Below are 72,089 nucleotides of genomic sequence, written 5' to 3' on the forward strand. Positions count from 1 at the left end.
GAAAAGGTTTTTCATGTTTGTGTGATTAATAAGAATTGGATTTTGGTTGCTAAGTTTACCAAAGATAATAATTGCTTCTTTGAGTTTCACTCTGATGGTTTTTATGTTAAGGGTCGATGGAATAAGACTATTCACCAGAGAGGTCTGAACAGAGGCAACTTGTATCTTTGAAATGTAGGTAGTAAAGTGAAAGGTGTATAGGCTTATGTTGTTTGTGTGCAGTTCAAGGCATCAAGAGAAGTGTGGCATTATTGTTTTGGACAGCTAAAAAATAAAGTACTTGAGAAATTAAAAAAGAGTAGAAGTATTTCATTTATTTATTCAAAACTCAAACTATGTTCTAGTTGTTTGGTGAGTAAGATGCATAACCTTCCCTTTGAAATATTTGATTTTTTTGTTGATGGTTCATTAGATCTCATTCATATTGATTTGTGGGGTCCAGCACCTATTTTGTCTTGTGAAGGGTATAGATACTATTTGTCACTTGTTAACCAATTTTCATGGTTATCTTGTTTCTCTTGAAAAGAAAATCTAATACTTTGGATTGTTTTAAAACTTTTAAAATATTGTTGAAAGTCAAATTGGGATGGTGGAAGTGAATTCATCAATTCTACATTCTATAATTTCCTTTACCAACATGGTATAAGGCGAACGTTATCTTGTGCCTACACACCATAAGAAAATGGTGTTGCAAAGCAAAAACATCATGTTGTTGAAATGAGTTTTAATATGTTCATGCATCTTTGAATTTGAGTTTTTGGGTTGACTCCTTTAGAATTGCTACATATATTGTGAATTGATGCCAAGTATGAGTTTAGACGGTAAATCTCCATATGAAATTTTGTTTAAAAGAATTCCTAGCTATGAGTATCTTAGAATCTTTGGATGTGCATGTTATCCTCTTTTAGTTCAGTATAGAGATTCTAAACTTGATTCAAAGTCCAAGGCATGTGTTTTTATTGGATATAGAATTTCTTACAAAGGTTATTTTTGTTTTAATCTAATCTCAAAGAAAACTTTTATTTTTGACATGTCTTGTTTGATAAAGATAGTTTATGTATAGATGCACCACACCTCCCATTACAGCTGATGAAATCTCCATGTGGTTAAGAAAAGAAGCCTTATAAACATCAAACCAAAATTTAGCATTGCCTAGTTCAACTTTTGAGAACTCACCGAACCCAAAACCATGTATACCTGTAGACTAATTTTTTTAATGAGTTACACCTCTACTGAACCCTGTTGGCCTCTGAAAATCTCAACTTGAAATTGAGTTGACGTCATCAAAATGTGAGCTAACATGGTTGTTGAGCATTGCTAGAATACAAGGCATTGTTAGGTGCAGTTGTTGAGCTAACCTGGTTGAATCAACTCTTAAAGGATTTGGAAATAAATCAAACATATAAACCTATATCATAGTGTGACAATTTAGAAGCCACTTATCTTATGTCTAATCCTGTCTTTCATGCAAGAACTAAACATATGGAAGTAGACTATCATTTTGTCTAGAAAAAGGTGGCAAAGCAAAAAATAGAAGTTTGTTTATCAAATTAAAAAACAACTTGCTGATATTTTCACAAAAACTCTTACAAGTCTCAGGTTCACTTACCTGATAGACAAGCTCAATCTCAGAGAATTAGAGGTGGGCTTGAAAGGGTGTGTTAAGTGGTTCAAGTCGAGAATATGCCAGCTTGTGCAGAAGAGTCTAGACCTCTTTCAACTGCTCATGGATGAATCCTCTAGAAGTTGCTATGTTGAGAAAGATAAATCAAAGGGTGAGAAGATAAGGAAGACAAGTTGCCTAAGATTGAAGACTCTAAGGAAGATAAATTGCCAAAGAATGGGGTTTCTAAAAAAGAGAAGTTACTTAACAAGGAGAAGATTAAATCCATTCAATCATTTCTCAATCTTCTAAATTCTAGCAATGATACTTGAAATATAAAAATATCTCTCCCAAATAGTAGCAACTCATGATTTCTCATAAATACAGTTACCTAGGTCACCTCTATCAATCAATGATAATGGGGTTGTTCTGATAGGTCTGAATCCAAAAAAAATTGCTACTATTAGGGAATCCTGTGTCAAACATAGTTTTTAGTGAACAAGTAACGATAAACACATCTATAGGTTTGGATTCAGCCAAAAACACGTAAGCACATTTATAAAGGGGTTTGAGATGATATAAGAAATAAATGATCAGAAGCTATGATATATATATAGAGAGAGAGAGAGAGAGTAACTAGAATATAAGAACTAGAAATATAGGCATTTTCAACACTTTCTTTGCAAATCCAACCATGTGGATGTGCTTGGCATGGTGAATTTGATAGGGATCAACCATTGGATCATGTATTTTAGATGAAAAAAATATGATTTTTGAATGCTTGAATATTTAATAAGATCATGAGCTCATTGATTTTAAAACCTTAAAAAAATCACGTTCAAAATCAGATGATTCAAGAGAGGGTTCTTATAAAACCAAACATGTAGATCACATACAGTTAGACTCAATAGAAAAAAACAAAAAATATATGAAAATAGTGGTTCACACATTATGTTAGGAAAGTTTTAAAATATTAAATCTTGAAGATTTTGTTTACTACCAAAAGTGTTTTGAAAAAGTTTAGTCCCATATCTAAGAGAGAAAAGTTTTTCAAGAAGTTTAAATAGAGAGTTTGTAATCTATTCTTTACTTTGGTAAGCCTTGAGTCTTTAGGTGGATTGCGGACGTTGTTGCGCATCGTGCAGCAACGGACGCAACATTCGTGCACACGTGCGCGCGCACAAGAGGCGCAATGTGGCATTTTAATGGCGCACTTTGCACGTTCGCAGCGGTGTGAGGTGCATATGTCCGTTTTGGATTTTCGGTTTTGAGATATTTGGACGTTTGAAAGGTTTTAATAGCATTTATATTGAGTTTATGGTGATTTGTGATTGTTGGACGGTTTTGAAAGCCTTTGATTGACAGTCAAAGGTGGGTGACCGTTCAAGGACCTTTTCATCCTATTTTCAAACTGTCTCGATTAGGGCCATTAATCTTATTTATCTCAAAGCGTTTTGGCCTTTCTCACAAGTCTATAAATCTCTTCCTTTTCCGTCTTTTGAATGTCTGGAATTTCAGACTCTCCAGTTTTCTCCTTTCTTTCTTCTCGGTTTGGCTTGCAGAGTTCATGTGTGGGAGAGGTCATTTGTTTTTGCGAAGCAGTGACTCTCTTGAGGTTCAAGCCTAGTTGTATCCTGGGAAATCAGTCGTAACAAAACTCGTTTTCGCATCTTCGGAATTCTCGGAGTGGGGCAATTGAAGTTCTAAAGATAGCGATCTTAAGAACGTGCCTCTAGGCTTGAGATCTCTTTTCTGAAATCCATTTTTCACAAGGTTGGAATAACACATTAGTTCTCATATTTTCAGTTTTTATACTCTCTCTCTCTCTCTCTCTCTCTCTCTCTCTCTCTCTCTCTCTCTCTCTCTATATATATATATATATATATATATATATATATATATATATATATATATATATATATATATATAAATAGAGAGTTTGTTATCTATTATTTACTTTGGTAAGCATTGAATCTTTAGGTGGATTATGGATGTTGCTGCACATCGTGCAGCAACGGACGCGCCGTTCGCGCACACACGTGCGCGCGCAAGAGGCGCAATGTGGCATTTTGATGGCACACTTTGCACTTTGCACTTTGCACTTTGCATGCTCGCAGCGGTGCGAGGTGCATATGTCCGTTTTGGATTTTTGGTTTTAAGATATTTGTCTGTTTGAAAGGTTTTAATAGCATTTATATTGAGTTTATGGTGCTTTGTGACTGTTGGACGGTTTTGAAAGCCTTTGATTGACAGTCAAAGGTGGGTGACCGTTCAAGGACCTTTTCATCCTATTTTCAAACCGTCTCGATGATGGCCATTAATCTTATTTATCTCAAAGCATTTTGGCCCTTCTCACAAGTCTATAAATCTCTTCCTTTTTCGTCTTTTGAATGATCGAAATTTCAGACTCTCCAGTTTTCTCATTTCTTTCTTCTCGGTTTGGCTTGCAGAGTTCATGTGTGGGAGAGGTCATTTGTTTTTGCGAAGCAGTGACTCTCTTGAGGTTCAAGCCTAGTTGTATCCTAGGAACTCGGTCATAACAAAACCCTTTTTTGCATCTTCGGAATTCTCGGAGTGGGGCGATTGAAGTTCTAAAGATAGCGATCTTAAGAATGTGCCTCTAGGCTTGAGATTTCTTTTCTGAAATCCATTTTTCACAAGGTTGGAATAACACAGTAGTTCTCATATTTTCAGTTTTTATACTCTCTCTCTCTCTCTCTCTCTCTCTATATATATATATATATATATATATATATAGAGAGAGAGAGAGAGAGAGAGAGTTTGTTATATATTCTTTACTTTGGTAAGCCTTGAGTCTTTAGGTGGATTGCGGACATTGCAGCGCATCGTGCAGCAACGGACGCGCGTTCGCGCACACACGCGTGCGCGCAAGAGGCGCAATATGGCATTTTGATGGTGCACTTTGCACTTTGCACGCTCACAGCGGTGCGATGTGCATATGTCCGTTTTAGATTTTCGGTTTTGAGATATTTGGCCGTTTGAAAGGTTTTAATAGCATTTATATTGAGTTTATGGTGCTTTGTGAGTGTTGGACGGTTTTGAAAGCCTTGGATTGACAGTCAAAGGTGGGTGACCGTTCAAGGACCTTTTCATCTTATTTTCAAACTGTTTGGATTATGGCCATTCATCTTATTTATCTCAAAGCGTTTTGGCCTTTCTCACAAATCTATAAATCTCTTCCTTTTCCGTCTTTTGAATGATCGGAATTTCAGACTCTCCAGTTTTCTCCTTTCTTTCTTCTCGGTTTAGCTTGCAGAGTTCATGTGTGGGAGAGGTCATTTGTTTTTGCGAAGCAGTGACTCTCTTGAGGTTCAAGCCTAGTTGTATCATGGGAACTCATTCGTAACAAAACTCTTTTTCGCATCTTCGGAATTCTCAGTGTGGGGCGATTAAAGTTCTAAAGATAGCAATCTTAAGAACGTGCCTCTAGGCTTGAGATTTCTTTTCTGAAATCCATTTTTCATAAGGTTGGAATAACACATTAGTTCTCATATTTTCAGTTTTTATACTCTCTCTCTCTCTCTCTCTCTCTCTCTCTCTCTCTCTCTCTCTCTCTCTCTCTCTCTCTCTCTCTCTCTCTCTCTATATATATATATATATATATATATATATATATATATATATATATATATAGAGAGAGAGAGAGAGAGAGAGAGAAAGAGTTTGTTATCTATTCTTTACTTGTAAGCCTTGAGTCTTTAGGTGGATTGCGGACGTTGTTGCGCATTGTGGAGCAACGAACACACCGTTCGCGCACACACGCGCGTGCGCAAGAGGCGCAATGTGGCACTTTGATGGCGCACTTTGCACTTTGCACGCTCGCAGCGGTGCGAGGTGCATATGTCCGTTTTGGATTTTCGGTTTTAAGATATTTGTCCGTTTGAAAGGTTTTAATAGCATTTATATTGAGTTTATGGTGCTTTGTGACTGTTGGACGGTTTTGAAAGCCTTTGATTGACAGTCAAAGGTGGGTGACCGTTCAAGGACCTTTTCATCCTATTTTCAAACCGTCTGGATTATGGCCATTAATCTTATTTATCTCAAAGCGTTTTGGCCTTTCTCACAAGTCTATAAATCTCTTCCTTTTTCGTCTTTTGAATGTCTGGAATTTCAGACTCTCCAGTTTTCTCCTTTTTTTCTTCTCGGTTTGGCTTGCAGAGTTCATGTGTGAGAGAGGTCATTTGTTTTTGCAAAGCAGTGACTCTCTTGAGGTTCAAGCCTAGTTGTATCCTGGGAATTCAATCGTAACAAAACCCTTTTTCGCATCTTCAGAATTCTCGGAGTGGGGCGATTGAAGTTCTAAAGATAGCGATCTTAAGAACATGCCTCTAGGCTTGAGATCTCTTTTCTGAAATTCATTTTTTACAAGGTTGGAATAACACATTAGTTCTCATATTTTCAGTTTTTATACTCTCTCTCTCTCTCTCTCTCTCTCTCTCTCTCTATATATATATATATATATATATATATATATATATATATATATATATATATATGAGATAGCATTTGCTACCCTCCTAGGTAAGGAACTCTCTAGCTGAGACTCACGGAAGGAGGCCACATGGATGTGTTAAGAGTGGTCAAAATAGTAGGGATCAACTCTGAATTATAGTTTTTTAACATAAATTTTTTAACTTCTATTAGATCTTACATGCATGTTGGAATAACATGATCCAAACACTGATTTCTACTAAGCTAAACATGTAGATCACATATGTGTAAAAAAACATTAAAAAAATTAAAGTTTCACAGTTTTTTACACCAAAGTTTCTTACCCTAGATGGCAACAAATATTATATATATTTATATAAGATATATTATTCCAGTATAACTCACGGTGGTATACATTTGATTCACTTAGATTAGGGATGGCAGTGGACCAGGGTGGGGGCGGGAGAAAAGGTCTCCACCCCCGCCCCATCTCAAAATCCTACCCTCCATCCCCACCTCTATTCGTACATGGGTTTTGATTTTAACCTCCATCTTCGCCTCCATCCCCGCTCCAAACGGATCGAGGCAGGTCGGGGCCCCATTTTCCCTTAGTCCACTATCATCCCTAAAGAAGGATTGGGGACGAGATGGGGCAAGGCGGGGATCGGGACAAGGACGGAGCGGGGCCCCATTTTCCCTCGGTCCACTGCCATCCCTAAAGAAGGATTGGGGAAGGGATGGGGCAAGGCGGGGATCGGGACAAGGATGGGGCGGGGCGTGGAAAAGCATAAATACATCCTCGCCTCCATCCCTGCACGGGTTTTGATTTTAACCTCCATCCCCATTTCATGTCCTCTATCCCCGGTCCAAACGGGGCGAGGCAGGGCCCTGTTCCCCTGGGTTCACTGCCATCCCTTAGATCTATGTTCCAAAACCAAACTCTAACATTTGGTTGATGTTCAGCATGCTCTATTTACTATTTTCATTTGTTAAAATTGACTCAAATAAGATGTTGTATACCATTTTTAAACCTTTCTTATTCTCATGAATTATGAGCCATAGATTTATCTCCATCTCAAAAATGAATTTCAAGGTGTATTTGATATGATAAAACCTTATAACATATTAAATAAACTATGTTAAACATATCTGCATGGTTAAATCTACCATTTGGTGGGTAGATTCATGCAAACAAGAGTGTGTACCACAATAAGGTATCATCCTAATTTTTCATATATATATATATATATATATATATATATATATATATATATATATATATAGAGAGAGAGAGAGAGAGAGAGTTTTTGTACAAGTAATTTCCAGTAACAATCTAGCCTTGAATTGGCCAAAACAACCACTTAATTACTTCCAACCAATCCTACACCTAGATAATTCAGACATAACAATGATTTAGGTTAGACTTAAGTATAAAATCATCTCCGTTATTGGGATCAAGAGCAGTCATGCAAATAGCAAGCCCACTGATGGTTTTTGGAAATGACAAGGCTGCTCATTCACAAAGGACGCGAAGCCCTTCAAAATGGTGTCCAAATCACCCATTTCCTGCATCAGGATCGCCAGAGAATGCTGAAGCAGCATACGTCGAATTATAGAATCAGCCCCGACATGTGCCCGTAAAGAATGAGATGTTTGGTGGAAATTTGGCTTTGTTTCAGACCTCAGTTATAATCTCATTAATTTTTTCTCCAAATTAGGAGCACCTGTCAACCGCACAATAGAGACATAATATCCATACACCAATCTTTTATCTTTGAAAAGAAAAGACCTACACTCTTCCTTCTCACGAGTTTTCGTCACCTAAGCTTGACATAATAAAATCCACCACTTCAATTTGAAAACACCTAACGATGAGAGAGAGAGAGAGAGAGAGAGAGAGAGAGAGAGAGAGAGACCATTTGCTATTAAATGTATGTCGTCCAACGCTAAAGCGATCAACTTGAGAGATCTCCAGTTCCCTCTTACTGACCCTGCAGCCATGCTATAGACCTGCTTTAAGAAAACGCCGCAGCTACAAAAATGCTCAACTCCGCCTGACCATAAAAAATGCTTTGTCGGGACGCCCCCAAGGCTAGGTTCCTTGTGAGTAGGAGTGACCTGGACCCAACCCGTACCAATCCCTATAGGGCCAGGATCTGGTGATAAAAAAGGAGGTCCAATTTGAAACTATGTCAGACCCAAAGAGCCCGATTAATATATGAAGCTGGGTATGATTTGTTAAATTTCATACCATACCCATATTTCGCTTAAGATCCTTGTTTTTTCATTACAAAAATCAAGGTAAAAAAATATATCATTTTACCAGGTATGGACCAGGTGTCGATAATGTAATCCTTATAGATCTGGGTTTGGACCCGGTACCCACACCCCAAAACATATCTGAGTTTGGGTTCACCTGGAATCAAACCAGATCAGACCCATTGACACCCCTACTTTTGAGTTATACAAGAAAGAAAAAAAAAGAAACATATAATGGTATGGCAAAAATGATGTGTTTTCCAAAAAATCCTTCAATTTTAAAAAATTAAAATCATAAATGTTCAAAGATAAAAGGATCATTTTAACCTTAGCATTAACGAATTTCTCCCCAAATATGTGCTCAAGTACCAAGACATTTTTACTTATTTTTTACCCCAAATATAAAGGATTCTGAAAAAACACAAAAAAACAAAGATATCTTTTCAACGACACCTGATTCGCTGGAAAACAATGCACAGGCACTGAGATACAACCCCGACAACGTTCCTAAAACAAAAGACGAACATGCGCAACTTCACCAATCCTGATTATTTTATGTTATTTTTTGGCCACCTATGCCTGAATTTTGAAAAAGAATAAAAAAGATAGAGACATATTGAGGCGTTAGCTTTCTAACCCCACTAATATCACCTTGATTTGATGAACGGTTGAGAAAAAATGTTAGATTGTTCAGTTGTTCCAGTTTGTATAAATTTTTTTTCTGATTTTAAAAATAAAAAACGATAAGCTTAGAAGGGTTATCGGCTCTGACTCAAAACAGAAAAGTTACAGACCTATGTTTCAACTTTCCAACGATTATAAAAACATAGGTTTTCATTGTCGGATCGAAAAGATAAAGATCTAAAACCAAAGAATGTTGTGCAAAAAATATAAATATATGTGAATTTTCTCCTAAATATGTGATTTCCTTTCCAAATATGTAAATTTCCTCCCAAATATGAGAATTTTCTTTTACAATTTTCCTCCCAAATATGAGAATTTTTTCTTAAATATATGGTTTTTCTCTCAAATATGTGAATTTCTTCCTAAATATATTACCAAGTATTGCATCCAAGATCTTTGACAAACTTTGCCACTAACTTTTGACCTAAAAAATGAAGTATTCCAAAAAAATATAAAAAAATAAAGAAACTAAACAGAAATATATTTTCAACGATACCTGATTCGCTGAAAAATGATGAACAAAACCTAAGAAACATTATGGATAGTATTCCTGAAACAAGAGATGAACAAGCATGGTTGCGACTATCTTGATTATTCTATGCTATTTTCTAGCAACCTATGTTGAAAGACAAAGACAAATCGGGGTATTAGTTTTCTAACGCCACTAAGATTGTCTTGATTTGATGAGTGGTTGGGGAGCAACGTCGTTTAAAAGATAGATTGTTGGGTTGTTTCAGTCTGCCAAACATGTTTCTGTTCTAATTTTAAAACTTAGAAATGGGAATATTAGAAGGGTTTCAGTTCTGACTCGAAAGGGGAAAAATACAGGCATGTGTCTTATCTTTCTAATGACTATAAAAACGCAGGTTTTCGACATCGAATCAAAGATATACAAATATAAGAATAGAGAATCTTCTAAAAAAATTTGTGAATATATGAATTTATTTCTAAAATATGTGAATTTCCTCTTAAATATGTGAATTTTCTCCAAAATATGTACTCAAATATTGCATTAAAGATTTATGATAGACAATTCCACTAATTTTTGAACTAGAAAATGAATGATTTTAGAAAATACATAAAAGAAAAAAGAAAACAGACAGAAATATTTGTCCAATGATACTTGATTCGCTGAAAATTGATGAACAGACGCTAAGATACAACTTCGACGACATTCCTAAAATAAAAGATGAACAGGCGTAATTGTGCTTGTCTTGATTTTTAATAATATTTTTTATATCTACGTCAGAAATCTAGAAAAATAATAAAAGAAATAGAGACATATTAGAGCGTTAGATTTTCAACGCCACTAAGATTACCTTGATCTTATAAGCGGTTGGGGAGAAACGTCCATTGAAAGATATACTATTTGATTGTTCCAAACTGTTGGGCATGCTTTTGTTGTAGTTTTGAAACTCATAAACAGGAACCTTAGAGTGGTGTTTTGTTCTGACTCAAATAAGAAAAGTTATAGGCATGTATCTCAACTTTCTAACGATTATAAAAACACAGGTTTTTAACATCAAATTAGAGAGGTACAGACCTAAGAACAAAGATTGTTTTATAAAAAATATGTGAATATGCAAATTTTCTCCTAAACATGCGAATTTTCTCCTATGTATATGATTTTTCTCTCAAATATGCAAATTTTCTCCTAAATATGTGTTTTTCCTCTCAAATATGTGTTTTCTCTTAAATATGTGTATTTTCTCCTAAATATACAAATTTTCTCTTAAATATATAATTTTTCTCTTAAATATATGATTTTTCTCCTAAATCTGTGATTTTCTTCTTAAATATTTGGGAGAAAATTTTAAGAGAAAAATTATAGATTTAATAAAAAATTTGCATTTTTTAATAAAAATCATATATTTAAGAGAAAATTCACATATTTTGAACAAAAATCACATATTTGAGAGAAAATTCGCATATTCACATATTTGAAAGAAAAATCACATAAATATGAGGAAATTTTTTGAGAGAAAATCACATATGTAGAAAAAAATCTGCATATTTAAGAGGAAAATCATATATTTTAGAAAAAAATATATATTTGAGAGAAAATCAAATATATAGGAGAAAGTTCGCATGTTTAGGAGAAAATTCGCATATTTATGAAAAAAATTATCATTTTTCAATGAATCAAATGTCGTTGGAAAAATATTTCTATTTAGTTTCTTTATTTTTTGTGTGTTTTTCATAATTCTTCATTTTATAGATCAAAAATCAATGGCAGAATCCATCATAGATCTTGAATGCAATACTTGAGTACACATCTAGTTTCTTTGTTTTTTTCAGTGATTTTCATAATCCTTCATTTTATAGATTGAAAATTAGTGGCAAAGTTCGTAGATCTTGGATGCAATACTTCAACACATTTAAGAACATTCACATACTTGAAAAAAATCATATATTTAAGAAAAAATTCTCATATTTTGATAAAAAATCACATATTTAAGAAAAAAATTACGTATTTAAAAGAAAATTCGCATATTTATAAAAAAATCACTTATTTAGAAAAAAAATTGCATATTTTTTACTGAACAATCTTTGTTTTTAGATCTGTATCTCTCTGATCCGATGTTAAAAACTAACATTTTTAGTCATTGAAAAGCTAAGGCACAGACCTGTAATTATTCTGTTTTGAGTGAGAACTAAAAACTCCTAAAATTCTCATTTTTTATTTAAAAAAATTAAACAAAAACATGCTTTACAAATTGAAACAACATAACATTATATCTTTCAGAGAACGTTCATCTCCAACTACTCATCAAATCAATGTAATCTTGATAACAGTGAAAAGCTAACGCCCCAATCTGTCACCTGATATATGTCATTTTTATTGTTTTCTTGAATTTTTGAAGCAACCAAAAATTTGCATAAAATAATCAAAATAAGCCCAACCACCGTTCATCTCCCGTTTTAAGAACACTATCAAAATTATATTTCAACCCTCCACCGAATAAGGTATCGTTGAAAAAGTACTTTAATAATTTCTTTGCTCCTTTCTATGTTTTTCTTGAATCCTTTATTTTATAGGTCAAAAATCAGTATCAAAGTCTATCACTAATCTTGAAGGAAAGCATGTATTTAAGAGAAAATTTGCATATCTAAAAAAAATGGCTTATGCAAAAGTTAAAATGATCCTTTTCAACACCGAGCATTTGCGATTTTAGACATCGGGCGAATTTTCAAAAATTGTAGTTTTTAAGAAAATGTATCATTTTTGTCATATGGTATAGTCATTTTCTAAAAAGAAAAAAAGGTGAAACCAAAGAAAAGAACTAAACAAAAATTACTGCAGGAGGATATACCACATTTTCTTTGGATTTTCCATTCTGGTTTCAGAACTACAAAAAAATACGACAAAATCACATCAACAGCTCTGAGCATGCATAGTTTCTTTACCGTTTCCAACCAATAAGGGCAACTTATTGCTTATCTTACTTTCATGCAGCCAAACACGAAATTGGAGGCAATCATGAAAGCAAGCAAGACGGGTGAAAAAAAATCTTAGACCCCATATACTCTCGTCTTTATTAATTTATCTACCTGTGCAATGCTCAAATGCCTAATTCCATGCTCTTTTAGCCATCTCCCCTTGTTTTCCTCTGGTCCCATGAACCCTCTCCCCACACTTTCTTCCATCTTCAGTACACACAACCCTTCACTCAACCTTGGAAAGAATCCTTGGGGCCTCAAACACCAAGGCCCAAATATCCTTAGTAAAACCTCCAAATCTACCCCAAACCTCTCAACCCCACCATCACCAAACTTAACATTAGTCATCAGTATGCCATTAAAGATTAACTGATCCACCCCGCAAGCCACACTTCTCCAAACAGCAGCAAAATCCATATCATTCAAACTCCCTCCCAATTTTACAATCTTACCCTGCAAATAATCCAAAGCATCAATGAAAGATGGTGAAACACTGGACATCACTCCTCTTGCCTCCTGCCATTGCTTTTTGCTCTTAATGTAATCTCTACACAGGGCATCAAATCCTCGCAAGATAACAGTTGACAACTTCGCAACCCATTCAGTTCGAAACACCCTCAGCCGTTCCATATCCTCATCAAAAACAGAGTTCTTTGAGGGCCCTGAATTATCATAGTCTTCATCACATCTCATCTCAAGAAAGAAGACATCTTCACACCAACCTTGTAATACCAATTCACAGCACTTGGCGGCATTCACACAGTTTGCAACTTTGATCATCGCATCATCATCAGTCATTGCGGTCAGTCCTTCCGCTTCTTGGCACCGATGGAGCAAGCAATTGATAAGGTGGAGCAAGACCTGTGAACAAGTCAGTCTTATAAAGCTTTCACGTAGATAGGTATCAGGCAAAGGTCTACAACGGTCTACCAAAACTGACAAACACCTAAGAACAGAAGCAGAAATTATAGGTGCTGTACAATTTTCAGAACCGGAGAGTGTCATATCTCCCTGGATGTGTGTTCTCCAGGATTTCTCATTTTCAAACTCTGGCATAAGTTTATCAATGGCATCCTTTGTCTCAATCTGTGCCCAAATCTCAAGCCAGTCAGGCCTATCACAAAAGACGGACATGCTTGAGATCCTTCGTAAGCTCTCACCTTCCCTCACAGATATTGACAATCCAGTACTCGCAACCAGAGATTGCATTCGCTTATCAAAATCAATCATCAAGTCAACAAGATGAAGCCAAGACACTCTAGCCTGTATCACAACTTCTAAAACTTCATCCTCTAAGTGTTTCAGATAAATAGGAAATACTTCCTTTTCTAAAAATGTCACCAGTGAGGTTGTCATTGAAGATATCCACTCTTCCCTGCAACTGTAACCTTTAAGCCTTACCATATCTACCAGAGGCTGCAGTACCTCATCCATGGATTCAATAAAATCCCTAGATATTTTGTAAACTAGTGCAAACATGAACTCCGGTTTGTCAACCCACTTTGAGAAATGCCGTTCTGATGCAGATGCAATCGGGTTGACAAGTTCCTCAATTGTCCATAGTGGCTGATGCAAAGCAATTTCCCTGTTATGCCCCACTAGCTGTCGAGCTTTTCTTCGTATCTGCAGCTCCTGTAGATAACATAGGGCAAGAAAATTGTCGCAGTAGTGGCTTTTAATGTCTCCCTGCATCAGAAAGAGAGGATTGGAAAGTTTGGCTCCTTTTTCATGGTCTGGATTTACAATTTTTTTTGTTGTCAGAGGCGGCGGCCATCCAAGAGAAGCAAGGAGCACTCGGTGGTCTGCAATAACCTGCGGTCTCAGAACAACTAAAGCTCGATCAACCCTGCGATCAACAGCTGATACCAAACAAGTCCAATGAGGTCGTGACTTGATGATGGAGGTTAATATGTCCTCTGCATTTTTAAGGGATTTGATTGCAAGCAGCCGCACATCCTGCAATCAATAACGAGTTTTTGAATGACTAGAGTAGACAAACAGCCAACGTGCAACTCTGATATATTAATCTCACTTCAGATTTAGCACCATGGGAAGGCTTCCTGAGGTTAATTGCCATGGAAGAAGAAACAGCATCTTCAATGTCACCGACCAAAGAATCAAGTTTTAATGCAATTTCTGCAACACAAACAAGATCTTCATTCAGTTAATCAGTTTACATTCAAAGAAGTAAACAAAATATCAGCATTCAATGGAAAGGAGCAAGGTAAGGATAAAAGAGAACCATAATCAATTAAATGAGACAAAAATGCCTTGAAAGTCAAATGTGCAAAAGAAGTTTACAAATATCTGGCTTCAAATTCAAGGTTTATCCAATATATCATGGTAGCCATCCAATACTATTCAACTCACATTGTTTGGAAACACCAGATAAGCGATGGAGATGGTGCAGCAGGAAAATGCAAAAGAACTTTTACGTGATTAAAGAGAAGTTTATTTCAGTAACAGAATAAGATACAAACTATAAGGGTGACAAGAAGTAACCGTGCCAGGCTAACAAATAGAATAAACAACATAAGAGGAAAAAGCCAGGGCAATAAAAGATTCAAGTCCAATGATCGTTCCTGGATAACAAGATAATACTGCCCCTGATCATTTAGATTTAACACATAAATAAACATCCACTCAAATTTTCCTATGGAACATTGACAAATATGATGATAAGTCATTGAGAACAAATACGATGATACGTCATTGGGAATCCTAGAGTTAAGCAAATGGTACACCAGGCTGACCAGCCACCATTGCCAGGGCAACACTTTGGTGCAGATGTGTGTTCTGTATCAATGGATGCAAACTCACCTATGTATGCATTTTAAAATAATAAGACTACACAGATGGGTTTAGCATGGATCACTTAGTATGCATCATGTTTTTCACCTAATAATTCGAATGTGAAAAGCCTTCGTTCTTATAGTTATTTTTATGCAATCCGAACCCATGCATTTTTATCCTCACCTAAAATATATTTTAATATCCAAATTATCTATTCAAAGTATTTTCTAAAGTAAATGAACTATGATACAGTGAGATTTACTTAAGAATTTATGAATATTGAGATTTACTTATATAAAATTTGTGGTGCACACATCCGCACAAGTGAATTATCCCCACCATATAATAGTGCATCATTTACCCATGGATATCCACACAGCGCCCAGAATTGACATTCTCAAACTATAACAAGAATTTAGGTCTCCCATCTCATCAGGTCAAGGCCCATTGAAAGAGCAACTAAAGCTGTGAAACGCAAAAAATGAATGTCCACTTGCTGCTTCACCCTTATAAGAAATGGCATATCTATAAATATCATCTCATGCTATATAATGTGATTATTTGAAATTATCGCATTTAAAACGTTTATATTTCTTGGCTTTGCAATTTTTACTTGTCTTTGCAAGAAATTCAAAATATCACCAAATTTTGTGACTGGGGTCTACAGTAGAAAGAAGGTGCTTTGCACATTCATGCTTCTCTATCATCAGAGGCATATAGTGAAGCCCTTTTGAACGATAACAAATCGTGTTCCCTTCCAGCAGTTTCTCACAAGCAATTGGAGTGTAACCAGTTCCCCTATGTTTTTCGAAAAAGAAGCAAGTAAGATGCTTGAAGTGAGATCTTCCATTATTGTACTTGTCTTTAATGCACCCAACAAACCCTCAAGGATAGAAATGATCGGTGGAAAATATACGTCTGGAAGACATTGTATTGTTGTAGCTGCATAGAGTTTCTTCACTAACAGTTGATGATGGCAGTTAATTGTCTGTATTGTCAGTTGATTTATACTTTGTTCCAAAATGTCCTTGATAGATTTCATAGCACTCCAGCTCACTTGCAGCAATCTCAAGATGTGTCTTGGTGGCAAAGGTAGCTATTTTGTCACGGACTTCCAACCCTTCATTCATCTCTGCAAATATTTTAATATGATTGAAAAAATCTCTATGGAATCGCGTGCTTCATGAAGCTTCAATCCAACTTCTATGGCCTCTCCCAGTTCCTTCTATTGCCACTATTGCATGGCCATCTTTGTCAAAACTCTCAAATTCATCTACTCTCAAGTGGTGATGCTAATGCCCCGGTTGCCACCACCCTTACTGCTAGGAACAAAGCAACATGCCTGCAATGAAGACCATCAGAATTGATGGTAACTCTTCTCTCCTCCTTACATAGAACAGCAACATCAGTTGCAAGACAACCCCGATATTTGTATCTTGTTGGTTACTGTAATTGGTTGTCTCTGTCTAGTGTCAACCCCTCATCCCACCTGATAGAACAGTGCTGTAATCCACTAGGTTGCACTACTCCAAATAGTTCAGGACCCATCTGTACTGTGAACCTGTGCATAGCACCTAGTGTAAGAATAACAGGGAAGAGGAGACGAGTCTGGAACTGCAACCTCACGTTTCTCTCTCATGGAAACCGTGAGTCTTCCTTTCTATATTATAAAACTGTTACATATGGCAATGTTACAAAAATACCTGGCATGAACAACTTACAATTACATTAAAAGGGCAATATAGTAAAATAAAGAAAAGACGTGTATATCTGTTACAAACAGAAACTGATCTGACCCAAACACGTTAAGTTGGATTTGGGTCGTAGCAAATTAAAGAAAAGACGTGTATATCTGTTACAAACAGAAACTGATCTGACCCAAACACGTTAAGTTGGATCTGGATCATGATCCAGATCACGTTCCAACAGCCTCCCTCAAGTTGTATGTGGTGAGAACCGTAGACAACTTGGACTTGAGATACCAAAATCTTTGCTTTGTCAGCCCTTTTGTAAACAAATCAACTTGGTTTTCCATCCCAACAAACTTTGCTTCTAATTCTACATCTTCAATCTTGTTTCTGATAAAATGTTGATCGATTTCTATAGGCTTTATTCTCCCATGGTATACAGGATTAAAGGATATGTTGATGGCACTTTGATTATCACAAAGCAATAGACTTGGGAATCTTTTCATTTAAGTCATTCAACAAAAACCTAAGCCAAGACAATTCTGAGGATGCCGCAGCCATAGCCCTGTATTCTGCTTCAGTACTCGATCTTGCCGTTGCCTTTTGTTTTTTGCTAAACCAAGAAACCAAGTTTTCTCCAATGAAAATACAGTAACCTGAAATCAATCTCATCTCATCTGGATCACCTGCCCAATCCGCATCATAAAATGATCTTCCCCTTGCCAACGTTTCTTATAGTATAATCCATCACCTAATGTACCTTTGAGATATCTCAAGATTCTTTTCACAGCTTCCATGTGAGTGATTCTTGGCTGGTGCATAAACTAGACTACCTGATTCACAGCATAGACATCTGGTCTAGTGAAAGTCAAATACTATAACGTTCCCACAATACTCCGATATTCTGTCGAATTTTCGTATATTTCTCCTTCCTCCACTATTTCTGATGAATAGGAGCTGGAGTTAATATAGGTTTACAGTCCAACACACCTGTTTTCTTCAAGAGATCAAGAGTAAACTTTTGTTGGGACAAGAACATCGAATCTTGTTTCCTATCAACTTCTATTCTCAAAAAATATTTTAGATTCCCAAGATCTTTCATCTTGAACCTTTCTCTCAATACTCTTTTGATCTTCTCAATGTATTCTTCAGAACTTCCTGTGATAATTATATCATAAACATATATAAGAAGAACAATCATGTAACTCTTACCTTTATGAATAAACAATGAGTGATCCAAATGTGACCTGCCATGTTTCTGTATTTCTAATGAAAAACTCTCAAACCATAATTTAGAAGCCTATTTGAGACCGTAAATAACTTCTCTTAATCTGCACATATAATCTCTTCGATCAGTCTCATTGTATCCTGGTGGTTGCTTCATATAAACTCCTTCCTTTAATTCTTCATGAAGAAATGCATTCTTGACATCTAGTTGATTTAAAATTCAGCCATAGTCAATAGCAAGGGATAAAACTACTCGAATCGTTCTCATTTTAACTAAAGGACTGAAAGTCTCATCATAATCAAAAACATGCTCGTGTAAAACTTTTGGCAACGAGTCGAGCTTTATATCTTTATATGCTTCCATCATGTTTATATTTAATTTTATAAACCCATTTTGATCCAACAACATTTTTTTCTGGATGTCGTTTTACTATCTCTCAAGTCTTACATTCATGTAGGGCACTCATTTCTTCATTCATACTCATTTCTTCATTCATGACTTCAATCTAGTTCTTATCGTGGGCTGCTTGAGTATAGGAATAAGGTTCAGCTTGCCTTTCAATTTTGGTGAGAAATGCTTCATGTTCAAGGCTAAAATTTTGATAGCTAACCCATTTATGAACTGGATGTCAAATCCTGCTTGATCTGCTGATTTAAGGTTTGTTATTAGTCACATGACCTTCACCAATTATATTTTCTTCTTCTGATTGTGGGCTGACATTATTTCTCCTTTGATAGACACATTCATCCTTGAATCTGCCATCTATGTCCCAATCACCAACTTCTGAATTTTGTTGAACTTGCTGATTTTCAACTTGCATATCAGCATGTTCTTCTTGAGCTTTTGCTGATTTATCTTAACATCGACACTTGCCTAGGAAATGTAACTCCAAGGAGAATAGTATTCTTTTTCAGCCGGAACTTATGTAGAAGAGCATGTAGATTCACTTGGCTGAAAGGAAGTTTCATCAAAGATGACATTTCTGGATATTCTGACCATTCTTTCTTTGATGTCATAACACTTGAAACCTTTATGAACATCATAGTAACCAATAAATTTGCACATGTAAACTTTAGGGTCAAATTTATTCATCAACATATTGTACACATGTATTTGTACTCGCACCCGCACTCATACTCATACCCATGTGACATATACTCTCCCTTTAATTCTACACAAGTAAAAATAAATGTTAAGGTTGAACAACAAAAGAAGGGGTTGTGCTACCATTTTGATGAGATTTGGCTCTCCGGACATGTATGTAAAATCAAGCATTTGTATCTTATAAATAGTAATAGTGAAAATAGTGACGGTGACGAAAGAGATGAAGAGACAATTGAGGATGAGGATTCACCCAGAGATAGGGAAAAAATCTCACTCCATGCCCTCACAGGGGTGGACATTGCCCCAATCCATGAGAGTGCAGGGTACTCTCAAGGGCAACCTGATATCCGTCCTCATAGACACAGGAAGCACACACAACTTCCTTCGTACTCAAGTTGCCAAAATGATCAAGTGCCCAACCACTTCCCACAACCCATTCAATGTTGTAGTAGAAAACGGAAGCAAATTGCATTGCCAACCAAAATGCCCCAATTTAAAAATCAAAGTCCAAGGCACCACCCTCAACTTGGATGTGTTCATGCTTCCTGTCAAAGGAGTTGATCTCGTATTAGGGATGCAATGGTTGCAAACCCTCGATCGAATTTTGTGGGATTTTCAGAAGTTGACCATGAAATTTAAACAAGGAGACGAAAATGTAGAAATCTAAGGAGTCCAAACTATCTCCAAAACTGCAATAAAGATGTTCTTAGGAACAACCCTACTTCCACTCCAGAAAGATTGTAGGGAACCCAACCAATCAACAATAGACACAATGCAGAAGTATCAAAACTGCAGGAGCCTTGGAACTCGAGGCGATACGTCCAAAGAAGGAACAAAGCCAACACAAGAAGATCACTACCTACCACCTCGACTTAAAAGATGATGGACAATATAAGGAAAGAAGTTGTCGCTACAACCAAAAGGAAGGGTTAACGTTGATATTTGATCCAAGAGGATAGGAAGAACCAGTGATTGGGGAGACATCCCTAATTATCTGCCTTGAGGACAAGTCCGTTTTGAAGAGGCCAAGATTGATAGCAGCCCGACCCAAGACATTCACATTGTATTATTTAGTGTTTTTTTTATTATTTGGATCTGGATGTATCCTTAGTAGAAAATGGATCTTCTTATCCATATGGGTGTATGAAAAATATGGGTTAGGATAAGGAATATATTGGTTTTTAGCACTTAATAAGGTCAAGGGGGTAATTAAGATAGTGGTTAAAGGCAATTCGAGCAAGGGACCAAGCAAAAACATCCAAGTGACATTATGGTTCAAATTCCCATCCAACACCCCATTTTTGTCTTTGTGAGAGACAGGAAATCTCTCCTCTTGATGAGGGAACGGAAGGTAGGATCTCATTTGAAATTGGTTGACCAAGGCTGACCAAAAGCCTATAAATATTGTGAATTTGTAAATCCAAGGCAAGCAATGAGAATTCATTTTTAAGGAACATTTCTTTTTGGCCTACTATTTGCTTTAGTAGGATATGTCTCCTTTTTTTTTAAGGAGAAGGCTCCTTGATTTTCAAGGAGATACCTCATTTCTACTTGCCAAAACCGCGTGAGCAACCCTTGCTAAAAGCAACCCTCTCTCTCCCTTTCCCTATTCATGTTTCCTCTCTTTCCTTATTTCCCTATTCATGCTCCTCTCTCTCTATCTCTATTCATGTACCCGCTCTCTCCCTTCCCCATTCACATATTCCTCTTTCTCTCATGCCCCCTCTCTTCCTCTCAATCCCTCACAAGTATCCAATCTCTCTCTCTCCCCCTCTCCCTACCACTCACGCCTCCCTAGCCTCTCTCAACCTCCATCACGCCATCTTCAACCTGATCTGCTACCATGAACCAGGCTTGAGCTTGAACAATTGTGTTCAAGCTCTGGTTGGTTGAGCTTGGCTTGGCTAGGCTCAAGCCGAGCTTTTAGTAATAAGTATAAGTAGTTTTCTATAGAGTTCGGAACAGAGGGAACAAGCTTTGCACCTGTCAGCTCTTATGTAAGACAAGAACAACCCAACCACTGGACTGTGACTTTATTGATGCTAATAAGCATGATACAACTTATGTAAGAACCAGTGAACAAGCTTAACCAGCTCTTAATGAGCTTGAGATTACATTCATGAACTACTCATTTAACTAACTGAGCTTTAAAGTCGAATTCAAGCTTGGCTTTCTTTGTTTGTTAAACAAGTTAAGCTTCAGCCCAGCTTTACCAAGCCAAGTCCAAACTTCTTGCTGGAAGCTTAGCTTATCGTGCAACCTAAACATGTAATTCATTTTAATGGTGAGAATCATGGTGCCTATTGATGCTTCTCTTTGTTATTCAAGGAAAATCACACCAATGGAAATGTACACGTCATTTTCCAAAGACAAATCATGATGGGCCTCCTCGAGCTCCTTTTAGTCATTGATCACCAACTGCGCTACAAAAGTATGTCCTTAGAATAGTATCTAAAGACATCAAGCCATGACATGTAGTGATTGTCATGGGACCCATCATTAAGGTGACCATCACGGTATTGATGGTTCAAAAGAGATTCACAATGACTATAATGGGACTTCGTAACCTTCAAAAGTGTGGCAGCTAATATGATCATGAAATTCAAAATAGAAGCATAAGTCTGTCATGGAGTGAACTTAATGGCATGAAAAATTATAGAATGGACAAGGGAAGACACAAGGGCCAGATTTAGAGACATCGAGATATGGGAATAAGAGTTGGCAGCACTATAGCAAAGGCATGATCATCGGAATGTCCGGGTTAAGATGAAAATAATGGGCTCGATGGTCAAAGATGGGGACTGGATGGGTAAAGTGTTGGATTATTTTAGTAATATGTCCATTATGAAACCATGGACAACTCACACTTTGAGAAAATCAATGTGAACTAGTACCGTGTTAAGAGCTTCTTGGGACCAATCCTTCACCAAGTTGCTAAGCCTTCCAAACTCTGGTAGTCCATCACGCTGCCGGATTGCCTCAATTTGGACAGTATTACGTTATGGCTAACATACGCGGAAGGGCCAAAACGTAGCACTAAGGCCCGTGCAGAGGGGTCCCAAGTCGGTACGCCAAGGTTCCTCTCGAACCAATGGTACCAACGTAGAGCGTCTTCCTTGAAGTGGATGGAGGCAATAGACACCTTTTCCAATTCTGGGATCTGCATCACCCGGAAGTAGTGTTCGGCCTTGAAGATCCAACTAGTGGGATCCTTGTTGTCGAAGGTCAGAAATTTCAAACAGGGCTTCTTCATTTGATTCCTCCCATTGGCATGCCCGAACTGTTGGTCATGGTTCTCAGGTCTGTGTTGGCTAGACCTTCCGAACGTACCAACCCCATGGTTTGTCATGAACTCACGCATCATGGCTGCTAAGTCATAGATCTTATGGTTCGATTCTCAAATTTGATGTTGGGTCTTAGTCCGTAATGCACCAACAAGCTCTTGGGATCCACGGGTTACCACGATTCCAATGTGAGGCTTTTTGCTTGCAAGACAGGTTGCTACCAATCCAAGGTTCAAGTGTTTCAAAGGTGTGGGGATGCGGTCTAGGGTAGGTTTAAGTCTGGTTTGATGGTTAGGGTTTGAGGTAGGTGCAGGTAATTTTTTGGGGATTTTTCTTGGGTTTTATACGGCCTGATAAATTTTTCTTGTTGACTAGTTCAGGTCATTACATGATCAGTTTGGATTTGGTCAGTGACAGGGTCCAATGATTGGACTAGATCTTAGTGATCATATGTAAGCACGACATGGCTAAACAGTAGTCGTACTCGTGCCGACATGCGTCGACATAAGAGCGGGTACACTGTGGGTCGAATTTCACACTACACCTTGGTTCAAGTCTCCCATAGACCCGAACTTGCGGTCAAAGTGTAATAATTTTCTTCCTTGGTATCCTTATGAAAGGGTGGGAACCTTGGATAGTAGTCATGGGAGACCGTGAGGATACTAAACACTGTGTGCATTTATTGTCCCCAAAAACCCGATGTATGGTTCGTGCTCTCAGCCACAGTTGTAGAGAACTTCCGTCACTTTGCCAGGGGGTGGTGGTGTTGACTCAGTTGTAGTTATTGGTATACCAAGAAAGTAACGTCAATGGATGTTGATTTTCTTATCGTACGTCATTAGGTGATGATTCCTAATGTTCTGATTAATGGTGATAATTCCTAATATCGGTCGAGAAACAAGTGTAGAACCCAGTAATTAAAATACAATTTGTATATTAAGCTAACACTGGGAACTACTTTGAACCTCGGAACTTTGCCCATTTTTTAGTATCTGTGGGTTTTTAAGAAAGTGAAAATTAAATTATGTGCATTAAGTAGGGACATGCATACAAAAGAAATATTGATAACTTAACTTAAAAAATTATTCATGCATATTGCATTGATTCATGCATCCCTAAATGTTTAATTTAACATAAGATTGTTGATTGTTTTGTTTGAACTGCTTATATTGCAAGCTTGTTCATAATTTGTGATGGTTGTAGAGCCCTCTTAAACTTGTGTTTGATTTAATCTATGTTAAATTCTTTACTCTTGAATTTCAAGAGGGTCTCGTATAAGAACTTTGTTAAGACGTCATTTTATGGCTTCAGGTTTGGATCGGATATGGATCCAGAATCCAAACATACCATGTAATTAGGTTATATTATTGAGGGTTGTTTAGTCATTGGATTGCAGCCCTAATCTGATTGTAACATAAAAGGACATTACACGTGAAGGGCCTGGCTGCTGCACAACACATTCTGGACCTCTCTCTCTCTCTCTCTCTCTCTCGTTAAAAAAAGAGGAACCAACAAGATGCTACTGAAAAGAAAAAGGAACCTCTGCAAGGCTGATCAACGAGCGACTGCAAGTCTGATCTGGTAATACTTGAAACTCTAATATGGTATCAGAGCCTGGTGCATGATTCGACATGTTCAATTGGGTTGATCATCATTCTGCAAGCTGTAACGTGATTATATCTGGTTGGGTAGTTATTTTTGGTGTGTAGTGAATCATATCTTTCCCTCTTTTATAATTTTCTTGTGTCATTGTCGTGAATCTGACGATCAGATCTTTTCCCCCTTTATATTTCTAGTGTCGTTGTCATGAATTCGATTTTGTGTCACAATCATTTTTTTGTGTCGTGAATCTAAATTTCTCGTGTCGTCTACTATTTGGAAACTGGTTGCATTCTTAAATCTGTTTTGGCTGGACTGAAATTGATTTGTTATCAGTCTTGTGTTGTGTTTCCGGATCCTCGGTATTCTTTGGTATCGAGAAACTATTTAGAGTCGTGATCTGGCCTGTTTGGACTGTAACAGAAATTCTGCTGAAAATTTTATGAGTTAATCATTGATGTCCATATCTCAGGGTGTGTCTATCATTACCAGTCTACCTTTGATCTTTTTTTTTGCTCCTGGGTAATATCTGTTTATGATATATTGTTGTTGGGTCGGCCTTTATCTTTGATCATTTTTGTTTGCTGAACATAATATCTGTTCATCATATATTGTTGCAATTTCGTCTCTTTCTAATGGATATCAATACTTCACAGTCCATGTTGTCCTCTAGTTTCTTGACCCAACTTGTTTTAAAAAAATTAAACAACAATAATTTTCTGATCTGGAAAAGGCAAATTATCCCTTTTATCAGGAGTCATGATTTGTCTGGTCATCTTGATGGTTTAATTAAAATGCCATCTAAGTTTATTATGCAGGAGCAGAGAGATGAGTGAACGTAGTTTATGTTAAGAATTTTGAGTATGTGTCATGGGTAAAAAGATATCAAGCGGTTGTAGCCTATCTAACGACTACCCTTTCACAAGAAGTTCTCATTGGGATTCCAGATGATTGCACAAGTAAAGAATTATGAGATAGTTTAGCCAAGACATATTCTCAAATCCCAGAATTTAGAGTTATGTATCTAAGGAAAGAGTTTCAGAGTCTCAAGAAAGGTCCTCAACTATTTTGGAGTATTTAAACAGAGTGAAAGAGATCACTGATCAATTAGCGCTGGTTGGAGAGATTGTTTCTGATCGTGACAAGGTTCAACAGACCCTAGCTGGCTTGGGGCAGGAATATCATATTATTTCTACGACATTACAGTGTTTTCCTATTCTCTCGTCGTTCAAAGATCTCAAACCCCAGTTACTTCAGTATGAGATGAATCTCAAGAATTCTACCGGAGACTCTGGGTCGTCACAAAATTCTCATGAAGTGTTGTTTATGGGGGCAAATAGAGGAAGAGGAAGAGGAGGTTACCGAGGAAGGGCAGGAAATCAATGAGGCAGAGGTATTTTGCCCTCCCCTAATACTCCAAATTCAAATAGTGTTAACATTGGGGGCAGGCGTGTTCCAGTTTGATTTATATGCAGAAAGTCTGTCCATATGAAAGTTAATTGTTATCATAAAGATGATCTGGCCTATAATACTGAGGATAGCTTTACTTATCATAAAGGGCACAAGTTGGACAAAATATGAATCAACCACATGCTGGAGGAGAGAAAAACTTAGGTGATTTGAATGCATTAGTTGTTGTGATAAATTCCTTAAATCTGAAACAGAACGATCAAGGAGTTTAATACGTTGACTCTAGAGCAGCTAGTCACATCACTGTAGATGCAGGTAAGCTTTCTAGACCAGTTACATATTCTGAGAAGGGCAATGTCATCACAGGAGACGGTGCTAAACACCCCATCACATATGTTGGAAATATTTTTATTCATTTTTCTAAATCTAAAGCTATTAAACTTTTTGACGTTCTTTGTGCACCCAACATCAAGAAATTCTGTTTCTGTTTCCAAACTTATTGATGATACTAATTCCTGCGTTGTTTTCACTCCTTCCTCTGTGTATGTGAAGGATCTTCGCATAAAGACAACGTACGATGAAGGAGAGCGACATGGGAACATGTATGTCTTCTAAGAAAATACATTGCAGAAGTGTCCCTCTTTTTCTTCAACATCAGTTCTGAAAAAGTCTTTTGCTTATACAGTTAGTCTTGTCAATAATGTCAATCTTTGGCACAGTAGATTGGGTCATTGCAACATTAAATTTATTGAACACCTTGCCTCTAGCAACTTGATTTCAGAGACAAGTTTGAGTCATTATTTAAATAAGACATTGTGTTCTAGTTGTCAAGTTTGCAAGAGTCATATAATTCATTTTCATTCTATGAATAAAAGAGCTTCGAAACCTTTTGAAATTGTGCATTCTGATGTTTGAGGTCCGGCTCCAGAAAATTCTTCTGAAAGTAGATATTATGTTATATTTGTCGATGATTATTCTCGTTATTCATGGATATTTTTCATGAAACAAAAGTCTGAAGTTTTTGACATCTTTCACAAATTTTATGCCTATGTCAAAAATCAGTTTTCCTCGACCATTCTTAATTTCCAAAGTGATGGAGGTGGTGAGTACGTTTCTAATGATTTCGTTGAATTTTTGCAACTAAATGGAATTGTTCAAAGGGTGTCTTGTCCTCACACCCCCCAGCAAAATGATCTTGCAAAGCGAAAACATCGCCATGTCGTAGAAAGTGCACTCACTATGATACATGCTAGTGGTGTACCAATGGGACTATGGACAGAAGCCTTTCATTCTGCAGTTTATGTAATAAAGTGTCTTTCCATGAAAGTATTGGACAGAAAACCTCCCTATTTCATACTTTATGGCAAACACCCTGATTATTCACTTCTGAAGTCTTTTGGTTGCATTTGCTATGTTCATATTGATAAGACCCAAAGAAATAAATTTGGGGATAAAGCCAGTATTTGCAGATTTGTTGGATATGCAGATGGCTATAAAGGGTATCGATGTTATGAGATGGCCACTAGAACCATTCGTATCTCAAGGAATGTCGTATTTGATGAAAATTGTTTCCAGCATGATGATAATACAAATAAACTTCAAGACAGACAATCAAAGATTGAATATTATCAACCTCGGCTCAGTGCAGAGTTATTTCCACATACAGAAAGAGAGGATACAACTTCTGTTGAATTAGATGAGACAGGAACAGATGACAGAGATAAGACAGAAGAGCAGACCCACAACAAATTCAAAGAGGGACATGTGTATACCAGAGGTACGAGTTACTATTTTATGTCCAAAATATCAGGACAGGAAAGGCACGTGGACACAGATGAGAATCTTGTGACCCTGAGAAGGTCGGCACGAATACGTCATCCCATAGAGAAGTGGGTCAGTTATGAAAATTTTAGCGCAGATCATCAAAGCATTTCTTGCAGCCATAGAGTCCCAAGAAGAACCCAAGCATTTTTATCAGGCATATCAACATAAAAGATGAGTTGATGCAATGAATGAAGAAATGGAAGCTCTGCACAAATGCCAAACTTGGAAAATTGTCAAGAGACCTTTGAATAAGAATGTGGTTGGGTCCAAATGGGTTTATAAAATAAAATATAGACCGAATGGTAGTGTGGAGAGATACAAAGCACGACTTGTGGCAAAAGGATTCACTCAAGAGCATAGATTGGATTATGATGAAACATTCAGTCCGATGATAAAAATGGGTACCATTCGAATTATTATGTCTCTAGCTATTGATTATGGTTGGACACTCAACCAGCTGAATGTTAAAAATGTCTTTCTTCATGATAACCTAAAGGAAAAAGTGTCTATGGAACAACCAGAAGGGTACGCCCAAGATGACCCGAATGCTTATGTGTGTAGACTACAAAAGTCTATTTATGGATTAAAGCAGGCGTTTGAAAGTTTTTCTCAAGAAATTCAGAGGCATGGATTTGTTCGTTCATATCTTGATTAATCATTGTTTATCTACAAAAGAAAAGGTTCCATAACACTTTTTCTCATATACGTATATGACATGATAATTACAGGAAATTCAGAACATATTCAAGAGATCACAGGGCTGCTTAGCAGCAGATTTCAAATGAAAGATCTTGCAAAGTTAAAGTACTTCCTTGGGATTGAAGTTGATAGGCAAAAAGAGGTGTTAACAATGACTCAACATAAATATACCATCGATTTACTTGATAAGAGTGGAATGAGGGACTCCGCAAATCAATTGTCACGCCATCTCCCATTCACCAGAAGCTAAGTAATGGAGATGGAGATATATATGAGAATGCAACCAACTATCGGAGTATAGTTGGTATGTTTCAATACCTGACCTTTACCAGGCCAGATATAATTTATGTTGTAAATCAAGTGTCACAATTCATGCATGAAGCAAGGAATGTGCATATAGAGGCGGTCAAGAGGATCTTGCGGTACTTGAAGGGCACTATAGGAGACTGTTTGGTGTATGAGAAAAGAAGACAATCAGGACATGTTAATGTTGATGGCATACTCAGATGCAGATTGAGCTGGAGATCCCGATGAAAGGAAATCAGTGACTGGCTATTGTGTGTTTCTTGGAAGAAACTTAGTTCCGTGGTATAGTAAAAAGCAAAGGGTTGTTGCTAGGTCAAGCACAGAAGCGAAATATCGTGCAATGGCTTCCGTTACATCTGAATTGACGTGGATTATGCATCTTTTGGTTGAGCTAGGAGAATTTTTACCAAAATCGATTTTATTATGTGACAATCAAAGTTCGATAAAGATCGCAGTGAATCCTATACATTATGGAAGAACGAAACATATCAGTACTTCATCAAGTACTTCATCAGGCAAAAGATTAAAGATCAAGAACTAGAAGCGAGGTATATTGAAACAAAAAATCAAATTGCAGATTTGCTCACCAAAGGTCTCACAATAAGAAGATTTTGGTTCCTTAAAGGCAAGATGAACATGATTCAAATACATGCTCATCTTGAGGGAGGCTCTTAAGACGTCATTTTATGGCTTCGGGTTTGGATCAGATATGGATCCAGAATCCAAACATACCATGTAATTAAGTTATATTATTGAGGGTTGTTTAGTCATTGGATTGCATCCCTAATCTGATTGTAACATAAAAGGACATTACACCTGAAGGGCCTGGCAGCTGCACAACACATTCTGGACCTCTCTCTCATTAAAAAAAGAGGAACCAACAAGATGCTGCTGAAAAGAAAAAGGAACCTCTGCAAGGCTGATCAACAAGCGACTGCAAGTCTGATCTGGTAATACTTGAAACTCTAATAAACTTCAGTTCTTACCTGGTTTTTAAAAATCTTTTTCAGGTAATAAGGTAGCGTGATGGAAAGACCAGCTGGCTGGAGGGAACGAGGATTATGATCCGATGGCCTGGGTTCTGACGTATATGGGATAGTTTGTTTTTATTTTGGAAACTGTGTGAACCTTCATTGAGACTATTTGATTAAGTCAATTCAATTTCAGTTGATGTATTAAATTTTTATTCTATGTCTGAATGTTTGTTGGGGTTGTGTATATTAAATCTGTAATATGCCCTGGATCCCTAGGATGTTTTCTGCAATGTTAAAAAAAATCTGCATCTTTCGAGGGGCAATTAGGGTCCTCTCTCTCTCTCTCTCTCTCTCTCTCTCTCTCTCTCTCTCTCTCTCTCTCTCTCTCCTCCCCTTCTGTCTCTCTCTCGACGATTGCAACTCGAAGGAGCTCACCTCCGGCGGGCAGTGATGAAGTAGGACCAACATCTTTTGTTTTGTTTTGTTTTGTTTTGTTTTTTGTTTTAGGGTGTTTTCAGTTTATAACTTAATCCATGTAAGTTATTATTTTTATATGTTTTGACACAGAATATTAACATCTTCAGTTTATAGCTTTCAGTTTAGGTTTTCAGTTTATATTCCGTTTGTATTTAATATATATTTTCAGTTTAGGTTTTGTATATATTTTCAGGTTAGGTTTTGTATTTAGTATATAGTTACATATATTCAGTTTAGGTTTTCAGTTTGTATTCAAATTTTCAATTTATAATTTATATTTTCAATTTATAATTTATATTTTCAGTTTATAAATTATAATTTTATTGTTTATAATTTTAGTTTCTAATTTTCAGTTTATATTCAGTTTGTATTCAGATTCAATATATATTTTCAAATTATAATTTAGATATATTTAGTTTATATTATAAGTTAATATTCAGTTTATAACTTTATAGTTTATATTTAGTTTGTATTCAGATTCAATATATATTTTCAAAATATAATTTAGATATATTTAGTTTATATTTTCAGTTAATATTCAGTTTATAACTTTAGAGTTTATAATTTAGATTATTGCTTATTAGATAAATTATAAATACTATATATTTAGAAATTCAGTTTGCATTCAATTTCAGTATATATTTTAGATAGATTATTTGGATATATTCAATATATAATATATTTTTTAGATATAGCATATATATTTAGATTATTTCAGTTTATATCAGTTTACACTTTACATAGGTTAGTTCTTGATTTTGTCTTGTATGGTTTGTTGATTTATTTTATTCTTATATGGTACTTTTGCTTTGAATTTTTTGATTGTGTGATAAGATGGCTGATAAAGCAAAAGAAGTTGCAAGTGCTAATAAGTGCGACAACAAACTCAACATGTGCTTCTAGTTCAGTACCTGAGGATCAGCCACTGTGGGCCCGTGTAACAAAGTTGGGTAGATGTCCGGGAGGAGGGGGAAATATGCAATTTATGTGTAATTTTTGTGAAGTGGAGTTTAATAATTCATACACGAGTAAAATCCCATCTCTTGAAGATCAAAAAACAAGGTATTAGGCTGTGCTCTCAAAATGATGATGCCACACTTAAGCAATTGAGGAACACAAAAATGCTGAAAAAAGAAAGTCTATGGTGGCATCAAGTTGTATTAACATACCACTATCTAGCCATAAGAGTGGTGAGGCTACTAATATCATTAAGAAGAAAAAGAAATTAGGTGTTAGCTAGAAAACAATCGAATGCTTGTTTAATGAACATGGAAGGGAGGAAATGGATAGGAAAGTGGGCAGATTCTTTTTTTAAAGTTCTATACCATTCAACTTAGCTAGAAATCTTCATTCGAAGGATCTAATTACATCCTTGGCAAATTCTAATTTGAGTAGGTATGTGCCTTCCGGTTCTTAGAAGTTAAGAACAATTATTTTGGGAGAGGAGAGAGCAAATGTAGATAGATTATTGAAATATAGAAAGTTTTCTTGGGCTGAAAGTGGTGTTTCTATAGTGCAGGATGGGTAGACGGATATACAGCCGCACCCTTTGATAAATTTTATTGCAGCTTCAATAAAGAGGCCAATGTTTTTTAAATCAATAGACACATCTAGGTTGTACAAGGATACAGAGTATATAAAAGTACTTTTTTTAGAACGCATCAAGAAAGTTGGAGAAGACAAAGTTGTTCAAATCATTACTTGTAACGCCCCAAAAATTTTAACTTAATTATAGTTCAAATATTGAAATTTCGAGACCAATTTTTTTTGACAAGTAAATCAGATCTTATAATGCGGAAACAATTTTTAAAAATGGTTAAGACTTTGGGCGCGGTTACACTAAAGATAATAATCAAATCAAAATGTACGGGATATACACATTTCAAATCACGTAAAATATAAGACTGAAATATGAAGAGTTTTAATTTCATTTCAAATCAGAGTATGAAAAAATACTTCAGTCTGTACATGATCAAGTACTTAAAACGAAAAGATCATGAATACCAAGATCGCAAGGTAAGAGTGGACCCTCGAGGATGCAACTCGACCAACCCTTCGCTCCAACTACTCATCATATTTTACTTGCATTACCTGTCCCCTATAAAACGGGGTCAGACTCGATAAAGTCTGGTAAAGCAACCCAAACTCAAACTTAAAGAAAACATATCAAGCATTTAAAGGTAAAGATATATTATTCATCCATCGTCAAGTGATAGACAAGAGAACAACGTCCTATGAGTCATTCATTTCAAGCATTCGAACATAAAGCATTTAAAAGCATTTCATCACTTAATATTTTATTCAACCTTAACTCACGTAATAAAGCAATATCTATATGCATTCAAGTCATACAAGTCATCGCATAAATATATATATGCATCTAAAACATTCAGATCATTGCATCATTTTCATATGCATTCATAATTCTTATAAACAATAAGTCAAATCACATTTGACCATTCCAACGTGAAACACACGCATATACCTTATAAGTAATTTAGTTAGATATTCATGATACACATCAATCATGATACATAAGTGTGATATATTTACTCAAACAATCATTTGCAATAAAACTATATAGGCATGATGTATCATTCACCTAATAAGTCAAAACTAGTCATTTGTAGGCGTGATGTGTCATTCACCTATACGCTAACATAAGCGTCACACTCACAACCTCATATCAAGATCTAAAATCAATAAAGATGTGATTACCATATCTTAGTTCAATATATAATCATGCTATAATAGAAAAGTCAAATCTATAGATTCATAACTGGCTATCTCAATCAACTCAGAAGATCATCACAATTCATCATAACATTTCATTTATTCATAATAAAGATTTATAAAATCCACACTGGATCATCTGGTCTGAAAAATGTACAACCTCACAAGGAGTTACCGCCCTAGACGGTTGGTCTGCCTGGTCTTGGACAATGCACTTTCTCACAGGAATATACCATCTTCGCGGGCTACCCGCTCTAGGACAATGCACTTCCTCACAGAGACTTATCACTCTAGCCGGATTACCTGATCTGGTCATGCACACCTTCACAGAGAATCCTTTGAGAACAGTTTCTCAACGGGTACCATATCCAGTGAAAACTATTATGATATATGCATCAATACAATTGACCACTCTCAGGGTCAATAGCCATCAATACGGGCATAAGCATGTATACAATCAAAGCATCACATCATACATCACTTCATATGACAGTAAATTATAAAATCACACATTTAACCAATAAGCCTCCATGAGCCAAAGTTCACTATTGAACTTAAACATTTATCGCATGCATTAACAATTTCATTTCACGTGGCATTTAAATCATATCATACAGAAGCATATTATCTTACGCATCATATCATCGCCACAAAGAACATTGCACTTCGTAAATTGAACCTCGAAGTATGCGTAAACAAAATATGAGTTCTATGCATGCATACGTGAACATGCACATTTCATAATACGAAGCAACTAAACCTCAATATACATAACTCCTACGTAGTTCGAGATTTGCACACACGATAAAGGTCATGCATTTTTCACCACATGAATCGATATATCACCTTAGATATAATTGTGTAAGGGTTGGTCAAAATCTCATTGACCATCCTACCGTACATCATACGCATAGATTTCTCAAGCAAACAAGACATACAAGTTCAAAACAATTTATAACATTCGCATGCATTCTTCCATACAAGAATAAATTATACAATCATAATGACAAGACAATATATATAACATTCACATTATGCATCGAACACGACTTATACATATCCATAGTAGTTATATGTGCACCATGTATCAAATTCATACAAACACACAAAGCAACATAGTATGCACAAACCAAAGTATGATGGCACACATTGCGTATATATTATACATTCATAAGTGCACAGGCATTCAAACCCACACACAGGTGTACCTGTAGCAAACACACTCTATATTCTGCTAACTACAATCATGACAAGCATGATCTCCGAATTATAATCACAAGGGTCCTAGATATCCATAGCTAAGTGAAGTGTGTGAGCATAACTTATATTTGCAATTCATTTAAATATTCAGTGCAACGACATCATGCTTACACAATTAGTGCCTAAACATGCTCTCTACAAGTTCAGTTAAGGTATCTTACCTTAATAATGTGAAGAACAATGAATCGAAACTCAAAAGACCGAGGAGTTTCGAAGTCTGCAAAGGCTGCTACCTAAGCAATACAACGAACCCTTCGTGTGAGATCGCAAATGCCAAAAACTCAAAAAATGCCAATTATAACAAGATTAGCCAAAAAAAAGCAAATTACCCAATAAATCATTACCAAGAGTCAAATAACACACAAATACACTCCAATAATTTACAAACTCCATCAAAAATATATTTAAATATAATATATATATATATAAATAGTGATTTATAGCCCAAAATAGTTCTATAAATGAAAATTATACCCTGATTGGGTTGAATGAACAAATAAATATGTAATAAATAAATAAATAAAATTCAAAAGCTAGAAACGCATTTCTAATTTGAAGATAAAAGAAATGAGTTCTTTATTTATTAATAATCCTTAAAAATTACGGGTTTTACATTACTAACAATGCATCAGTATGTAGCACAGTTGGTACAACTGTGGAGGCTGAATATTTTAACATATTTTGGACTCCTTGCGTGGCACGTAGTTTAAATTTGGCTCTTAAAACTATATGTGATCCACCAAGCAAGGAACAAGATCCCATTGCTTATGAGTTCTATTCATGGATTCAGGAGCTATAGAATGATATTAGAAACATTAGAAATTTTGTTGTAAACTACCAGAGGGCACTAGCTATTTATAATAAGTATTTTGGTCTGAAGTTGTTGAAGATTGTTGTGACTCATTTTGCATCTATCATTGTTATGTTTAAAAGAATTAAAGAAGTGAAGAATGCTAATTATAAATAGCTAGTGCCCTCTGGTGGTTTACAACAAAATTTTTAATGTTTCTAATATCATTCTCTAGCTCCTGAATCTATGAACAAAAACCATTTGCAGGTTTTGGTTGCATTAGGTATGCTCACATTTTGAATCAAAAGTGATCTAAGTTGGACGATAAAAGCCAAAAATACATTTTTATTGGCTACCATGAAAGCTCAAAAGCTTTACGACTCCGAAAATAAGAAGTTGGTCATAAGTAGAGATGTTGAGTTTGATGAAAATATGTCATGGATTGGGAAAACAATAACGAGAAAAATAATCTTGTTGAACTTGAAGAAGATAAATGGCAAGAGCAAGAAGCCAGTGTTTTACCATCTTCATCTCCACAAGTCTCAAGAGTATCTCAAAATGTCATTCATGATGAAAGTATCCGATTTTTATATCTGGGACAGCGTCTACAGGTAACAGGGCGAGAGAGAGAGAGAGAGGGAAACCAATGGCTGGGGCGGCTCACAATGCACGACCACCAAGCCCTAACCATTTTATATAACAGCAAATATACAACTATCCTTGTAATATCAGAGATATTACAAGGATGCCATTAATGAGAGTAAAACAGCATGTGTTTCATTAACATACCATGCGTATGGATCTGGATCCAGATCCATATGCAAGCTATATTTTAACACCCTCCCTCAAGTTGTATGTGATTTTGGATCATGTACAACTTGCTCTTCAATAGCCAAAATTGACGTCCTGTTAACCCCTTGGTAAACAAGTCTGCCACTTGATCTTCTGTTCGAACATGACGTAGTTCTATCTCCTTCATCTTGACTTTCTGCCGTATGAAATGTTGATCAATCTCAATGTGTTTCGTTCTGCTATGCTGGACAGGATTACATGCAATGTTTATTGCGTTTTGATTGTCACATAGAAGAAAAGATCGAATAATTGTCTCCCCAAGATCACTCAATAAGTGTCTAATCCATGTGGCTTCTGTCGTGCCTGCAACCATCGATCTGTATTCAGTCTCTGTACTCGATCGTGCCACTGCCTTTTGTTTTCTGCTGCTCCAGGACACTAAATTGTGTACAATATATACACAATATCCAGAGACAGATCGTCTCTCATCTGGATCCCCTGTCCAATCTGCGTCTGTATAAGTGATGAGTTCATGTCCTCTATGCAAATTATCGTTCTTGCGATAAACAAGTCCGTCTCTTATAGTTCCTTTTAAATAACGTAGAATGTGCTTCACAGCTTCCATATGACCCTCCGTTGGGGCATGCATAAACTGGGATACCTGATTGACAGCATAAACTATATCAGGTCTAGTAAAGGTCAAGTACTGTAACATTCCCACGAGACTTCTATACATTGTAGGGTTGACACAAAGATGACCATCTTCAGAGCTCAGCCTTTGATGTAATACACTAGGAGTACTGACTGGTTTGCAATTCGTCATCCCGACTCTTTCCAGAAGGTCAAGAGTGTATTTTTGTTGCATGAGTGTCAATGTGTCTTGTTGTCTGTCAACTTTCACACCAAGAAAGTACCTCAACTCCCCTAAATCTTTCATTTTGAAAGTTTTCATTAAAAACTGCTTCACGTCTTGCACATGATTATCTGAACTCCCAGTGATCACAATGTCATCAACATATATAAGAAGAAGTATAACAATGTCTGCCTTTTGGCAAATAAAGAGTGAATGATCCAGAGAGCATCTTCTAAAACCATAACTCTGAATTTGCATAGAGAAACTTTCAAACCAGGAACGGGACGCCTGTTTCAACCCATACAGAGATTTCCTTAGTTTGCACACCTAGGCAGTAGGGTCCTTCTCGACATAACCAGGAGGTTGCTCCATATACACTTCTTCCTTTAAAATACCATGCAAAAATGCATTTTTAACATCCATCTGGCTAAGGCTCCAACCTCGATCGACTGCTAGGGATATGATGACACGAATAGTACCCATTTTGACTACCGGACTAAAAGTTTCATCGTAGTCTTCACCATATTGTTGTGTGAATCCTCGAGCAACAAGTCGTGCCTTATATCTGTCAATGCTTCCTTCAGGCTTATACTTTGTTTTATAAACCCATTTTGAGCCAACTACATTCTTTCCTTCTGGCCGAGGGACTATTTCCCAAGTCTGGCATTCATGAAGGGCTTCCATTTCTTCATTCATAGCTTCAGTCCAATGACGAGATTGAAGAGCTTGATTAAAACAAGTGGGTTTAGCCTGTTTTGTGAGCTGAGACATAAACAACTGGAAATCAAGGGAGAAGGTCTCATAACTTACCCATCGCTGAATAGGATGCTTAATGCGTGACGGCCTTTGAGCCGGATCATTGGCGATGCTTTCCACATTCCTCGGCTCTGTATTTTTATCCCGTCTAGTGTATACCTACCCAGAGAAGCGTTCTACTGGGGTTGGCTCAACTGGGGATGATTCAACATGTATTTGTGAGTCATTCGTCCCTACTCAAGCCGAAGGAAGGACAATTTGTCTGACATGTTTCTCCTGTATTAGCAAAAAGATTTGTGCTCATCCATGGATCATATACTTCTAATTCTCGAGATGGCACCGCTGCAGAGTCATTGACCTGAAAATTTCGTTCGTCAAAAACAATATTTCTGGAAGTCCTAATACGTTTTGTAATAGGATCATAGCATCGATAACCTTTGTATTCATCTGCATACCCAACAAATCTGCACTTGACAGCCTTGTCCTGAAACTCATTTCGCAGAGATGAATCAATATGTACATAACATACACAACCAAAAACACGCAGCTCATCATAAGAGGGATGTTGCCCGAACAAAGTATAATAGGGAGATTTACGATCCAAAAGTGCCATAGGAAGACGATTTATGATATGAACAGATGTGTGAAAAACTTCTGTCCAGAGACTAATAGGCACATTGCTATCATGTAACATGCTCATCGCACTCTCAACAATATGCCTGTGTTTCCTCTCTGCAACCCCATTTTGTTGAGGAGTATGAGGGCAAGAAACCTATCGACTTATTCTTTTATCCCGAAGAAAGGCAATAAACTCGTTCGATGAATACTCTCCTCCACCATCACATTGTAAATGCATAATATCACAAGCAAACTTTGTTTTGACCATCGAATGGAATTCCCGAAATATTTGAAAAACTTCATGCTTGTGTTTTAAGAAATATATCCAAGTATAACGGGAATAGGAATCAATAAGGATAACATAATAACGACTACCAGAAAGAGAAGGAATAGGTGTGGGTCCCCAAACATCAAAACAAATAATCTCAAATGGCTTTTAAGCTCTTTTATTTATAATATGAAAAGGAAGAACATGACTTTTGCAGAGTTCGCATGAGGAACATTTATTATTATTATCAGAAAATAAACATAAACTAGACTCTGGAATGAGGCCATCAGATACAAGGTTTTCAACGAAACCTCGATCACAATGTCCCAAACGACTATGCCAAATATCTGGCTTATTACAATGAGATGAATTAAAAACTGCCAATGAAGGAAAAAACAAAGACTCTGAAGGCGAAGACACTGAAGAATGCTTGGACGACTTCAACTGGAGGACTGGGACTGAAGACGAAGACACTGAAGGAATCTCCTTGAAGACGTACATGTTTCCTTGTCGCTCCCCCTTAGCGAACGTCTCCTTCGTTCGTAGATCCTTAACATAAACAGAAGAGGGAGTAAATTCAACAGAAGAATTCATATCGTCAACAAGTTTAGCTACAGAAACAATGTTCTTTTTAATATTAGGAGCAAGGACATTGGACAAGTGAAGTGAGGACTTTGACATAGGGATATATGCATTGCCAGTATGACTAATGGAGTGATAAGTTCCATCTCCCGTAACTATACTACCTTTTTCAAAATAAGGCAATAAGTGAGATAACTTACTCGCATTACCCGTAACATGCGTGGCGGCACCTGAATCAACATACCATTCGCCTTGTTCATTTTGCTTGATCGTCATTTGTGACAATGCTGATAACAAAAGTGGTTGCACATCTGTGGATGGCCCTTTTGTGTCCACAGCAGTAGCGGATTTATTTTCAATTTTGTTTATTTTTCCTCTATTCTGTAGATTGAACCAACAATCAGCTTTCACATGTCCTCTTTTGTTACATAAGAAACAAGTGGGCACTCTCCTCTGATTCCCTGTGTTAAAACCCCCTGAAATATTAGGTGTAGGCAAGATACCACGTCCTCCCTGCCCAAAACGTCTGCTGCCTCTGCCTCCTTGATGCCCGCCATTGCATCGTCTAAAACCTACAGAAGTGTCCATGGCCAAAACTGAATGAGGACGGGCTGATTCATTTCCTTTTGCCCTTTGCTTCATAATCATCTCATGCTGGAGAAGTTTCGCTTGGAGGTCGTCAAAAGTGGGCAAGTGAGGAAGGCATGATAAAGCTGTAGTAAACATGTCAAAATCAGGACCCAATCCATTGAGGAGTTGTTGAACTTTATCTTTATCTGCAATAGCACTTCCAACAACAGCCAATTGATCAGTAATACTCTTCAAGCGGCCTATGTATTCCATGACTGTCATGGAGCCTTTCTTCAAACTTTGAAATTCATTTTTTAAGAACATAACTCGGGATTCTGATATCTGAGAGTAAGTCTGTGACAGCTTACTCCACAGATCCGCCGCAGTGCAATCATCTTAAATAGTAACCAACACTTCTTGAGAGAGTGTTGACGTAATATAAGCAACTAAAGACTGATCCCGCTTCCTCCAAACTGTATACTCTGGATTCTTAATGGAAATGGTAATTGTGTCACCTTTCTCATCCTTGGTTTCCTGCAAAATAAGCCGTGGTGGTATAGGAACTAAACCATCCAAATGTTCATCGAGATCCTGACTCCGTATAAAAGGAAGGATTTGCCTTTTCCACGTCAAAAAATTAGAATGAGTAAGTTTTTCTGTAACAAGTTGACTCAAGAAATTGGCAGAGGGACCGGATGATGAAGACGAAGAGTAATCCATATCAGTAGAGTAATGAATACGCAAACAAGATGAATGAAAAGAAATAAACAGATTTGAGATCACTTAATCAATCAGAAAAAAAAAACTGTAATAAGGCAGATACTTGTACGACCAAAAATACTGCACAAAGAACACTAAAACAGCAATGGAGGAAGGAAAGAAAACTTGTGGAATCAAAACTGGTTTGAAATAAAAAAGGGAAACAGCAGTCGGTGATGTGTTAAAAAAAATGGGAACCAACACAGATGATAGAGTAACAGAAAAGAGAAAACTTAGGATGAACACAATCGATGAGCACGCTGAAGGAGGAACACGCTGCTGCTGTTCCAGAGATTTCAGAAGAAGGAGATATGTTGTTACTGTTTCAGAAGAAGGGGATACGCTGCTGCTGTTTCACAAAAGAAGGAGATATGTTGTTACTGTTTCAGAAGGGGATACGCTGCTGCTGTTTCAGAAGATGGAGATATGCTGTTGCTGTTTCAGTTGGAGGAGATATGCTCTTTCAGAACTCCTTCACGCACAGGGAGTTCAGATGTTCACGCTGACCCCATCTCGATGAACACGCTGAAAGAGGATACACTGTTTCAGAAGATTCTTCACGCACAGGATGGCCTGAGCTCTGATACCATATCAGATTTTTATATCTGGGACAGCATCTACAGGTAACAGGGCGAGAGAGAGAGAGAGAAACCAATGGTTGGGGCGGCTCACAATGCACGACCACCAAGCCCTAACCATTTTACATAACAACAAATATACAACTATCCTTGTAATATCAGAGATATTACAAGGATGCCATTAATGAGAGTAAAACAGCATGTGTTTCATTAACATACCATGCGTATGGATCTGGATCCATACGCATGGTATATTTTAACAGAAAGATCACAAAAAACAAAGCTTGTATGAAATTTATTCTCAAACCGAAGGTACTAATGATGAGCACAGTTTGTTTTGCTTGTTTGTTGATTGTGAACCTTTAGGTGAATTGACAACTCTTTCCAAAGGTCACAAAGCAATTGGTGTGAAATGAATGTACAAAGCAAAGAAGAATGAAAGAGGTTAGGTTGAGAGTTTTAAAGTAAGAATGGTGGCGAAAATTTACAAAGTCAGAATTGACTTGTAACACCTGAGAATTTTTTATAATTTTCTGATAAATAAAGATGAAATTTATGTCTCAAATTGGTTTGAATTTGGAATTTAATTTCATTTAGAGTTGAATTTTCATTTGAGTTTGAATCTCAAGTTAATTTGAATTTCAATTTGGATTTCAATTTCAATTTCAATTTCAATTTCAATTTCAATTTCAATTTCAATTTCAATTTGCGAGTTAATTTTAATTTGGGGTTGAATTTCAATTTGGATTTGAATTTGAATTTGAATTTGAATTTGAATTTCAATTTCAATTTGCGAGTTAATTTTAATTTGGGGTTGAATTCCAATTTGGAATGAATTTCAATGTGGATTTGAATTTGAATTTGAATTTGGGATTTGATTGCAACTTGGATTTGAATTAGATTTGAAATTTATTTGAGAATTTATTTGGGTTTGGAAATTTCATTTTGAATTAAGGGAATTAGAACCATAGGGTGGGACGCCCCCCTATGTGGGGCCCTCCTACTTACCTAGAAGTCTCTACTTGGTTTAAGTCAAAATATCTAATTAGTTTCTTTATTTCATGTATAGGCCTAATTAGCTAATGGGTTTAATAGTTTTCATAATGTGTAAGACTCCTAATTAGCCTAGGATTTCATAAATTTACATGTAATGCAGTGTCAATTGAAATGAGGTAAGCTTAGGAGGGAGTTTCCTTATTAGATTAGAAAACTCCTAGGAAAAACTTGCTTACAAGTTCTGTTCATGGATTCAGGAGCTAGAGAATGACATTAGGAACAACATTAGAAATTTTGTTGTAAACCACCAGAGGGCACTAGTTATTCATAATAAGCATTTTGATCTGAAGTTGTTGAAGATTGCTAAAATTCGTTCAGCATCTGTCATTGTTATGTTTAAATGAATTAAAGAAGTGAAGAATGCGCTATTTCAAATGGTCACTGATAATGATTGGGTTTTCTAGTGTTCTGATGATGCAAAAGTCCAAGCTATCAAGAGATAAATTGTTGATGACATGTGGTGGGATAATATCATTTATTTTTTTGAGTTCACAGAGCATATTTAGGAGATGTTGAGGGTTGTTGATCGAGATGTATCTATGTTGCATAGGATCTACGAGATGTGGGACACCATGATTGAGAAAGTGGAAACTGTAATTTTTTGTAATGAAAAGAAAAATCCTGCCCTTAAAGACTTAGCTTTTTATAATCATGTGCAGAAAATATTGATAGTACGATAGGACAAGAGCAACACCCCTCTGTAGTGCATGGCTCATTCATTGAATCCAAAGTACTATGAAAAAAAGTGGCTAAGTGAAGTGTTGGTCGATTACCACCACATAAGGATTCAGAGTTAGCAAGAAATAGGGTTTTATGTTTTAATAGGATTTTTTGAGATGCAAAAAAAAAATGAATGTGAATAGTGAGTTTTCGAAGTTTCTATGGAAAATTTGATGGTTTGGAGGGGGTTGATAGATAAAGATGATGACTATCCTTTTGCACGATGGGTCACATATGAATATGACTACACTTTACTTCAACATATTGCTTTCAAGCTACTAGTAGAGCCTGCTACATCTTTTTGTCATGAAAGAAATTGAAGCACATATGCACAAATTCACAACATTAAAAGAAACAAGCTTACTAGCAAGCACAGAGAAGATTTGGTGTCCGTGCATTCTAACCTCTGATTGCTTTCACGAAGCAAAGAAGAATATAGGTATCTAAATTATAATTTTTTTATTTATTTATAGTTTGTATATTAAGTTTTATACTTTTATTGCATATCTAATACATAATGATTTGATTTCTTTGCAAGCAAGTGAGCACCAAGTTTTGTTATGTTAATGTTGAATTTGTCTCGGGTTGCCAAGACTCGGGCTTGACTCAGGATTGACTCGGCCTGACTCGGCCGAGTCACGAGTCATGCTGAACTCGGGCGAGTGTTGTCGTTTTCGGCTTTACAAAACTCGCTGGAGGGATCGCTTGGACTCGCGCGACTCGGGCCGAGTCACGAGTCAAATAGAATCGAACGGTTCGTGTTAATGGCAATTTTGCAATATTTGTTTCTTTTACCTTTTAAATTGTTAACGAAAACCCTTAAGGTCTTCACTGTTCAACCCTCAACGGAAGAGAGGAGAAGCCGAGAAGGTGTGGTGGGGCTGCAGCTCCAGCCATCTGACGAGAACTCTGGTGTGAACAGCGACGCCGGAAAGGAGTTTCCGGCGTGAACAGTAACTCAGGCGTGGTTTTCCATCGTGTTTATTTTTTTGCGTTTTGTATTTGCATCGCGAACAGTAACTCTAGCGTGAACAATAACGCCGACGAAGGCACATCGACGGTGAATACTGAATAGTAAGGCGTCGGCGCAACTCCGACGCGTCTTCTCCAGCAAAAATAGTGCATCGGGAGATTTTCCGACGCCACCAGGTATGTTTTTTCAATTTTTCCCCTTTTGTGTTTCTTTTTGCCGCTGCGAGAATTTCCGGCAAGATTTTCTGGCGAGTTTTGTGAAAGTATGTATGTTGTATGCACTCGTTACACTGGAGCGTGGGACAAATGAATGTTTTACAACGCCACAAACTTGGAATTGCAAATGGACCACACAGAGCCTTGTAAGGTTATGACTTTGGCCATTTTATCTGGTTCGGTCAACCAGAGAGTGAGTTCAACCTTAAATTTTATTTTGATTTGGTTGACTATTACTTGAGCCTTCGTCATCTACTTGATCAGTCCATATCAAGGTGGTCCAATTCCATGGCAGGAAGGCTGCAAGAGTTCCAAAATGTAAGCTATGAACAAATGAGTGCTTGTCATGTAACAAAATTTTCTCTTCAGACTCTCAGAGACCAAGGAACACAAAAACAATTAATGAAGAATATTAGAGACCAAGAAGCATGATTTCTGAAAAGTCCAAATCTGTCGGTTTTGGGTAACAGGTACAGGTTTTTAGGATTCTGATTTGGTTTCGATTTTGGGTTCTCCCTGTATAAATTTTTTTTTTTTGGCAACGAAGCATGCACTAATGGTTTTTTTTTTGTTGATAACTTATCATGCTAGTGTTAATAGTAAAAAAAAATGATAACTTGCTTATGCTTTTAAGCATATACAATATTCAGTTTGTGTGCATTATGTAGTGTACCATGTATAGTTTTATGTGTGCATCGATTTTTGGGATCATGTGCAGTTTTGACCCACTTGTAAATCGTTTTGCAATCGATTTGAGGATTCATGTGGACCGAACCTCAATCGATTTCAGGTTACAGTTCACTGATTTTCTTTGATAGGTTTGGAGTCTTTGGACTGACCCATAATAAAAATTGGGTTGACCAACTTTCCTTGGTGGGTTTGGACTGCTCTACAATGAAATCGAGAGTGGCTGGACTAATCGTATCTATGTTTTTAACTTTCCTTGGTGGGTTTGTGCATAATCTACTAACCGTATCTATGTTTTTAACTTTTCAAATTTAGCAGTTCTAGATTTATCAAATCATCAAAGAAATGTCAGAAGAAGGATCTTCAAGGACTCCAAGTACAACATTCACTAAGGAAAAGGACCCTGTGTGGGATTTTGGGTTACCTCTTGATAAAAAAAAGAAGAGGGTACAATGTACTTTGTGTACAAAACATATGAGTGGTGACATTAATAGACTTAAGTATCATCTTGTTGGTATTAAAGGAGAGGTGGAACCATGCGACAAAGTCGAAAAATCTGTAAGAAAAAAAATTCGTAAGAATTTGGAGTCATTTAACACAAATTATATAAGAAAAATATTGTAAATGAGATTGGTTCTTTTGTTAAAGTAAATGATATGGACTTGTCAGATGAAAGTGATGAGTCTTCTGAGAAAAGATATATAAAGGGAAAAAAATTGATAAATGATGCCCAAAAGCATAATCTTGATGCTTTTGTTCAAGTGAAGGCAGGGTCTCCATCAATGAAACAACTTGGAATAAAAGCAGCTTTGGATAGAAAAGCTAGAGATAGGTTATATTCAGCTATTGCGAGATTTTTTTATCATTCAGCCATTCCTTTCAATGCAACCAATTCTCCTTACTTTACGAAGATGATTGAAGTTTGTTCCTCAGTAGGAATGGGATTGAAGCCGTCTTCTTCAGCTGAGATTTCTGGAAAATTATTACAAGAAGAAATTAAAAAAATTGATGATTATTTCAAAGAATACAAGGAGTCTTGGGCTGAAATGGGTTGTTCTATTATGGCTGATGGTTGGAAAGATGCAACACAAAGGACATTGATAAATTTTTTGGTTCATTGTCCAAGGGGCATTTACTTCTTGAAATCAGTTGATGCAACAAGTATCGTGAAGAATAAAGAAAATTTATTAAAATTATTTGATGAAGTGGTGGAAACAGTAGGTGCATAGAATGTTGTTCAGGTATATCATTTTGTTCTTTTGAAATTTTCTATTGAACATTGATATTTATAATTTGTCTAGTATGTTAATAATGTTTTAAAATTGAAAAATCGTAGATAATCACAGATAATGCAGCCAACTATCAAACGGCTCGAAAGATGTTGGAGGATAGGAGGAAAACCATATTTTGGACTCCTTGTGCAGCTCATTGCATAGATCTCATGCTTAAAGATTTGTCTAAGATAAAAAGCATAGTTGGATGTGTGGAAAAAGGAAAAAGAATCACGAAGTTCATTTACAATCATACTTTTGTTTTGAACCTAACGAGGACTCAATTTTCTAATAAGAAAGAAATTATAAGACCGGTTACTACAAGATTTGCCACTAATTTTATCGTGCTTCAATCTTTGCTAAAACATCGAAGTGGTCTTAGAAAAATGATGGCATCAAATGAATGGAACAATTCAAAATATTCATCATTTGCTGAGGGGAAAGAGATGGAGGATATTATATTGAATAGTAGTTTTTGGAGAGTCGTAGAATCAACTGTTAAAACTATAGAACCTCTAGTCAAAGTTTTGAGAATGGTCGATGGAGAAGAAAATCCTACAATGGGTTATCTTTATGAAGTTATGGATAGAGCCAAAGAGGCTAGAAAAGAAATTCATGACAATGAGGAGAAAAAGTATAAACCTTATTAGAAAATTGTAGAAGATGAACCGAGCCCTAGATAGAGAGAGAAGAGAGAGAGAAGAGAGAGAGAGAGAAAGAGAGAGAGAGAGAAAGAGAGAGAGAGACGATTGCACAAGAAACACAGAACTCGTTATGTGATTAGGGCCTCTCTCTATGTTAAATAGAGAGAGGCTTAAAAGCATACTTACAATAAAGCCCCATTATAAAAGCAAAATTACAAATAGCATATTAATATAAAAGAACTTTACTTAAAACCACCTATTTTCAACACTCCCCCTCAAGCTGGAGCATAGATATCAATCATGCTCAGCTTGTCACAACATTTTGAGAAATTTGGTCTAGCGAGAGGTTTTGTAAACATATCTGCAACTTGGTCTTCCGACTTTAGATATTTTGTAGTGATATGACCAAGCTTGAACCATATCCCTTACATAGTGGCAATCAACCTCAATGTGCTTTGTTCTCTCATGAAATACAGGATTGTTCGCTATATATGTTGCAGCTTTGTTATCGCACATCATGGTCATGGGAGAGGACACCTTCACCTGAAGATCAAGAAGAACAGTACGAACCCACATCAATTCAGCAGTTGTTTGGGCCATTTCTGATTCTGCACTCGACCTAGAAACCACATTTTGTTTCTTACTTCTCCAAGAGATCAAGTTGTCTCCCAGGAACACACAGAATCCTGTGGTAGATTTTCTATCCACTACAGATCCTGCATAGTCAGCATCAGAATAGGCCACTATCTCCAGAGTTCCACCTTTCCTGAACAATAACCCCTTTCCAGGAGAAAATTTTAGATATCTGAGAATCATAATAGCTGCATTCCAGTGTACCTCAGTTGGTTTGTCCATAAACTGACTAACTTTACTTACTGCTAAAGCAATATCCGGCCTGGTCACAGTTACATACAGTAGTTTCCCTACTAGAGAGCGATAGCTTTTGCTATCAACTAGTTTTGACCCTTCTTCAAACAACTGAACTTTATGATCCATGGGAATATTTGTTGGTTTAGCTCCCAACATTCATGTTTCCTTTAATAAGTCAAGAACATACTTTTGTTGAGACAAAACCATCCATTCACGGCTCCTGGCAACTTCTATACCCAGAAAATACCTCAATGAACCAAGGTCTTTTGTAACAAAGTGTTTTTGAAGATGAGCCTTTGTGGCATTAATAGCTTTCACATCATCTCATGTAAGAATGATGTCATCCACATATACCACCATAACATTATTGTTGTGTTGTGCAAAAGAATATTTCTTTAATCAACTTTACATTTTTGTTTGTTTTGACTTTATGCAGCAATGTGGTGGAAAATGCATGGAATATGTGCCTCTGATCTCCAAAAAATTGTTATTCGTATACTTAGTCAAACATGTTCTTCATCTGGATGTGAACGAAATTAGAGTACCTTTGATCAAATTCACACTAAGAGAAGAAATAGATTAGCTCAAAAGAAACTTAATGACTTAGTGTTTGACCACTATAATTTACGTCTGAGAGAAAAGCAATTAAAGAAAACACGTCTTGACCCAATTTCTTTGGACAATATATATTTGCAAACACCAATGGATGAATGGGTCATGCAAGAAGGAGTTTTAGATGGAGATGAGGTAAAACCATAAAAGTTTGTTTGATATTTTAACTTGATTAAAATTCTTTTAATTTAGTTTTTTGTCTTTCTCTATTGCATGCTAACTCAAATGTGTCATATTTTATTTAATGAAGGATTTCTTAAGGGACTTGAAGATGGAAGTTGAAAACATTGAAGAAGCTAATCTTATTGATGATGAAGGTAGTGATGGAGTTGAAGATGAAGATGCAAGGGAAAATGCAACCACTAGTACTCCAATTCAGCCATTAATTTCTACTTCCAACTCAAGAATTGATTCAAATAAAGTTCCAAATAATAGCACTTCGCCTTTATTTGAGATTTGACTCTTGACTTGAGAATTGAGATATCATATTTTGTAAAAGTGGATGAATTTTGGATGTTTGAAATTTGATTTTATCATTGTGTTATGATTATTAACTTTATACTTATGAACTTTGTAATTTTGTTATATGGTCATGGGTCTAGTATGGTTATTGCTGAGATGCGAAAGTTGATTGCTAAGATGCATTGTATATTGCTCAAGTAAGGTTATCTTTACTTTAGTTTTTACTCTTACTCTTGTAAGTTTTTAACTTAACTTTACTTTATGGCTTATTTCTATTGAAATATTGAATTATTGTTTTGCTTGGTTGTTCGATTTCTTGCTATTAGATGAGTAATTATAAGTTAGATATAGTTTTACTTGATGTTATTTTACTTATTAATCAATTAAACTAGTAATTAAGTCATTCTACAAACCTTTATATGTTTAAATGATAATTTATATATTGTTTTTCTTTTAAAATCAAAAGTTAACAAAACCTGATCCGAGTCACCGAGTTGACCCACCGAGTCATGAGTCAATAAAGAACGAGTCGAGTCCCGAGTCACGGGTTTTAAAACCTTGATCATGACCTTAAAACTTCGAACATGGAATTAGATGATCATGTTCTTCCATTGATATGGGTAATGATGATGATGAAAAAATAAACGAGCCATGATTCTTGTTGCAAGCTGAACTAAGCTTGAGCTCATAAAGAGCTCTAGCTGGCTTGTTTATAAAGAAAAAAAAATCTCTTTTCAACGCTGGAAGTAATAGAATTTGAACTATAAACCTTTAAGCTAAAGTCAAAATAAGTCACTTACAAAATAAATATACTGTGTAGAATTTGAACTCTAAACCCTTAAGCTAAGGTCAAAACAGGTCATTTGCAAAATAAATACATTGTTTCAAAGCTAAAAGCAGTAAGATTTGAACTCCAGATCTATTGCTTGCATGCCAAATGCTTCAGCAATTTATTATACTACACTCCATGATGTAAAATATATCTAAAACACATTTATTACTACTTAACTAGCCTATATGAACCAAGAAAGCCAAGACGAACACCTGTTGTTCGTGTTTGGCTTGCCAATCCTATTTTATGAGTTTGGATGGGATCATTGCGAGCCAAATATGAGCAGCTCGTCTTTTTCCCAGCCTTACATTTCAGCCCACATGTTCCATGAGGCAATAATTACATTACTCAAATTATGTAGATGCCTAGAGGTAACACCTAAGAACAACCCAGGTTAATGTTTAGTCTTTAGACTACACTATGTAGCTCAAATTATAAAAATGCTCAAGTTATAACTAGGTTCAATAATGCCTAGCCAACAACCAGCAGAAACTCTCGACTAACAAGCGAAAACTAATGAATAGATTAAGAAAAAATCACTAAAAATTTCATTCTAACAAGAGATAACATTACACTCTTTTGCTGAGGACACGCGGCCATAAAATGAAGCAACCAATGCATAAAAGAATGAAACTAAACAAATCATGCTTAGAGTTATCATTGTTTATTTTGGTATGCCAAAGAAATATGCTTACAGCGAGAAGGAATAATATGCTTACAACTAAAGGGGGAAAAGGAGCAAAGAGAAAAGAAGCACCTCACTAGCCTAAGTATCATCAATACAGTCCAATAAAGATGAACACAAAACACAAAGTAGGGAATTCAAGCATAATCATAACTTTACAGAAACAAGAAAATCAACAAGAACCTGCATATGCGCGTACAGTTTCTACCCGAGTCACTTCCTTTGCAAGTGCCGGCAATTCTTCAGCCAAAAGATGCTGACTTCGGTTCAAGTCACTGCCTTCAGTTCCATCTAAACCACGAAAAAGGAGAAGAAATAAATAAAAAATCTAAAAAAAACATAGACATCATATTTGAAAGTTAAGCTGCTCGATCAAACCTAGTTTCTTCAATTGATCAAACTTAAAAACAATTTATGTTCAAAACCAGTTTGCAAATTTATCTATCGAATTTGCTTCGTCAATTTCAACCTTTTTCTTTTTCAGTTCATCAAACTCTGAAACAAATATGATGCTAAAAAACCTTCATATCCAAACTTAGTTCACCAAGATTAAACACTGATTTGTATCACTCATTAAGATCCAACAAACAAAAAAATGCTAAAAATACCTTCATACCGAAACTCAGTTCCATAGATCTAACCGTAATTTCTTTCAGTCATCAAACTCGAACGAAATAAAAGACAAAAAAAATCCCTTACAGATTCAAACTCATGGTTGATGAATCAGACCCTAATTTATTCAATTTTCCAAACAGAAACAAATCCATCCCTATCAAACTCACACAGCTAATCTTCGGACCAATCTTTTCCATGCACCAAAATAGGTCAACGAAACATAGAAATCCCTTTGCTTTCAAACTCGGAGTTTTCTATCCAACCCTCGTTCCTCCAATTTACCATCCACACCCCATACTTCTCGTTCAAGCCCTAATATTGAGCAACCCTCCAAAGCACGCGCACATGAAAGAGAAGAAACATAAAGGGAGCAAAAAACCTGAGATCTGGCTTGAGACGGCCGGAGACGAGCACAGGTCGCCCAATTTAGCTCTGATTCCTCCGATCTCCCTTCCAACTCGCTCGGAATGAGATGCATAGCTCAGGATGATGGCGGATATCCTGTCATCGAGGTCGGAGATGTCGCGATCCAACTGCGAGCACCGGTCCTGCAACTGGGCCGCGAGCGACCGAGAGTTGGAGAGGTCGTCCGGGCTCCGGAAGTTGGTCTGGAGGAACGACGAGAGGGACGGAGAGATCTCGGAGATTTGGGGGATCCGAACGCATTCCTCCGTCATCCTCTTCCTCCCATCCGATCGCAAGAGCGCTCTTCTTCTGCAATATGCAGAGTCGCAGACTCTCTCTCTCTCTCTCTCAGACGAAGAAGAAGATTCAACGTTCAAACGAATCAAAACAATGCGGCAAATCTCGTTTTAGGGAAAATATCGCAGATCAATAATCTCGGGATATTTTGAAAACACTGTTTTTTTTAAGGTAAGCGTTGCATCCATTGAAAATAAGGTAAAGATGAGTGAGAATCGTTTACGATGGTTTGGTGAGAATAGTTTACGATGGTTTGGGCATGTTCGGTGAAGGCCTAATGATGCTCCGGTTAGAAGGTTAAAAAAATAAAAAAATATATTAGCTAAAAGAGGTCGGGGTAGGCCTAAGAAGACTTGAATGGAGATGATAAGAAAGGATATGAATGCTTTGAACCTCATCGAGGACATGACATTGGATATAAATGATGGGAGGAGAAGGATATATGTGGAGGACCCAAAATGATTTTCTTTTTGGTTTATATCGCCGACCCCAATTGTTTGGGATGAAGGCGTTGTTGTTGTTGTTGTTGTTGTTGTTGTTGTTGTTGTTTTGGACAATATCGAGAAGACATGGGAAGAAGGATGAGATATAAAAAAAAAGGACAACGAAAAATAATTTTTTATTGCATTACTATCGATAAAAACATGACACTATTAAAATAGGTGATATTAAGAAAATATTGCCTTTCCAAAATCATATCGACCTTCTAAAAAATCGTGATATTTGTTATATATGTTCAAATTAGTAGAAACAATATGAAAATGAGTAGCAACAAATATGGAAGCGATACAGAAGCATCGTGCAAACATGTTATAATATAAAAATATTATCTTTTAATGTACAAAACTAAAAAATATAGAAAACAATTAGGAAGCAAGAGAATCAATTTAAAATGCGGGGGAGAATTGATTTAGAAACAAGTGGTAGCGCATGTGTTTCACAAAAAACATGACCAAACCAGAAAAAAAAATAGCCAAAAAAAAATTAATGTGGTTCAGTTATAGAGCAGACCTACATCTACGGTCAGTTTTTCTCCTCTATCCTTATTCACGTGAATTCATGATAGAAGGTTTCCTTGCTCGCTGACTTATAGCTTACTATCAGACTTCTTAACATCCCGGACTTCTTGCTTGATCGATTTTCCAAAACTATTTTCAATTGTATTCTCACATAAGGAAACCTAACTGGCTTTAGACGACATCTGGACTTTAGATGATGCACCTGAGGAACCGGATCCAATCATAATGAGCCGCAAAGATCCAAAGAACAATGTGATTTGAGATTGCATCACATCTCTTTAAATCCATTATGGCACCCAGTACTGACAATGAAATACTCTTCAAGGAGGATAGCTATGGCACCAAAATGACACACAATGTTCTTATAAATAAATGATGCTACATGTTGACCTTCTACTTGGGGCAAGGACATGGCTTTGATCCAATAGGTGAAGTACTCAATGGCGGCAAGGATATAACGATGATCGTTTGATGCTTGCAAATGAATGATACTTATGACATTGAATGCTCACATGGAGATGCAACATAGGGTATCTACAAACATTTTTAACAATACATTACACATGATAGCATCTATATTTTATTATTCAATTTTGTTGCATACCATGTTGAAGAATAGTTGGGTAATATTGCACCATGTTCAAGATTCGTTGAATCGGTTTGGAGCTTAGACCAGAAGGCCCTAGACAAGCAATAGATGAGTATTCTAGTCTAAATCTGATGAAAGCAAGGGAATCGTGCCTACGATTCTTAAACCTCTAAGGTTGGGATGGATGTATCGGGGGTACCGACCCCTGCTAGACACGATAAGATAGAGGCCTAAGGGTAACTATGATGTAGGGTTAAGGTGGTTCTAGAAAAAGACTTGAAGAAACAGCGACATTAAGTAGGCTAAAAATGACTATAGATGCTATTTAAAATAGGGTTTCATTTCATATCTGACATGAGTTAAACCAAGGGATCGTTGGATAACTAGGTGTGTATGGCAGGGTTAGGATAGTCCACTGGAGGTCAGAGATCACTAAAATAAGTTGTTGGGTGACTGTGATGCTCCAATGGTAAAAACTACATGTTCTGCCAAATTAGTAGGGTGCGATTTTGGCATTTCAGGCCCCAAACGAGTGTAGGGTTTTCACTAAGGCTAGGATCAATTCTAGTGGTTGTGTAGTAGGTCTAGAAAGGTCCTAAAAGGGTCTACACATTCAGGTATGGTCAGAGTATGTGCAAGAAATCGAAAGAGGCAAAACGGGACTGCACTGCTCTTTCAGATGTGGTCTTAGTCTAGATAGCTTAGGCGGCTTTAGGAAAGGTTAAGGACTAGTCCTAAGGTATGATAGAAGTCTAGAGAGTGGTATAAATATTTGAGATATATTTGTAATGAAGGTTGATCAGCAGAACCATGACTAACAAGGGTGCTACATCGATTTTCAAGGTAGGGATCATTCCGCAAAAAAATACGAGTACAAAAAGGGCTTGGGCCCTTGAAATGGATGAAGGACCATCATAGGGAGGCCTGGTCTCACGTATATCACAGAGAGGTCTAGAGAGAGAGGGTAAATAGAGGGAGAGTGAGAGAGAACTTAAGAAACTTTAATATATTTTCATAGCTAGAGAAGTTACTTCAGTTGTCATGTCATCACCCTAGGACCCACATTGTGTTGGTCGACCCTTGTGAGGCTCTAGAGGTGGCATTTGGATCATGGGTACTAGATTTGGGTCTCCTATTATTTTATGAATTGTAACAGACCACCATGCTCCACACCACTTTGCTCCCTAAGTGGAGACCATGACCCTCTGAATTGTTGCACCACCTGAGTCAAATAGTATCACATGTGCATCTCCCATAGAGTATTTGAGACTATGGAGATTGAAACACTTGACTGAATCAATAAAAATTTTGATGATATGTAGGGCAAAATTTGACTTCATCGCTTGGGCAATAAACAAATAGGCACATTGGGTACCCTGAGACAACTTTAATATCCTTTTTCTTGGTTGTACCTTTTCAGTCATTGAAGGTATGATGGCAGCGAGTATGACCTTCTTTTCGTCTCTACAGAATGACATCTCCATTGTAAAGAAGTTTCAAGCTACTTTGACCAATATCTGAAGCCACTATATACTCAAGACAACGCCCACACCATGGATGGGTACAATGTATAGGTCCAACACAAACTTTGCTCTTTGGGATTACAGACATGCATCTGAGCAAACCTCTACACACTAAAGGTATGATCCATTTCCAACCATCACATCAAAATCAATGTGCTTTTTAATTTCGCACCAAATTTTTTGAACTATAACTTTGTGCATGATGTTGTGGGTGCTCACAATATCAATAAGCTTGATCACCTCCTGGGTGCCTAGCAAGTCACGTATCCACATGGTGTTGGGCATAGATGCTCCCAAGAGTGTAAGGTAGGAGACCCCATGGCAAGGCTTGTTCTCATCTAGCGGATCTTCTTCTTTAGAGTTTGATTCTATCACTTAGAAGATGTGGTAGTGCTTGCATGTGTGGCCCTTAAATCACTTCTCATTGCAATTAAAGCATGTATCTTTTTTAAGGAGTTCTTCACACACTGCACTAGCGATCTGCTGCATTTTAGGGGTTGATGTACCTCCTTGGCTAGCTCTGGTTTGGACGGTCCATCAGGAGAGCGATCATAGGGATTGATTTGCCAATTTGGCTTTTGCATCACTTAGAGCCGGTTTTGCTTTTATTCGTGGAGCTTGGACACCTTGTAAGCCTCCTCCGAACTTCTCACGACTACAACTAGGACCTCAATGTGAAGATCCTCTTGCAGCACATCGACATAAGACCTAAACAAGGACTCGTCGTTAACCTGGGGCAAAAGTATAATACCTAAGAATTTTTCTTAATTATTAAATGAATAAAGATAAATTTTTATGTCTCAATTATGGGTTAAATTTTAATTTTAAGTTTTATTTTTAATTAAATTTTAAATTACATTTGAAAGTTAATTTCAATTTGGAGTGAATTTCATTTAATTCTAATTTGAGTTTTAATTAAATTTGAATTACACGTAAATTTGAATTTGGAATTAAATTGAATTTGGATTTTTATTATACATGAATTTGAATTTGGATTTAATTAAATGAGAATCTAAATTTAATTAAACATGAATTTGAATTTAATTGAATATAAATCTAAATTTGAAACCTAATTAAATGCGGATTTGGATTTGGATTTCATTTGGATATGAATTTACTTAAATAAAATTGGATCTCATTTGGATTTGGATTCAATTAGGATTTTTAAATTAGAAATGGATTAGAATTGGAATTAGAAAGTTAATTAAAATTGTGAAATCTTAATTTGTTTCCTACTTTCCTTCTTTGATTCTTATGAAATCCTAATTTATTTAGAGTCCTACTTAGCTTGTTCAATTAAAAACCTAATTAGTCTTAGGGATGGAGTTTTTAAATGAGAAGGAAATTCATTATGGGATGGACTCCACTTAATCAAAGGATTCAAGGGGGTCGGACGTCCCCAACAACCATCTAAATTTTAACTTAATAAAAGTTGAATTAATTTACAAGTTATCATGTTGGGTTTGAAACTCAATTTAGCTTGGACTTGCTTAAGTCAATTAGGAGTCCCATTTAAAATTTATGGAAGACTTTTAACTCTTCCTCCTCCCACACGTTTTTGGAAACTATACACCTAGAAAGGAATATTAAAACAAGATTTTATTGAATAGGTAACTACTTAAATACTTATTCTTCATAGTTTAAAAAACTCTATAAAAAGACCTTATTCACCCCCCCCCCGCTCTATCTCTCTTATTAATTCTCTCTCTCCTTATTTTCTCTCTTCTTCCTCCCTATTCTATGCCCATTATAGGCTTGGTACTAGTGTGGTTGTTTTTTCATTATTGCTGCTGCTAAGAGGAAGAAGGTGGTTATCAAGGAGAAGGAACTCTCCACGGTTTCGATTTTTGGTGTTTAAGTTAAGTATACTCTAACTATTGATGTATGTATACTAAAGAACATGAGCATGCTGGGATGTGATTCTCAGATGGATAATAATATATATGTACATCAACCTAGGTTCACATAGGATATGATTTATTTCGGATTATAGGGGTTTTCAATAAACTGGAATTCATTTTTAAAAAATTGTTTTTAAGGAAAATATACTTTCCATGGGTTTTGTGTGTGATTTCGGATATAGATCCATGATATGATTTATGTTTATGTATTTAACATACTGTAAATGTTTATTCATTGATTGAATATGATTTTGATAGATTAGAAATTTCGTAAAGGTTTTCATAAACTCGATTTTTTTTTTGGAAACTAGTTTTGAGAAAAATATATTTTTCTTGTGTAAGTTGTGAATCTTAGATTTTATTTATTGTATGAGTTAGATATTTATGTTTACATCATGTTTGAATGTGTACATGCGTATATATGATGTGTTTATATTGGATTAAAATTATGAGATGCATGTTTTTGGCATTTTCCTTATGAAAAGCATAAAATTAATTATGTGCTTATTGAAAATGCATGTTATATTATTTTTATTCTTACCAGTCTGAAAGAAATTCATGGTTTTTCAAATAAAAAGATCTCAATTTTTATAAGGATGTTCCATAAATATAGGAGCAGAAAACAATTTTGGTTCATTTGAGGTCTGAATTATAAGATACGACTTCTGCAAGTAAATAAGAATTTCTATCAAGATAGAAATTTTGTTCTGCATGTTTTGATTAATTTTATTTCTCTCAAACTATTTAATGTTTATGACCAATATTTTTATGTTGTTAGTTTATATAATAAAAAAGACATGACAAAAATCTTGTGCACTAATTCATTAAGGTTTAAGAATTAAAATTCATGAAAGTTTATTCCAAAACCTAATTTTTTTTGTACACAGTATGTCTAAGAACAAAAATTGACTATAGTGCATAAATTTTAATTCTCTGCTGGGATGGAGTTTTGCTATGATTCTTTTTGGAGCTTGTGTTAAACAAACCAAGCTAACTCCAGTAAAAATTATATAATTTATTTCATTATGAAATTTTATTGGCTGATAGTTCTTCGGTAGAGTCATACCAGATAGGTCTATTCTCTGGAAATAAAATAGGTTTCAATAAAAGATTTATTACTCCCTAATTCAAAATGAGATTAGACCTAGGTTTTTGCATGTAGACAACTAACACATTTGTGCATCTACAGTAAAAAATCCTATATTTAAATTCATTATATTGAGGTTATGATAGAATTTATATTGACTAGTAAATTTTGTCCATGTAGTTTCAAATTAGAACCCTTATTTGCATACATGTCATGGTTCAAAAAATAGATCAGTTGGACATGTGTGAGTCTCAAAGCTGGACCAAATGGACTTACACATCACTAGAGTATAATGTGTGGGCCTAATAAGGCTATACAATTGTGCCTTTAGTTGGGATCATGTAATGATCCATATGCTGTAAATTTCATGTATAATGTTAAAATGAATTGCATGCCTAATTAATATGCTTGTGTGAGAACATGATATGTAACATTATATGACTTACAACATGAGTTTATGATAGAGTATTTGATATCATGATATGCATTATAATGATATATATTGGTGCTATGTTTATTAGACATGATATGCATGCTTGCACATGTGGATGTTCGTAAATGAGCTTATGGTTTAAGAAACTAATTTAGTGCTATAAGAATACAAATTTGATATGTTGCATATGCTTATATTTGATCTGCTATAAGACATGAAAATGCATGCATGCACATGATGATAAATGAATTTGAGGTTCAAGAAACCAATATGGTGCCATGAGTGCACAAATGTATATGTGTCATGGTGATGCGCATGTTTTAAATGAACAAGATGCATGGTAATGTGCATGTTTTAAACTAAACAAGATGCATGTTGATGTGTATTTTAAAACCGAATAATGATGTGTGGTGATGTGCATGTTAAAACTGAATAATAATGCATGGTGATGTGCATGTTAAAACTGGATAACAATGTCATTAGGGTGGTGATGCCTCAACAATGTTGTTATAGTGGTGATTTTATAACGATACCATTATAGTGATGATTCTCTAACAATGTTGTTAGGGTAGTGATTCTTTAACGATGTTGTTAGGGTGGTGATGCCTTAATGATGTCATTATAATGATGATTTTATAACAATGTCATTAGGATAGTGATTCCTTAATGATATTATTAGGGTAATGATTCCTTAACGATGTCGTTAGGGCAACAATTCTCTAATGATATTGTTAGAGTGGTGATTCTCTAACGATGACCGTTTAGAGTGGTGATTATCTAATAGTATCCATCCAAGGTGGAGATTCTAAGGATGGCGGGGTGGTGATGCCCTTGGTTGACTAGGGTGATGATGCTCGATGTGGCCTCAAGAAACATATGTATACCAAGTTAATAAAATATAAATTTTGTGTGGGTGAAAATACCCCTGGTATTGCCTTGTACTTTGGTATTTATCTATAATAGTACCCGTAGAGGGATTCAAGATGAAACTTAAATTGATCGCAAGTAATGGGTTCATGTATTCAAAAGTAAGAGGTAATTATAGAAGATAAAAACTACCTCATGCATTATGCATTGGTTCATGTATCATGTATGATTTCCAGACATGTCTGAATTAGTTTATGTACCTTAACATTCTCTAAGGTCGGGATTTGTTTGATTTATACTCTAATAATTTATATGCATATTTATGTACTTATTCTTATTTTATGATACATTACATAAAAGCATTGGCTATGCATGTTTAGTTTAATGCTCTGTAATGATTATGTGCAAGATAATTGTTCTTAATAATGTTTGATGCCATATATGCATGGTTATTGTATTTCTTACAGAGACTTATTGAGGTTTGACACCTATATTTTATAAACATGCAGATAAGGAGTGAATGATCTGCAACAATTGCGAGATGCTGGAGGGATGCCACGTGAACCAACTATTTGAATCATGGAGACTTTGTTTTGATTAATTGTTTTTTAAATTTAAGACTAATTGTATGAACGATTCATTTATTTAATGAATGATTTAAATTGATTTATAGATGAATGATAATGTGTGTGAATACCGGTAACCCGTTTGAAGTTTTACCCAAGTTAAAATAAATGTTTTTCGCTATGTATTAAAAAAAATCGCATATTTTGGGGTTAAAATTTTTGGGTGTTACAAAAAGAGTGCATATATTTTCAAATTCCACTTGGTACTCATCTAAGTTGATAGTTGCTTGAGATTTTTGAGTTTCATATGGTGATTCACCAATATGGTAGACCCAAACCTTTCTATGATGTTTGACTACCTCCTTCCAAGATGGTTTCCTGTGTATGATGTCAAATCATTTATACCATTGAAGGGCACCACCTTCAAGGTGCACAATGACTTTGGCAATGAGTGCCTTAGAGGGCACATTGTGACATGTAAAAAAGTGCTTAAGTTTAAAAACTCACTCATGCACATTCTCATTAGCAAAAGAAGGTAATTCGAAATTATTGTTCTTAACCATGCCTTGTGTGAAGTTATGAGGCAACTCCTAAGAATCAAGTTGTTGGATCCATCCATGCTCCCACCAACAAATACGAAGCCTTGGGAGCCTGGTTGCTCCAGTATTTTGAGTGAGAGGGCCTTGATGCGACCTATGAGCTCTGCAATTAAGCTCTAAGCGGTTGTCTCACTCGATGTTCGCTTGTCATGGGCAAAAATTTTAACTTGTGTTTGTTCGGCAATTGCCTGGGCATTTTTGGCATGCCGGTGAATCTCTTTGAACTTATCATCATAGAGGGTTTGAGATTTTCCATGGTATGTTGTTTGCTATGATATCACTCTGTTACAGCATTGGTTGAACTTTTGCAGTGGTATTTTTAAAACATTATTTTCATTAAAAGCATTTGGAAAATTGTCAACCAAAGATAATAAAAACCGACTTTCCACAAATGTGGCAAGCACGGATTGAATCCACAGGGAACGAGATACATTCACAATTAAATCTAAAATTTCAATTTATTAATATCACAAAGGTTTACAACTACGTTAATATTACAATTCTAATTTAAATGACAATCTAAAAATGAAATTCAACTGAAATAGCTTGGTAAGTCTTCTCCAGATCGCCAGGGGTAATTTTGTCTTTTCACCACACGTGCATCTGCACTTCGCATTGTAAATACACATGTGGATCTGTTTCTAACTTATCAACCTAAAACAATGAAAATAAAGAGTCAGTAAACAATCACTAATTAATTCTAAGTTACGACTACAATTATTTCCGAACGAATTATTGGATTAAACTATAATTAAAAACAAAGAAAATCAAATCTATCATTTCTAACTAGACTAACAAATTAAATACACTTTAACTAGCCTAACTACTGTTAGTTCATCAATTATATGCTAGAAAATACTAAAAACTACGTAAAATCAAACAAGTAAGCAAATGATTGTTTTGTCCCTAAATAGTGCAAAATCGAATTCAAATAGGTTTTCACAAATAGGATATACGAAGGGGAAAACTAAGATCGATTCTAAGTTTTTCTTTTTTGTTCTCCTTCTGACAGCCTCAAGAGTCTGTCAGACTTTACAAAACTGAAAAACTCATCCGGAAACTCCGGATGTAAGCGTTTCAAGTTCGATAAAAATTATAGAACCGTTTGACCCAAAATCTAAAATCGCGTAAAACCTAATTTTGCAGAACGCTAAAAAGGCAAACCAAATAAACTCTGAACAAGTTGATTTTTGGTTTGCAAACAGTAAACACACTCATAAATAGCATAGAACAATAATATCAGAAGAACTAAGAAGATTATCACGTAACATTATGAATGAAAATCAATGTAACTTTCTGGTTCTAGATTCAATACACTATTCACTAGAATAACTACAATGTTCGCACTATCTAATCAACACATCTGCAAAAACAACCTTCTACCTACTTAATGACATTAAACAAAACTAAACATCAATAAAGGAAACTAACTATGTTAAACATTACCTTAAACTGTATAAAACTAAAACTAACTTATCATACACAACTAATGCTAAAACCGAGAACTAATTAATGCTAACACTAACATTGTTCTAATTAGTAACACTCAACCACTAACCTACACCATACTGAACTAATCTATTAGTTAATAGTTAAAATAACAAAATCTAAAGCAAACACATCAGGCTATAACGATTACTCATATTCACCTGCCTAAATCAAAATACATCAAAGGCATCAACGCATGATTTAAGCAAGCAACAACTATTCTGCAGAATTTACAGATCTGCAGTTATTTTTTTAATCATCAAAATCGCCAGCCAACTAGATTAAATCTAGCTGTTTTTGGCGCTAGAGGGTAAACTAATTCCGACGACAACCAACAATTATCAAAACACAAAAACTGAAAACACTAAAATTAAATCTGATTATACTAACTGCTGAGATTCAAACAACTAATTAGACGTTAGAACCTAACTAATTTACACCAGAGCACTGCACTACAATCCTAAATAGAGCAACTTCAACCGACTAAAAGAGGAAATATAGATTTTCAATTATGTAAAACACAAAAACATATTTAAACAAAATACTTAAACATCAAATTATTGTGCTGATTTAAGCACACCTGCACCTACCTATGGTTCAGATTCACACAGCAAACACAATGAAAAACGAAAACAAGAAAAAAAAAGAAAATGAATCACACGCACAAATGGGGGTCTACGCTAGAGAGGGGATTCCATTTATATAAATCTAAAATAGTGAAATCAACACACAAACAACGAATACTACTACTTAGACTCGATCTAAGTGTAGTTCTAAGCACAAAAAGAGTATTGTAAGGCTGGAACAACATTCACACATAAATTAATGAAAATGAAACAAAATAAAACCACACAAATTTTGGGATTTACGCTAAAAGAAAGGAGAAAGGAGAAGACGCGCCTCAATTGGGGCGTCCGACGAATGGAGGGGTAGATGGTGAGCGGACTTTGCCTCGAATCTGCGCCAAGAGATCCCTCGGTGGTGCTGGGCTGGTCTTCTTTGGCGTGAGTGCTGGACGGCGCCGGATGGAGGTACCCCGAAATGTGGCATGCTGGAGGGTGGTGTAGAAAGCCGGAGAGGAAGGGTCGGCTGACTGTGGAGGGGCAGACAACACCCCTTCCACAGCTGGTGTCCTCCATACTCAGCTGCAACCTGCAAAAATGCCATGAACCTTCAGCTACAGCAAGGGGAGAAGAAGGGAAGGTTTGGAAGAAGAGAATGGAAGAACGAATGGCGTCGACTCCAATGGGGGCTGCGTTTTCTGCAACTCCACGGATGAAGAAGAAGGTGGATGCAAGGGGCGGCTGGGAGAGAAGAGGGAGCAAGAATCGAGCTCTCTAGGGCACAAAAATCGAGAAAAGACCCTTTCTTGCTGGGCGTCTCTTTGGCTTTAACCCATAGACCCTTGTTTTGGGTATTTCCAAAACAAGGATTAAAAAACAATTAATGGTTGGGTGCCATTTTGAGAGGGGTTTTTAGCAATAATTTAGAAACTCGAGTTTGGGGTGGATGTGGGTCGAATTTGGACATTTTGACCCAAATCCAAGGCCCAGATGGGCGATTTGGATCTGAAATGACCCGGTTTGCCCCGAGGTTTGACCTGCTTCACTGTAAATGCAATAACTTTCTCGTTTTAAGTCCGATTCAAACGAAATTCAAACCGTAGCTCAATGACATCAATATGCATCTAAGTGTGGGTTCTAAACCTATAAATGATGCATTTATGCAGTGAAAATATGTTATGATTATGCATATTTAATGCATCATCAAATACCCCAATGCTAGAATAATTGCTAGTCCCTAGCAATACACCCTACCTTTACAATGAGGATACGGACTATCCGAATAACATGCAAGCGCTTATTAAACAACTAACTCGCTTTCGTAGGAATCATAGTTGCATTTAGCACATGCAACAAGCCCTTTAAACCCCTAGGTTACCCCAGTGGACGAGCAAGATCTCGTGAGGGTTTGCAGAGATGCTACCCACAAACATCAATGTCATGCAGAAAATAAAAATTCATTTTTAAAAAATATTAGGCACTTAAGAAATTCGTTTCAGCAAACATTTCATGTAATCTACACTCTCATGACAAATTTAGAATTCTCATGCCTCCATAGTAAAACCCTTTTTCTTTCACTTTTCTAAACTTGTAATTATTTATAATTTTTCTCAGAAAGTCAAGTATTATCATGTTATTATTCATTTATCCTTACTTATATATTTTCTGCATAGTATTTCACAATTATTCTTAAGCAATGAATTTTCTTCATTAAGCTCATTCTTTTTGTTTTGATTTTCAAATTTTCACCATTTTTCAATTCTTCTCACTTGAGCACTATTTCACATATCCAGTTTCATGACCCATGTAACGAGCTTTAGGTCAGTGACTCCCAGGCCAGACGACCTTAGGGCACCAGATACAGAGTATCCCTCGGACTTAATTGCTCAAGTCACTAGACCTTTCATTTTAATAGTTTAGGTATAGTCTTCCTCTCATCATGTGCAATGTCTATATCTCTTAGGCTTTCTATAAAGTTCATGTAACGAGCCTTTGAGTCGGTGACTCCCAGACCAGATGGCTCTAGGGAACCAGGTGTAAAACACCCTTCAGACTCTACTTGCTCGAACCAAATAGGCCACAAATATCGACTAAACAAGAAGATGATCTCCTTCGTTATCCTTTTCATCATGAGACTCAAACACTTCAACTTATGTTTAAGCTCAGCTACTGGAAATCGCGAAGACATCAACAACTAAACATAGCTCTTTTTCTTTTAAGCTCATATCTCTAAATATTTTTCATTTGTTGTGCATACTTATACTTAGTGATTCAAAATAACTTCAAACATTCAAATACTATCTTTTCTTTGAATTTTACATAAATAACTACTCTTTTTGGATCAGATCAGAAAAATATTCACATGGGGCTTAAAAATTTCTAAATTGTCAGATTATGCAAAAACATTCATATGTGCTACAAACTTGTTCTTAAAGACCTACTTTTATGAGTTTTCAGCTACCTGACATAAAAAATTAGCGTGCATCTAAACCATCCCCCCATGCTTGAATGACACTGTCCCTAGTGGCATAGAAAAAGATGCAGACATGCAATGCAAATGCATACTAAAGAATAATAAAATAAATACAGAAGAAAGAATATATACAACCTGATATGTGTCGGACCTCTGAAGCTGGCGATTGACTGGACTTTGCACCACCACTATGCATGTACGAATGCATAGTTTTCTGCTGATCTGGTCAATAGTCTGCTCCTGTGTCTGGTAACTTGGACTCATTCGTTGAAGCACCAAATAATAAGGTATACATGCATGACAATCAACATAATCCGAAACAAAAATTAAAACAAAACACAAAAATAACAATTTTATTTCTAATATACCTATATATGATACACAAAGAAAAACAATGAACAAAATAAAAGCTCTAACACGTTAAACAGCTAAACTATGTCAGAATTACTCTATAAAAACCAATCTATATCTAAATCAGCAAGTTTAGCAAATAATCTATTTTAAGCACTGTCAAAACAATCTAATTAATCTCTGAAATAAAAGACAATTCCAATCTAAATCACAAAATCAATAAATACAGGAAATCACCACTCTGTTCTCTAAGACTCATTTGTCTAATCGCTCATTGAATCATGAAATTCAATGAATCCTAGGAAAAACAGCATGTGAATCCTATATTTTCTAACTATGTTAAATCCTACTAACTAAAACAAATAAAAACAACTAACTAAACACATATTAATAAACTGAAATCTCAGAAATAACAGAATATAATCATCGTTCCCCGGCAACAACGCCAAAATTTGGTTGATCTTTATGCAATGGTATTTTTAAAAGATATTTTTCAGTAAGAGATTTGGAAAATTGTCAACCAAAGATAATAAAAATCGACTTTTCACAAATGTGGCAAGCACGGGTCGAATCCACAGGGAACGAGATACATTCACAATTAAATCTAAAATTTCAATTTATTAATATCACAAAGGTTTACAACTACGTTAACATTACAATTCTAATTTAAATGACAATCTAAAAATGAAAATCAACTGAAATAACTTGCTAAGTCTTTTCCAGATCGCCAGGGGTAATTCTGTCTTTTCACCACAAGTGCATCTGCACTTTGCATTGTAAATACACATGTAGATCTGTTTCTAACTTATCAACCTAAAACAATGAAAACAAAGAGTGAGTAAACAATCACTAATTAATTCTAGGTTACGACTACAATTATTTCTAAACGAATTATTGGATTAAACTATAATTAAAAACAAAGAAAATCAAAACTATCATTTCTAACTAGACTAACGAGTTAAATACACTTCAACTAGCCTAACTACTGTTAGTTCATCAATTATATGCTAGAAAATACTAAAAACTACGTAAAATTAAACAAGTAAGCAAATGATTGTTTTGTCCCTAAATAGTGCAAAATCGAATTCAAATAGGTTTTCACAAACAGGATGTACGAAGGGGCAAACCAAGTTTGATTCTAAGTTTTTCTCTTTTGTTCAACTTCTGACAGGCTCAAGAGTCTGCCAGACTTTACAAAACTGAAAAAATCATCCGGAAACTCCGGATGTAAGCGTTTCAAGTTCGATAAAAATTATAGAACCGTTTGACCCGAAATCTAAAATCGCGTAAAACCTAATTTTGCAGAACGCTAAAAAGGCAAACCAAATCAACTCTGAACGAGTTGATTTTTGGTTTGCAAACAGTAAACACACTCATAAATAGCATAGAACAATAATATCAGAAGAACTCAGAAGATTATCACGTAACATTATGAATGGAAATCAATATAACTTTCTGGTTATAGATTCAATACACTATTCACTAGAATAACTGCAATGTTCGCACTATCTAATCAACACATCTGCAAAAACAACCTTCTACCTACTTAATGACATTAAACAAAACTAAACATCAATAAAGGAAACTAACTATGTTAAACATTACCTTAAACTGTATAAAACTAAAACTAACTTATCATACACAACTAATGCTAAAACCGAGAACTAATTAATGCTAACACTAACATTGTTCTAATTAGTAACAACACTCAACCACTAACCTACACCATACTGAACTAATCTATTAGTTAATAGTTAAAATAGCAAAATCTAAAACAAACACAACAGACTATAACGATTACTCATATTCACCTGCCTAAATCAAAATACATCAAAGGCATCAACGCATGATTTAAGCAAGCAACAACTATTCTGCAGAATTTACAGATCTGCAGTTATTTTTTTAATCATCAAAATCTCCAGCCAGCTAGATTAAATCTAGCTGTTTTTGGCGCTAGAGGGTAAACTAATTCCGACGACAACCAAAAATTATCAAAACACAAAAACTGAAAACACTAAAATTAAATCTGATTATACTAACTGCTGAGATTCAAACAACTAATTAGACGTTAGAACCTAACTAATTTACACCAGAGCACTGCACTACAATCCTAAATAAAGCAGCTTCAACCGACTAAAAGAGGAAATATAGATTTTCAATTATGTAAAACACAAAAACATATTTAAACAAAATACTTAAACATCAAATTATTGTGCTGATTTAAGCACACCTGCACCTACCTATGGTTCAGATTCACACAGCAAACACAATGAAAAACGAAAACAAGAAAAAAAAAGAAAATGAATCACACGCACAAATGGGGGTCTACGCTAGAGAGGGGATTCCATTTATATAAATCTAAAATAGTGAAATCAACACACAAACAACGAATACTACTACTTAGACTCGATCTAAGTGTAGTTCTAAGCACAAAAAGAGTGATCTAAGGCTGGAACAACATTCACACATAAATTAATGAAAATGAAACAAAATAAAACCACACAAATTTTGGGATTTACGCTAAAAGAAAGGAGAAAGGAGAAGACGCGCCTCAATTGGGGCGTCCGACGAATGGAGGGGTAGATAGTGAGCGGACTTTGCCTCGAATCTGCGCCAAGAGATCCCTCGGTGGTGCTGGGCTGGTCTTCTTTGGCGTGAGTGCTGGACGGCGCCGGATGGAGGTACCCCGAAATGTGGCATGCTGGAGGGTGGTGTAGAAAGCCGGAGAGGAAGGGTCGGCTGACTGTGGAGGGGCAGACAACACCCCTTCCACAGCTGGTGTCCTCCATACTCAGCTGCAACCTGCAAAAATGCCATGAACCTTCAGCTACAGCAAGGGGAGAAGAAGGGAAGGTTTGGAAGAAGAGAATGGAAGAACGAATGGCGTCGACTCCAATGGGGGCTGCGTTTTCTGCAACTCCACGGATGAAGAAGAAGGTGGATGCAAGGGGCGGCTGGGAGAGAAGAGGGAGCAAGAATCGAGCTCTCTAGGGCACAAAAATCGAGAAAAGACCCTTTCTTGCTGGGCGTCTCTTTGGCTTTAACCCATAGACCCTTGTTTTGGGTATTTCCAAAACAAGGATTAAAAAACAATTAATGGTTGGGTGCCATTTTGAGAGGGGTTTTTAGCAATAATTTAGAAACTCGAGTTTGGGGTGGATGTGGGTCGAATTTGGACATTTTGACCCAAATCCAAGGCCCAGATGGGCGATTTGGATCTGAAATGACCCGGTTTGCCCCGAGGTTTGACCTGCTTCACTGTAAATGCAATAACTTTCTCGTTTTAAGTCCGATTCAAACGAAATTCAAACTGTAGCTCAATGACATCAATATGCATCTAAGTGTGGGTTCTAAACCTATAAATGATGCATTTATGCAGTGAAAATATGTTATGATTATGCATATTTAATGCATCATCAACCATCCTCAAGATCTGATTGAATCGGTTTAGAGCTTGAACTATAAGAGAGCCTCAGGTTAGCAATAAATGGGTACTCTAGTCTGATCCTGACAAAAGTGAGAGGATTGTGCATGTGGTTCTTAAACAGATGAGACTGAGATGGGTGTATCGAGGATACCGACCCATTCTAGACATGATGGTGTAAAGGCCTAAGGGTAACTATGATATAGGGTTTAGGTGGTTCTGAAAAAAGACCTAAGAAAACAAGAAAATCAAGTAGGCTAAAAAGGACTTTAGAGGCTATTAAAACAAGGGTTTTATTTCAAATCTGACATAGACTAAACCAAGGGCTTACTGTACAACTAAAAACATGTGTTAGGGTTAGGATTGGCTATTTGATCTATTCAAGCTCCCACCGACGAATACGAAGCCTTGGGGGCCTGGTTGCTCCAATATTTTCAGTGAGAGGGCCTTAATATGACCTATGAGCTCTGCAATTCACCGCTCTATATGCTCCAAGAAGTTTTCTTACTTGATGCTCGCTTGTTATAGAACAGGTTTAACTTGTGTTTGTTTGGCAATCACCCAATGGCATGCTGGTGATTCTCTTTGAGCTTATCATCATAGAGGATTTGAGATTCTCCATGATATGTTGTTTGCTCTTACGTCACTCTGTTACACTGTCCTTAAGATTCGGTTGAACCAATTCAGAGCTTGGACTATAAGAGAGCCTCGAGCTAGCAACAAACATGTACTCTAGTCTGATCCTGACGAAAGTGAGAGGATCATGCATGCGGTTCTTAAACCTCTGAAGCTGGGATGAGATTTTCAGGGATATCGACCCCTTCTGAATGTGATGGTATAAAGGCCTAAGGGTAACTGTGATGCAGGGTTTAGGTGGTTCTAGAAAAAGACATAAGGAAACAAGGAAATCAAGTAGGCTAAAAACAACTTTTGAGGCTATTAAAAAAAGAGTTTTAATTCAGATTTGACATAGACTGAACCAAGGACTTACTGAACAACTAAGGACATATGTTAAAGTTATGATTGGAGATCAAAGGTCACTAAATCAAGTAGGCTAAAAATGGCTCAGTATTTTGATTGAAAGGGCCTTGATGCAACCTATGAGCTCCGCAATTGACCGCTCTATACGCTCTAAGAAGTTTTCTTGCTCGATGCTCGCTTACCATTGCCAATTTTTTTAACTTACACTACAAGAAAAATGACCATTAGCGACAGAATTTTGTGACAGATTTTTTTCGTCGCAACTTTGTGGCGGATTAGCTCAAGAAACAAATCCGTCGCTAAAATCCATAATATTTACAAAAATAGCGATGGAAAAACTTTTGTCGCCAAATCCTCGCTAATTAGCGATGGCTTAGTGTTATCGTCGCGAAATTTTTCCCCGTCTTCCCTTCCTTGCGAAAGAGAGAAAGGGAGAAACGCTTTCGCGATTCAAACTTGACCGGATTTTGGAAATTGCTTTTGAAATACTCGCCTCCGTTTTTTAAAATTGCGGGAAAATCCATGGGATGGGGCTCGACCTGTCGGTACGAGGTTCGACCGTTCCTGCCGCCTTTAACAGGGGTAATCGAACCAAGGACCAAAACTATGCTTGACTTAGAGAAATTATCAAAGTTATGTTCTATCCTAAATGCACAGAGAATTCAAGCATGTGCTATGAGATTTTGGAAAATGCAGCTTGGGAAAACATGATGTATGCTTGGAAAATATTTGGAGTTGAAAAGATTCTCTTAGGAAAAAGATGAAAGTCAATTTCTCAGGAAAACTCATGTGAAAAAAAGGGTTTTTGAAGTCACGGGAAAGTTCATGAAGTTGTGGGAAAATCATGAATGATTGAAAATCCTGGGAAAATGGAAGTGATTCTTGAGAAAAGATGAACCTTTTGAAAAGGAAAATATTTCTTAGGAAAACTTGGACTTTGAGAGTTTTCTTAGGAAAATGATGGAAGATTTATAGGAAAACTCATTGGAGAAGGAAATTCAAAACTTGGGGAATCGAAATCCTGGGAATTTTACCTTGAAACACTTGGAAATTGAGTTTGATCTTTGAGGAAAATTGGAAACTTCTTTTGGAAATCTTAAGGAAATAACATTTTCCAGGGAAAATCGAGGGAAAGCTTTGATTTTGGAAATCCAACTTAGAAGTTTCTTGAGAGACTGGTTTTCATGGAAAACTGTGAAAACTTGACTTTGGGAAAACCGATTTTGGAAAATACTCAGAGTTTCTTGAGAAATCGATTTTCTTGAGAATGAAACTTTCTTGGGAAAATCACGAGAAAACCAATGATTTCATGATGCAAATGATATGAGTGAATGAATGCACTTTGAAAGCTTTTCTAAGAAATTTGTTTGAAAAATGTGTATTAAGTCAAAATAAATCCTTCGCATATCCTGACTATGGCCATGAATATGTTCGGAGTTTAATTGATTTAATGCACAATGCTTTGAAAACATTGAAAATATGATGTGCATTTTAAGATAGCCTAAGAGTGTAGGCTCAATGTGACTAGTAGAAAGATGATGGATCTGGGTCTCGTCCATATTCCGACTAGGGCCGTAAATATGGATCCCACCGAGTCCATCAACTCCCTAAGAGTTGGTGCACGTGCCATTCGTGAACATCCATAGTGCTTTTGAAATAAAATGCATGAATCATAGAAACAGGATATTGCATAAATTCAAACTATATGATATGCATCCTAATCTAAGCAGGAAATTAACTCTCTTATTCCAAAATTTACATTATTACATCACTAAATAAAGAAAATAAATGAAAATTGCAGACTTCAGCTCCTTCTTTTGAATGTCCCTGCCAAACTTGAAATAAGGTTAGCTCAAATATGTGGGTTTTTCCAAGATTTTCCAATAATATTATGAAATTATTGGATTTAATTGGATATAAACCCTATTTTCATGCTTCCTTGATATTTTGAACTGATAAAAATGCTAGAAATTCAGTAGAAAACAATTTGAAATTCGGAATTGAGGTTAAAATGACCAAAATACCCCTAAAATTAAAGTTACATATTTAAAATCAGGGTTTTTTGAAGGAAAACTAGGTAAAATTGAAATTTTGAAATTCAAATTGAATCCAATGATGATAAAATGCAGTAAGAGACATGATGACATACTGCTAAACACACTAAGGCTGTAAAATCAGAATTTGGTATTTTGCAATTTATCAAAAATAACGATTTTCGCTCATTTTTCACTTGGATCTGGGTCCTGCGGAACCCTGTTTTGGTATTATGGCTAATTCGAACCTCAAATGGATTTCGAATTGTACCAAATTCGGTATGAAGCATCTACTTACTCTGATAAACAGCCTAAAATGCTAAAAATCATGAAACGATATGATTTAAATGCCAAAATTCAAAGAAAGTCCTAAAATGGTGGATTTTGCATATGGATCCGAACCAAATGCAATGCCTAATATGATAATGCAAGATTTACACAATGGAAACTTCTGATATTTTGCAGACTGCTAAAAGACCCGAAATGAAACATTTTTGGTTTTTACAGCCTCGGGATTTGAGCCATGGTGAGTTCAATAACAGGGATTTAGTTCTGACAGAGGTAAAAATCACACTAATCTGATGTAAAATTCCAAAAAAATATAAAACAGACATGGAAATTTATGCAATTAATCAGAGCTATGAAAGACACCGACAGGAACAACTTTCATGTTTATGACTTCGGCATTTGATCAACGAAAACACAGATAAAAATATAACTATTCCTGCCTAAACGAACAGAACAGACAAATGTAGCAAAACAGAGGACTGACAAGAAAAATCCGAATCAGGGGTCAACACTGTTCTAAAAATTACAGGCTTTCAGATGCAAACAGAGGACATCTCTGACACCACTTTCACTTTTTACAGTTTCGGATTTGGAGCAACACACAAAGAGAAACCATAGCCCTAAGTCGATCCAAGATCTCAGAGGCTCAAATTAGGCTCTGACACGTGTCCCGAACTTTCGGATTTTTGTCAGATATAAAAAAAAATCAGAAAAATCTGAGAAAATCATATTAAAAACTAGACATTCTCCCGAGTTCCGAACATGTTTCGGATCGAAAATCGGATATTCCATGAGGGATATCTCGATTTTACAAGTCGGCAAATGATTTTCAAAACGCATCCCGGGTAAAAAAACCCAACTTGCCATTTTGAATGTTTACCACAGTAAACAAATTCAAATGCCTCCGAATGTTTGGAAAAATTTCAGCGACACCTAAGGGCGCATTCCTTGATTTTTTTGGGATTTTTAATAAAAAATAAATGCATGAAATGACGTGTGGACTGACTGACAAAAACAGAGACCTACTGAAAATAAGCAGAATTGAAATAAATGCTAAATTAATCCTAATTAATTCATGAAATATGCTAAATTAATGAAATAAAATGCAAATTAAATCTAGCTAACTACATGCATGTTAAAAATCATCAAGGAAGCATAATTAAACATTTTTATGTA

General features: G+C 36.1%; 1 protein-coding gene across 3 annotated transcripts; it reads right to left on the reverse strand.

Moving 5' to 3' along the window:
• Nucleotides 1–12,300: 12,300 nt before the first annotated feature.
• On the reverse strand, nucleotides 12,301–50,804 carry MAG2 (RINT-1 / TIP-1 family). Of its 3 annotated transcripts, XM_089993322.1 has the most exons (4): nucleotides 50,406–50,804; nucleotides 49,595–49,702; nucleotides 14,472–14,575; nucleotides 12,301–14,395 (listed from the first exon to the last, which is right to left on the reverse strand). In XM_089993322.1, the coding sequence occupies exons 1-4, from the start codon at nucleotides 50,701–50,703 to the stop codon at nucleotides 12,512–12,514; spliced, it is 2,394 nt and encodes a 797-aa protein (XP_089849448.1). In that variant the 5' UTR covers nucleotides 50,704–50,804; the 3' UTR covers nucleotides 12,301–12,511. The 3 variants fall into 3 exon arrangements, with proteins under 3 accessions (XP_089849448.1, XP_089849450.1, XP_089849449.1); XM_089993324.1 differs by lacking the exon at nucleotides 50,406–50,804 and having other exon boundaries at nucleotides 49,620–49,702; XM_089993323.1 differs by lacking the exon at nucleotides 50,406–50,804 and having other exon boundaries at nucleotides 49,611–49,688.
• Between the last annotated feature and the right edge of the window lie 21,285 nt (nucleotides 50,805–72,089).

The sequence above is a fragment of the Nuphar pumila genome, chromosome 17 (assembly GCF_984573655.1).
Source record: "Nuphar pumila chromosome 17, dmNupPumi1.hap1.1, whole genome shotgun sequence".
In the NCBI taxonomy this organism is placed as follows: domain Eukaryota; kingdom Viridiplantae; phylum Streptophyta; class Magnoliopsida; order Nymphaeales; family Nymphaeaceae; genus Nuphar; species Nuphar pumila.

Coding starts and splice junctions, on each gene's coding strand:
- MAG2 (XM_089993322.1), bottom strand. CDS start 50,703: ATGACGGAGGAATGCGTTCGGATCCCCCAAATCTCCGAGATCTCTCCG. Junction 49,703..50,405: donor CGTCTCAAGCCAGATCTCAG/GTTTTTTGCTCC, acceptor TTCGTGGTTTAG/ATGGAACTGAAGGCAGTGAC. Junction 14,576..49,594: donor AACTGTACGCGCATATGCAG/GTTCTTGTTGAT, acceptor TTTGTGTTGCAG/AAATTGCATTAAAACTTGAT.